The sequence below is a fragment of the Trachypithecus francoisi genome, unplaced genomic scaffold (assembly GCF_009764315.1).
Source record: "Trachypithecus francoisi isolate TF-2019V2 unplaced genomic scaffold, Tfra_2.0 Lachesis_group18, whole genome shotgun sequence".
NCBI classification, from domain to species: domain Eukaryota; kingdom Metazoa; phylum Chordata; class Mammalia; order Primates; family Cercopithecidae; genus Trachypithecus; species Trachypithecus francoisi.
Window position 1 is genome coordinate 35,346,348 of NW_022681463.1, and position 72,089 is coordinate 35,418,436.

At 41.1% G+C, this 72,089-nt stretch overlaps 1 protein-coding gene across 4 annotated transcripts; it reads left to right on the forward strand.

Annotated features, from left to right (window-relative positions):
- Positions 1–20,574: 20,574 nt before the first annotated feature.
- SPRY2 (sprouty RTK signaling antagonist 2) lies at positions 20,575–25,825 on the forward strand. 4 transcript variants are annotated; one of them, XM_033177449.1, is made up of 2 exons: positions 20,575–21,078; positions 24,045–25,825. In XM_033177449.1, the coding sequence occupies exon 2, from the start codon at positions 24,096–24,098 to the stop codon at positions 25,041–25,043; it is 948 nt and encodes a 315-aa protein (XP_033033340.1). In that variant the 5' UTR covers positions 20,575–21,078; positions 24,045–24,095; the 3' UTR covers positions 25,044–25,825. The 4 variants fall into 4 exon arrangements, with proteins under 4 accessions (XP_033033340.1, XP_033033343.1, XP_033033341.1 ...); XM_033177452.1 differs by lacking the exon at positions 20,575–21,078 and adding an exon at positions 21,588–21,840; XM_033177450.1 differs by lacking the exon at positions 20,575–21,078 and adding an exon at positions 22,044–23,007.
- The last annotated feature ends 46,264 nt before the right edge of the window (positions 25,826–72,089 follow it).

The window sequence follows — 72,089 nt, forward strand, 5'->3', positions numbered from 1 at the left end:
TAAATACACACACATGCACACATATGTGTACTCCTACATATATGTATATACATCTCCCCATGTAGGAGTAGCCTCTCTTTAGGTAACAAAATAGCATGAAATATCCTCAGACATACAGTGGAAAATTAGGAAATGTGAAGTAAACACAATGTCAGGCCATATAACAACCATGAGTGAACAGAGTGTCAAAACATATAGGCCTGAAATTATATCACTGCCTTCCAGATTAAAAATCTAAACACATATGAGTGAATGTGTGGACCCAGAGAAAAATAATAAGCAAACCAGAATACAAATATCCATCTTAAACTGTGATGAGGAAAACTAGGTGAATTAATTTCTGCTTTGCAATTTATGTTACCAATCTTTTCACAAAATAAAACAAAAAAATTAGCAACAAAACCACTTAGGAGCTTTAAATGAAATATATCAAAATGCATTCTTTAAAACTCACAATACTGGCCGGGCACAGTGGCTCACACCTGTAATCCCAGCTACTCGGGAGGCTGAGGCAGGAGAATCATTTGAACCCGGGAAGCAGAGGTTGCTGGCGAGCCGAGATCGTGCCATTGCACTCCAGCCTGGACAACAAGAGCGAAACTCTGTCTCAAACAAACAAACAAACAAAAAACCCTCACAATGTTTTACAAATTCTAACTGAAGTAGAGCAAATCCCTTTCCATTCCATTGATTCACATAATTGAACTAAATAAGCAAAAGAATATAACCACAGATATCAGTGGAAGAGACACTTCATCCCACTCCATAGACAGAATCCCGGAATTTCACTATAGGTTCTGACCCTGTCCAACATCATCTCTTTAAAAAGATCCTTCTAAATTAGTGAGCCCAGGACCCAGAGACCCATCTAGCCAGGTGGTAGCTGTTTTTGTGGATTTACATTTCTGAAGCCAATAAATTCGCCGAGGCTTCCGTGGCCTTTACTGTGTATCCCCATCCATTCCTGTCACTCAGCATGCTCTCCTTGTTTTCCTCCACGTCTCTGCAGATGCACTTTTAGAACACAGACTTTTAGAAGTATACTTCATCTTTACCAACTTCTACGCACCCTGATCCCATAGCATGGGGCTATCGTTTCCCACACAGAAAGGAAGGAAATATTGCAGAGGGAAGAGACAGGACACAAAAGGAAATAATGAGAAAAAACTTACAAGGGTAGAAGGGAAAGGCCCTACTTACGGGGTTCTAAAGAGAAGTATTTCTGGGAGTAGGGAGTAATTAATCAACTGCAGTATCCATCCCATCTCTCCAAAGCAGAAAAAGGTCATTTCATCTGCTTGTAAAAAAAAAAACTTTTACTAAGGGCTTTAAGCATTTAGAAACTCTTTCAGAAACCACATCTTTGTGATAAAATAAGAGAACACAGTATAGGGATCCTCATTTCATAGATGAGGAAAACTGAGGAATGGAGAGGTCAAAAGCTGGCTTAATGTCACAGGAAAGGCAGTTGCAGAGTTAGGATAAGACCCAGGGTTCTTGACTCCAGCCCTTTACTTTATCCACAAAGTCAACACAAGCAGTCTAGATTTGTTATCTCGCCCCCTTCTGTCTCAAAGGCTGAGTGACAAAGAGCCCTTAGTGTGATACTGAGTGTAAATGACAGCCCAGGAAGTCCATTCTCAGGGCAAGCTGTGAGACTGGCAGCTGAACAGGAGGCCAGAAAGCAAGTCTGTACAGAGCACTTTCAGTCTACACTCACTATCTCGTCCCTACTAACGCCCAGAGTCCACAGAAGCCAAGGGAGGGAGTAGGGGAGGCTGCGGGAGGGTCCACTTAGTTCATCAATTCCTGAGTATCCTTTAGCACCACAAAAGGCTGAGACTTAATGAGAAAGAAATGAATCATCTATAGAACTGAATATTTATTTTAAAGATGATATTTTCTGTGTGTAATTCACATATAAATTATGAATTTTATAATTGTGAACTGTCTGTATAACTACCGTGCAACTTTTCAAGGAACACTCTTTTCTGACATGGTACTAACCTGTTAATTCAACTCTTTGAAACATGTTAATACAGTTCTCAAGGAATTCCATCCAGTCACGTAACACATGTTTGAGGCTGAAAATACTGAAAGTGAAGAAAAATTGTATCAAAACAGGTTCAGTATGAATATCAACCATATATGGAAGAAATATTTATATGGAAGCCACACCCATATGGATTCACAGTTGTATCAGCCAAGATACTGTAAGTATACCAAGTGTGTTAGTCTAACCATATAGCATAAAGATAGATTTACTTGTGCTATTATGGCATGGTTGCTTACTGCAAATACAAAAGAAAATGAAGCCTACCACGACCTAATTCCATTGTAAATTGGATTTTATTATCTTCCTGTAAGCATATATTTCATTACAAATATTTTATTATGAAAGGATGATCAAAGGAGAAAAATAAATTAATCATACATGTACAACAGTATCTCAAAGTATAACTTGTAATTTTCCATTTACTGTTAAACTGACCAGTACTTCTTTTAATTCATTAAATAGTGATCAAACTATCCTGTGACAAGAGATGTTTTACATAACCTTATGCTTAATTTTAATATTACCAGGTCAATCATATTTAAATTGATTGAAATAGACACAGTGCATTAAAATCTGACACATTCATTCTTAATTTTAGATGTCCAAAAGTTGTGAAAAATTCATCTCTAAGATGCACACTTTGATTAAAAAAAATTCATTTAAAATAGTTTCTGTTCAAAACATTAGTCATCTATAAAAATAAAGATACAGGCCGGGCGTGGTGGCTCAAGCCTGTAATCCCAGCACTTTGGGAGGCCGAGACGGGCGGATCACGAGGTCAGGAGATCAAGACCATCCTGGCTAACACGGTGAAACCCCGTCTCTACTAAAACATACAAAAAAAATCTAGCCGGGCGAGGTGGCGGGCGCCTGTAGTCCCAACTACTCGGGAGGCTGAGGCAGGAGAATGCCGTGAATCTGGGAGGTGGAGCTTGCAGTGAGCTGAGATCCGGCCATTGCACTCCAGCCTGGGCGACAGAGCGAGACTCCATCTCAAAAAAAAATAATAAATAAATAAATAAATAAATAAAGATACATAGGGAATCATTAGCGAAGGAGATTATTTTATATTATTTATTTATGCCTGTATTTTAATTATTTGTAAAGTCAATGAGAAGATAGATTTTTCCAGAATCTAGAGTGCAACATATTTAAAGAGAGAAAGAGGCACACAAAGTAAGACACAAACAGAGATCCAAAGAGACAGAAAAATTGCAAAATGTTCTTACTTAAAACACCAGACTACTTCAGTTATAGCATATGCACTCCTAGGTCAGGGTTCCTAAATCAATAGACTGAAGAAAAACTGCCTTGTCGTCAGAACTCCAAAATATATGGGTCTCAGGAGAAACAAATACGTGGAGTTGTAGATCTAAATCCAAGCTCAACTCTGTGGAAGAAAACAAATTTTACCTGTAAAATAAGTTGAGCTACTTGACCAGTACATTAGAAATTACACAGCAAAATACTCTAAAGACAGGATCCTAAACTCATTTTCCTTTCAAAAGTAGGGGGTGAACAGATAAGGGACACTAATTGCAGCAAACAGAATGCAAAACTGAAAAGCTTAAATAAAACAGACTGATGAAAGCATAACATTAAAAAGAGAAGTGTTTAACTGTTAAATCATCCAAATTGCTTTGCCAAATTTTGACATGCTTGGTTTCCTGTAGTAAAATCTCCCTTTTTTTTTTTTTTTTTTGGCTTTTGAAAAAAAAAAAGTGAGGAAAAATAACCAGCTGTTCCTTGTATAGTTCAGGAAACAAGTTTGATTTATTACTTTAAGGTTATTTTTGAATGAGCTGCTTGTGGCAGCCAGAGTGCAGAAGTCACTGAGGCCTGTCCACTTGAAGGGCTCAAACTGTTTCCTGAACAGCTCTTCTTCACTCCTCACCTCCGACGGCTATTATTGACAACGTGTGACTGGGGCCTTCTAGGATTTTATAACAGCAGGGGTCCCAGCCAAACAATCGGGCTGTCAATTACCTTTTCCCCTGTTGTGAAAGAGGGGCCCAAGACAATGCAACTTCTCAGCAGGGAGTTGTGCAGCTCCAAGAATGTAACCCACTCTTGCATCGTTCAGCATTCAAAACCAAGTAAATGGTTGGTGCCTTCACTTTTGTCTGTGTGTGTCGGTGCAAACCAGAATTACTGCAAGGTGTAGATGTCTCCATGGCTGGAATTTTAAGTTCTTGCTAGGGCAAAACTGACTCTGTACATTGTTATCTCTGAGCTTCATGGAAGTTTTTTCTAAGTTCCAAACAGACACAGAAAGTCTCCCTCCCCCCACCTCCCAGCCTCCTTCTGCAGGCTTGTCCTCCGGGAACACCCAAGCCTCTCTACCTATATTGTGGCTTAAAAAACTTCCTGTGGGCATTGATGACTTGCTGTGAGCACTGTCCATCATCCTGGCCCTTTGTCTGGTAGTCACTTCCATTCGAATTTGACTGACTGAGGCAGCCTGAGTTATTTGTAAAGAACAACAAGGCTTTTCATTCATAATTTTAGTAGGGGGACAGAGTGCTAATGACTGAGCTTGAAGAACTAGGGAATGTGGTATTCAAGGCAGGAAGAAGCCCAACTGGCTGCCAGATGAGGGAAGGAAAGGATGTAGGTGAAAAGTGCCCGCATAAAAAGCCAATGACATGAAGATCACATGTATACAAATAGAAACTGAGTTTTTAAAAGGTGAGATAATCTGAAGGATGGAAGCAGGAAGGAGGGCAGGGAAAGTCTAACAGGATTTCATTAACTTTGAGGTCGAGTTACGTGCCAGAGTTTACTGAATCCGAAACCCTATAAAGTGTCTAGAAAGGAAGTGATCTTTTCTTCCACTGCTGGTTCTCCTACAAAAACAAAATAAATAAAATAAAAAAACAAAAAAAGAGGAAAACTGGTTTTCACTCTTTTTTGGTACCTTTCACCTGTTCAGACAAAGAGAGTTTTCCCTCTTTGGAACCAAATTTCCAAAGAATTTACTTTTGGGGTCTCTAGTCCATTTTATGTACATACAGCATGAACATAATGTGTAATGATTTTACATATCTGCTGCTTCCAAAGAAGAAAATTTGCAAAAAGGTAAATTTATGGTTGAATTATTTGTATAGGTAAGTCTTATGTAATTTATCTTTCTTGCAAAAATAGTAAAATTGTGTTTTTTTTAAATTAAGCAATTAAAAGTCACATTGAAGTTTTCATGTATGATTTTGTTCAGAGATTCATAGAAAAAAATTGAAATAACAATGTTGTATATTTGCAATCTATTGTGAATTAGCAGAATGATACAAGGTGCTTTAAAAAACATTAATTCTGGCCAGGTGTGGTGGCTCACACCTATAATCCCAGCACTTTGGGAGGCAGAGGCGGGTGGATCATCTGAGGTTGGGAGTTCAGGACCAGCCTGATCAACATGGAGAAACCCCATTTCTACTAAAAATACAAAATTAGCCAGGCACGGTGGCACATACCTGTAATCCCAGCTACTTGGGAGGCTGAGGCAGGAGAATCGCTTGAACCCGGGAGGCAGAGGTTGCAGTGAGTCAAGATCGCACCACTGCACTCTAGCCTGGGCAACAAGAGCAAAACTCCATCTCAAAAATAAATAAATAAATAAATGTAATTCCATAGTGAAGAATGTTTCAATCATTTGTAGAAAATCTTTACTATGTTTATTTCATTAAAGCAAGTCAAATAAAGGCAACAATTGAACAATAACAAATGCTGATTTTTGTAGAGATTGGCAAAGATAATTTTTCAGGCAATGAGACTCTGGCTCTTTCCATGTTTAGTCTATTAGGATTTGTGTTCTCAGGGAGCACTTAGGGCTACTGAGGCCTTGGTCAAAGTTCAGACCCTGGGTTGGGTGCTTACTGATCGCTAAATTCCTAAGCCATGAGCAGACCCAACAAACCTTCCTAAAAACAGAGGAGCTACTGCCACTACTCCATGGCCCACATCCATGATTTCCTTTCATTCTGACAACCATCCTGTTCTGTTCAGTGGGGAAGCAGAGGCATGTACTTTCCATTCATTTCCATCTAAGTATGCAACAAAAGCAAAGGCCAGTGAACAGGTAGCTGGGGAGTTCTAACACTAACCTAAAGTAGGCCTTTAGTGGGCTTGTATTATTATCATTTATTAATTTAATTTCGTCTGTATTTTAAGTATATATATATATATATATAATGTTAGATAGACCATGTCATCTTGTGGCTTGCTGTGCCACCTGAGCATATCCTCACAAAAACCCTTAGGTTTTTGAGAAAAGGATTAAATAACTTACCCCAAGTCTTAGGATAAAGATAGATTGAAAGCTCAATCACACCCTGGTTATTCTATATTCAAAGCCAAGTGAAGCCTCACCATGCTCTTCTGTCCACTATCTCTTGGAACCTGGAACCTGAAGCTCAGGCAATTGTTCCATGAATGACAGATATCACAACTGGCTGAGTCCAAGCCCAGGTCAAAACATGAAGTAAGTGAAGGTAATAACCTTTAGTATCTTCTTAGACTTCCCCATCAGCTACCTCTATCCTCTTCTTTGGTGGTGCATGTTAATAACTGGCTTCCTGGGGTTAAAAAAACCAATTTCAACATCTGGGGATGTCTGTGTTTTAAACACATTGACCACGGCTAATTCTCTTTTCTTTTCCTTTTTTTTTTTTTTTTTTTTTAGATGGAGTCTCGCTCTGTCACCCAGGCTGGAGTGCAATGGCACGATCTCAGCTCACTGCAACCTCTGCCTCCCAGGTTCAAGCAATTCTCCTGTCTCAGCCTCCCAAGTAGATGGGATTACAGGCACCCGCCACCATGCCTGGCTAATTTTTGTATTTTTAGTAGAGATAAGGTTTCACCACATTGGTAAGGCTGGTCTCAAACTTCTGACCGCAGATGATCCACCAGCTTCAGCCTCTCAAAGTCTGGGGATTCCAGGCATCAGCCACTGTGCCTGGCCACCATGGCTAATTTTCGAACCTGACATTACTAAAAACATGGGAAGAGATGCACATATTCAGCTCTTGCAAGCAGGTATAAGCCTATTCTAGCACCCACCATCATCTATCCATACTTTGTTTCATGTCTTGTGTACATTCTATTCTTGTTTTCGGTGAGCTATGAGTCCCTATTATGAATTCCAAGTATAATAATATAATGACTTTCATTTATTGAAGGGTTATTAGAAGTCAGACATCTTCTAAACCCCACACGCATTAAGCATTTAATCCTCACAGTGATGCTCTGACATAGGAAATTCTTTTATCCCCCACTTTACTAGTAAAGAAACTGATGCACTGGGAGATTGAATAATGTATAAAAGGCCCCCTTCTAGATCAACATAAATCATACTCTATGTGAAGGTTCTTGTCATCTTATTTTTTTTAATCTCTCCATGTAATTCTAATATATGGCCAGGGTTGAGAACCATTAACATAGTTAACAAAACAAGAATCCTTGCTATTTGAAAAAAATACAATATCATCCCTATTGCATGTAATTAAGTATATGTTAGGTCTTGGATAAACTTTAATTGAAAGTTCTATTTGGTTGTATAGAAACATATCATACATTGAAAAACAATAGCTCTGTAGAGATAATGAAGTGAGAATGTGGGTTATCTTTAGGATATAATATAGCTTTCCAAAAAACAAAAAAAATCTGAATAACCTAAGTATCTCAATTCATAAGGTATCAGTAAATTTTATAATGACTTTCTGGCTGTCATTTCAAATATCACTTATTTTTATTTACTTCTTCCACTTCATTTTGTGTTACCAGATAAACTACAGTATGAGACATACTAAGAAACTGTTGTTTATCTGTAATAAAAATGTAACTGATTGTTCTACATTTTTGTTAGCTCTGGCAACTATAGATTAATTTGGGGTGAGAACTGTCATGCTTTGAATCAAAATGCCACATAAAATCATGTTCCTTTATTATCTTTCATCAACCAAACTTGTCTATCCACCACGCTTGGCCTTGAGAGTATGCCAATAAGCAACTTGGCTTTATCATTCATACCAAACGGATTCTGGATGATTCACAGAAAAAAAATGCAAATGTCCAATGAATATAAGAAAATATGCTAAACTTCTGAAGTAAACAAAGAAAAACATGAAACAATGAGCTATTCTACCAGATAAGCACTTATTTATTTATTTATTTTTGAGACAGAGTCTCTCTTTCACCCAGGCTGGGGTGCAGTGGTGTGATCTCGGCTCACTGCCACCTCTGCCTCCCGGGTTCCAGAGATTCTCCCGCCTCAGCCTCCCAAGTAGCTGGAATTACAGGCACCTGCCATCATGCCCAGCTATTTTTTTTTTTTTTCTTTTGGAGAGACGGGACTTCACCATGTTGTCCAGGATGGTCTTGGACTCCTGACCTCAGGTGATCCGCCCACCTCGGCCTCCCAAAGTTCTGTGATTACAGGCGTGAGCCACCGCGCCCGACCTAAGCACTAATTTAAAATCATGGGGAATCCAGTTGGTATGAATGATAATGTTAAATTATAAATGTACTAGAAGGGCCAATATTTTTATAATTTGGCTGCAAGAAGCTATTTTAAGCAACTGAACACAGCCAGAAACCACAAATGAAAAAATTGATAGGCATGAGTTTTCATACAAGTTGAAAATGTCTTGTATGGCAAAACACAAAATAAAAGGAAAAATACTGAAAGTAGGTTTGAAAGATAAATAGAAAATGGGAGAATATTTGTATTTTTAAATAGGATACATGAGAAGATAAATAAATGAAGGACAAGCCTCTCAATTAGAACACGGAAAAAGGATATGAACATGAATTCACAAAAAGAAAAAAAAAAAAGCAAATGTCCAATGACTATAAGAAAATATGCTCAACTTCTGAAGTAAACAAAGAAAAAATGGAACAATTAGATATTCTGCGTCACATACCAGGTAAGCAATGATTTAAAATTTTGACAAAGCTTGCTATTGGTCAGGGTTTGGGGAAATAGTCACCCTCATAGACGGGTTAGAAAGGTAAACTGGAATAACGTTTTGGGGAGCATATTAGCAGTATTATTAGAAATTTTAAATATGCACACATTTGATTCAAATTCTATTTTCATGGATGTATCCTAAGAAAACACAAATGTGCAAATATAAAGAAGCATGCTTATTACAACACTATTTATTCTAGCAAAACAACCTGTCCCCAAACCTCCAGATGTCTGGAATCTAATGACTAGCAATATGGAATTTTAAAGTAAATATTCACCAAATATTAACCAGAAATGCCACTATGATGTCTCAAATATACTTACAGAATTCCTTCTGGGATTTTTGCTTTTATAAGTTTAGGAATTGTTTGAGTTTCTTTTTTTTTTTTTTCATACAGTGAGTATATAATTCAGAAGATAAATAAATAAATCCATTTGCTATTTGGAGAGCAATTATAGGAAAAAAAGAACATGTGCATTTTTTTCTGGATAATTCTGGAACATACTCAGTATAAATTGATGAAAAATGGGTATTAAAATATACTAGAGATTTTTGTTAAAATTCTCTACTACTGAAAGCATACTAAATCCCTCCTGATCTCAGCTGATTCTTTCTTTAACACCTGCTGAGCCATGATGCTAGTGACTACATGGAAGAGGTACTTACCCTTCAGGTACTGCAGGCTGACAGAGGGTATTTGATATTATCTTAGATTTAAAAAGTATCACGATTTGTAATAACTTGAAATGTAGTTATGAAGGTGGAGGAAAAAACAACTTATTTTATCAATTGTATGAAGTTCTTGGGAAATGAATGCCAAACACATGAAAAGAGTTGTTTGTCTAACCTGACAAAAACAAGCAATGGGGAAAGGATTCCCTATTTAATAAATGGTGTTGGGAAAACTGGCTAGCCATGTGAAATACCTATGCCATTACATAATTTATTCTAGGTGAATGTATCTGTTCCTCCTAACGGGGGATGGAGCTTCTAAACCATTTCAGACACAGGTCTTCATTCCAAAAATATATACTTCAATCCAGTATTGGATAAGAACCTAAATGTTGGATAATATCTTAAATGTTCCCTCAAGTGAGAGGGAATTTACATTCTCAAGCTTCCAGATTTCCTGAACAAATAATTCAATGAGTAAGTATTCTAGTTAGAAACAACCATACAAGCTAAACAGCTCCCTTCTTCCCTAAAGTGTTTTATATACTTTGAAGAAGCCATACATGAAAGCCCAGTCAATGTACGGTTACGATTTAACGTAAGAAACACTGTCTATCACTAGGTAAATATAGCTAAATCCAGTTAAAACTTATTCTAAATCTCTAAATTATTATTCCTGTGTTTATGCAAACATAAAATAAATCAAATTCTACTAAGTTTAAAGCTTTTTGAAAGTATGGCAGCAAAACAGCGAATTTTACTAAATAAACTATCAAGTACCATTTAACTGAAGTTATTGCAGATACTTATTGAGAACTTCCCATATGCTAGACTGGGTAGATATTTTATGTCATCCAATCTTCCAAGTGACCCCATGCCTCTCTTTTACAGGTAGGGACTAAGGACTAAGGTTAATTATTTCATTCATGTATTCATTCATCCAATCTTTTTTTTTTTTTTTTTTTGAGACGGAGTCTAGCTCTGTTCCCAGGCTGGAGTGCAGTGGCGTGATCTCGGCTCACTGCAAGCTCCGCCTCCCGGGTTCACGCCATTGTCCTGCCTCAGCCTCCCCAGTAGCTAGGACTACAGGCACCCGCCACCACGCCCGGCTAATTTTTAGTATTTTTAGTAGAGATGGGGTTTCACCCTGTTAGCCAGCATGGTCTCCATCTCCTGATCTCGTGATCCGCCCCCCTCGGCCTCCCAAAGTGCTGGGATTACAGGCGTGAGCCATGACGCCCAGTTCATTAATTCTATTGAAAAGTAATGTTTGAGCTCCCTGTATGTATTAGGCCCTTCGGTGCTGGACACACAATGGTGGGCAAAACCAGACTTGGATTCCAGCCTTCATGGGCCTTAAAATACAGTGAAAGAGACATTAATGAAACAATCACAATTACATGTATAGTTGCACTGGAGAAGGTCATGAGAAAAAAAGGTGGGATGTCACCTAGTCAGAGAAGTCAGAAAAAGCTTACCTGAGAATATGACAACAGGGATTTGAAAGATAAGTAGGCCATCCTGGGCTACATTGTGAGATCTTGTCTCTACAAAAAAAAAAAAAAAATTAGCCAGGCATGGTGGTAGTGCATGCCTGTGGTCTCAGCTACTCAGGGGTCTGAATTAGGAGGATTGCTTGAGCCCAGGAGTTCAAGGCTGCAGTGAGCCAGAATAGGACTACTGCATCCAGCCTGAGTCACATAGCAAGACCCTGTCCAAAAAAAAAGAAAGAAAGAAAATGAAAAAAGAAAGATAAATAAGAGTTAATAAAGCAAATCAGGTTAATAAGAAAAGTGCATCAGGGAATAGCATGTAATAAGGCCCTGTTGCAGGAGAGAGGTGCTTCCGAGCCCCTAAAAAGTAGCCTTCATAACTGCAGAGTAGAAAGCAAGAGAGTCTGTAAAAACAGGAAGAGAAGAGAAGAGAAGAGAAGAGGACTAGACGAGGCTGGTGTAACAGGAGTTTGGTGCGGGAAAACAGCCAGATCAGAGTAGGACCTTGAAGTTGTTTGAAAGACTTGGATCTTTACCCAGGAAGTAACGTGAAGCCAGGGGAGAATTTAAGCAACAGGCAATCGTGATCAGATTCGCCCAAAGTGGTCTAGATTGCATCCAAATCCAGATATCTTGAACTACCAAAGTCACTGGAACGTATTATGATATCAAAAGTTTAATCTTGAGCATGTTTTTTTTTATTAGCAATTACAGTTTAAAAAAAGAAAATAATAAAGATTTTGAAAATCTAATTTCTGGTTTTTTTTTTTTTTTTTTTTTGAGGCGGAGTCTCGCTCTGTCGCCTGGACTGGAGTGCAGTGGCCGGATCTCAGCTCACTGCAAGCTCCATCTCCCAGGTTTACGCCATTCTCCTGCCTCAGCCTCCCAAGTAGCTGGGACTACAGGCGCCGCCACCTCGCCCGGCTAGTTTTTGTATTTTTAGTAGAGGCGGGGTTTCACCGTGTTAGCCAGGATGGTCTCGATCTCCTGACCTCGTGATCCGCCCGTCTCGGCCTCCCAAAGTGCTGGGATTACAGGCTTGAGCCACCGCGCCCGGCCTTTTTTTTTTTTTTTTTGAGGCGGAGTCTCGCTCTGTCGCCCAGGCTGGAGTGCAGTGGCCGGATCTCAGCTCACTGCAAGCTCCGCCTCCCGGGTTTACGCCATTCTCCTGCCTCAGCCTCCCGAGTAGCTGGGACTACAGGCGCCCGCCACGTCGCCCGGCTAGTTGTTTTTTTTTTTTTTTTTTGTATTTTTTTTTAGTAGAGACGGGGTTTCACCGTGTTCGCCAGGATGGTCTCGATCTCCTGACCTCGTGATCCGCCCGTCTCGGCCTCCCAAAGTGCTGGGATTACAGGCTTGATGGTTTTTTTTTTTTTTGAGACAGAGTGTCTCTCTCTCGCCCAGGCTAGAGTACAGTGGCACAATCTTGGCTCAATGCAACCTCCGCCTCCTGGGTTCACGCAATTCTGCCTCAGCCTCCCAAGTACCTGGGATTGCAGATGTGTACCACCACGCCTGGCTAATTTTTGCATTTTTAGTAGAGATGGGGTATCACCATGTTGGCCAGGCTGGTCTCGAACTCCTGACCTCAGGTGATCCATCCTCCTCAGCCTCCCAAAGTACTGGGATTACAGGCGTGAAGCACCGTGCCCAGACTGAAGATCTAATTTTTAATTTTCCTCATATATTTATATATATGATATATATCATATATAATTTTTAATTTTGCTCATATATTTATTATGTTCAGGATATAATGCAAGAAGGTCTCTGTCATGTAAAATGAGGGTAAGAAGAATATTTCTCAAAAGTGTAAGGGGATTTCTCACATAGAACACTAACGGCAAACATTTTTCGCTAATTGACGGCTTCCTTGAGCTATTTTTAAAATGTGTTCTTGAAAGTTAACAGAGTGCTAACTTCTTATTTGAAATTAGTTTAACACTTAATTTTAATTATTAATATAGTCATATTTTTCAAAGTAAAAAGTTTACTTTTACCTATATTCTTTACCCACCCATCACCATCCTGTTTGCTAATTTCTTTGCTATATAGTTTAAAACTAGATGTTCCCTACAGCTTTCTTTCCAGTTACCTAACATTTCCATAAAGATGTATTTATAATTTAATATTCCACCTATTAAAAATCATAGCCCTGGTTGGGGGCGGTGGCTCATGCCTATAATCCCAGCACTTTGGGAGGCCGAGCTGGGTGGATCACTTGAGGTCAAGAGTTCAAGACAAGCCTGGCCAACATAGTGAAACCCACCTCTAGAAAAAGTACAAAAGTTAGTCGGACATGGTGACAGGCTAATAGGTAGCCTGTAGTCCCGGCTACTCAGGAGGCTGAGGCAGGAGAATCACTTGAACCCAGGAAGCAGAGGTGGCAATGAGCTATGATCGCACCACTGTAATATAACCTGGGCTTTAACAAAGCAAGACTCTGTCTCAAAAAACAGAACAAAACAAAACAATCATAGCCTTAACAGAATTGTTTCAGTCACTTCCTAATAATTATGTAAAACACAACGGTAATTTCTAGAATAGCAGAATGACTTCTGCCGTTAAAGAATTCAAAAACTGTGAATTTCCTTTTACAAAATTAAGACTTTAAAATATTATCTTATTTTAATCATACTTCTTAATTTCATTCATTCATTGAAAAGCATTTATTGAGTGTCTAGTGTCTACAGAGATCAGAGTGAGTGCTTTCTTTTTTTAAGAACGAAATGCTGGGCTGGGCACAGTGGCTCACTCCTGTAAGCTATTTTGGGAAGCTGACACAGAGTGATTATTTAGCCTAGGAATTCAGGACCAGCCTGGGCAACATAGCAAGACCTCATTTCTACTAACAATTTTAAAAAATTAGCCTGGCATGGTGGCATGTGATTGTAGTCCCAGCTACTTGTGAGGCTGCAGTGGGAGGATCCCTTGAGCCAGGGAGGTCAAGGTTGCAGCGAGCCATGACCACATCACTGCACTTCGGCCTAAGCAACAGAGTGACATCTGTCAAAAACAAACAAACAAACAAACAAACAAAAAAAAACAAAGAGAGAGAGAAAAGAAAAGAAAAGGAATGAGAGGGTGAAAAATCTTCCTGTTTCAATTCCAGGTTCCAAAGAAGTCCAAGTCAGCCTTGATATATAGTCCCCAGATCCTTGGAGCAGTCTATCCTGTAAAGTTCCATCCAACACAGTATGCACAAACAAAGCGGTTTCTACCTACCCCACAATATTCTCCAATGATTCTCTGTAACTTCAAAACACTTCCTGTCCAAAGGAACAAACAAACTAAGTCTGCATGCAATCATAGTCCGTTTACCAAATAGAACAATTTTGGACTTGATCTGTTAGCGGAGGTTAATTCCGAGCTGGCCGGCAGCCCTGATACTGTGTGGCATCTGCACAATAAGAATGGCTTAAGTGGAATCTGTTTAACTACATCTTTCTTAGAGAACAGGTTGAACTTCCTATGCCCTTTTGACCAAGTGTCCACATAATAGGAAGTATAAAACCAAAACTCTCCAACTATTCAGAGGCTAAAATCTTCCAATTGCTACTAATCTTGGCCAGTAATATCCAAATACTAATTTCAATTCATGATTTTCACTTATATGATACTTTAGCATCTGGGTTAAAAAGATTGCAGAGCATAGAGGATCAAATGTTAAAAACAAACAAAAACAAATAAACCTAGGGCTATTCAGGGAAATGCAGTGAATGAATGCAACGTCCTCACTGATCAGATTTTCTCTGCACACATCAGTCCTACAAAGAAGTTTAACCTTCAAACCAAAGGACAAATAAATTGAAAAAATAATGAGAAAAATCGTGTTGGCCAGGAGAGAAATTCTGTTTCTGCCTTGTTATAGAACTTCAGTTCGCATCAGACCTTGCATAAACTATAGTCATAATGTGCATACATTTCACAGTATTCATTAATTAACCAGTAAAAATCACCAGGTGGATCCCAGTTGAATACAAGGCCTCCGGCAAAAACCAGACCCACAGGAGCCTGGAGCTCAAGGTCGACTCAGCAACACCACTCCTCTTACCCTGAGATAACCCCAGAGCTTTCCCCCAGTTTAGTTAGGGATAAAGAATATATCTCCAAAGAAGGTTAGATCCAGAGATAACTGTTTCCAGTCCTTCAAGCAATCTAGATAGGAACTCAAGTGGTCTATTTTGAATTCCTTTGCATCTTTTGTTACAGCCCGCTCCCCCTCAATTCCCTCCGAGAGGCATTATCAACAGAATTTGGGAAATTCAAAAGTGAAATGACTAGAGCCACGGTTGTCAAAACAAAAGGTCCATCATTACAAAACCTTTTGTCTTAGGAAGGTCCCTGAAGAGGCCATGCATAGACTAATTTTACTATTTCAACTGGGCTATTAGGAGAAATAATGGTTGAAAGCCCCAAACTGTTAGTCCTGGAAGCAGCATGCACTGTTATGTTCTGTGCCATCTTCAAATAGACTGCCTTGCTAATAGAACTAACAAACTAACCAAATAGCTATTCATTCTTCTTTTTCTCATGAATGTGTGACATCATTTCAAGATACAGTACTAGGACTAAACCTATTAAGGCCAAGTGACTTGCTCAATCCCAGAAAGAAACGAGCTACAGTTGCTAAAAGCTGCACTCTCCCATTACTACAACATAAATTCAAAGCTTACACCAGCCAGTAAGTGCAATCTTACAACTATCTCACTTCAATTCACGCAACACATCTACTAGGAAAGAAACATGTCCCTGTAATCCCAGCACTTTGGGAGGCCGAGACGGGCGGATCACGAGGTCAGGAGATCGAGACCATCCTGGCGAACACTGTGAAACCCCGTCTCTACTAAAAAATACAAAAAAAAAAACTAGCCGGGCGAGGTGGCGGGCGTCTGTAGTCCCAGCTACTCGGGAGGCTGAGGCAGGAGAATGGCGTGAACCCGGGAGGCGGAGCTTGCAGTGAGCTGAGATCCGGCCACTGCACTCCAGCCCCGGCGACAGAGCAAGACTCCGTCTCAAAAAAAAAAAAAAAAAAAAAAGAAACATGTCTATTGCTGTCTTCAACCAAAGATTGGGAAAAACAAAATTCACATATTTTATGTACTGTCTCATTGAAAAAAGTTGAGATTATAGTTATAAGATGAATTATAAATAAATGAATATAGAATATAAAATGAAGCCAGAGATGACAGATCCCAGTGTGTGACCAGAATCCTATTTAACAAGTACTGGGAAGGTATGTTACTTGGTGAGTATTAGAAACTTGGGGCCAAGCACGGTGGCTCATGTCTGTAATCCCAACACTTTGGAAGGCTGAGGTGGGTGGGTCACCTGAGGTCAGGAATTCGAGACCAGCCTAGCCAACATGGTGAAACCCCATCTCTACTAAAAAAATTACAAAAAATCATCCGAGCATGGTGGTGGATACCTGTAATCCCCGCTACTCAGGAGACTGAGGTAGGAGAATCACTTGAAACCGGGAGGTGGAGGCTGCAGTGAGCCAAGATATCACCATTGCAGTCCACCCTGGGTAATAAGAGGGAAACTGCATCTCAAAAAAGACAGAAAGAAACTTAGAAGTGAATTATTGGTGCTTGGATTTCCATGGATTCTGTATTTTCCAGCATTAGGCAAATGGCAACACCTGTTCATGTGTCAGGATTGTCTCTCTAGAACTTTCCACAACACATTTGAAAATAAGCTCTGTGTGTGTGTGTGTGTGTGTGTGTGTGTGTGTGTGAAGTTTTGCCTTACATTCTATCATACTTCTTCTTCTCTTTTTTTTTTTTTTTTAGCTGGGCGTGGTGGTGGGCGCCTGTAGTCCCAGCTACTCAGGAAGCTGAGGCAGGAGAATGGCGTGAACCCAGGAGGCGCAGCTTGCAGCGAGGCACGCCACTGCACTCCAGCCTGGGCAACAGAGCGAGACTCGTCTCAATAAAAAAAAAAAAAAAGAGAGAGAGAGAGAAATAAAGTGTTTGAGATATAGCTAAAGTGCCTATCTACCTCCTACCTCATCCCTGTCTCCTCCTTCCCACCTCAGAGGCAACCACTGTTCTAAACCTGAGTGTATCACTCCCACGTGCATGTTTATACACAAATAATATACAGTAGGATTTGATGTATTTAACCTTTACATACATAGTAATTAGCTATACATTGATTCTACTTTTTTTTTTACTCAATCTACTTTTTGAGACTTATGTTGACAGATGCAATTTTAGTTCATTCCTTTTAACAGATAAAAACTGTATTATTAATCTCCTATTGATGGACTGTTAGGTTATTCTCTAACTTTTGTTCTAACAAACAATGTTACAATGAATTTTTCTTTTCTTTTTCTTTTTCTTTTTTTTTTTTTTTGAGACAAGGTCTCACTCTGTTGCCCAGGCTGGAGTGCAGTGGTGCAACCATAGCTCGCTGTAGCCCCAAACTCCCAGGCTCAAGTGATCCTCCTACCTTAGCGTCCTGAAAGCTGGAACCACAGGCATGTGCCATACCACACTCGGCTAATTTTTTACTTTTTTATAGAGACGGGATCTCCCTATGTTGCCCAGGCTGGTCTCTCACTCTTGGGTTCAAGTGATCCTCTCACCTCAGCTTTCCAAAGTGCTGGGTTTATCATACTTCTTAAAGTATCTTCCAAAATTAGTTGCAGTTATAATTTTGGAATGTAACATGAGAATCAGTTTGGGGACACATTACAGTAGCTGCAGTAGGCATTTCATTGTGCATGCATCACACATACACAAAAACATAGTTCCTCTTTTGGATTATAATTCACTAAGTAAACTTTGGAGGCACAACATGGTAGCTTTACACACTTCATTCTCTGAGAAAGAGTAACAATTGCAGTAATTAATACAAAGACTAAGGAGTATTAGAAAGAATCAAACGGATTCTTGTGTTTATCTTGAACTTAAGTTACAGGTTAAATGTTTTCCCAGCCAGCAAACTGGAGATTGTGAGGAAAGGGGGTGGGGGGGAACAGCTAGATGACCTGAGATTCTTTATAGCTCATGGAAGATAACATAAATTCCTAGATTTTCCCAAAAATATAAGGTTCTCTAAACAGCTGGAAATTCCCGATCTAAATTCCATCGCATGCTTTGACCCCTAACGATGTGTCTTCGCAAAGTTCCTGCAGCGCTGGGAGACGAGCAAGGCACAAGTGTCTCCTAGAAAGCCGCCATCGAGTGCAGGAGTTTGAAGAGGCGAAGAGATGGCGTTGCTTTCACCTGCTCTGCTCGAGACTTGCTGGCCGCACACCGGCAGCACGTTCCCGCCTAGCCTTGCACAACCAGGCTTTGACCCTCTCGAGCAGACAGGAGGGAAAGCTATCTTCTGTGTCGTTTATATTAATAGCTTTGTATTCATTTTAAACCAACCTGCCTAATGCACACACGTTTTGGAAGGTAATCCAGCCGGTCCGCGTCGAGTCCCGGAGAAGAAAGCCGCCTCAGGCCCGTGCCGGGCGGGCGACCCCTGGTGGCCAGATGGGCTGCGAGCACCGCGGCGCCTGCGTTCACTGGCTGCTCAAGGGATTCGGGCGTCCGGCGTGCTACTGTGGCCGGAGAGGCCCAGCTGTCTTGCGCCCACAGCCCCGGGACGCTCGGCAGCAGGCCCTTGTAGCCTCGTCCACCCTCATCTTAGGGGTCGGGGAACGTAGGCCAGCGCCCGGAAATAACGCATGCCACGTCCCTTGCCATCTCTGGTTCCAAATCCCTAGAGAAAGAGGAGAGCCCTAGAGAAACATGGGGAAGTCAGGGTGAGAGCGCAGCGAGGCAGTAGCGCGCTGGGGACATTCTAGAGCGAGAGCTCAGAAAGAGGCAGCTAGTTCCAGGGTAGCTGCGAATGGATTGGGTTAAAGCTGGACGAATGAAGCACCATGTTTTCCTAACACTGCTTTCAAGAACACACCGCATGGGGCAAGATCACAGGTGCTCTTCGGGAGTTTTGACCGTACAAGCAGGTAATTCCCTGTAAAATAAAAGCATTCTGTAAGTTGCTCGACAGAATGCAGTATTAGGCGTGTGTATGCGCGAGTTTTAATTTTCCACTGGTGCTCCCACGTGAAGGCACATTTCTTAGTAAAGGAACGGCAGCTAGGACAGTGCATACGTATGCATTTTCTATGTTTATTTATTTATTTTTTAATGGGAAAGAATAGTACACCTTCAACATGGACAACAGGATCTTAAGAAATGTTCTAGGTGTCAAGAAAAGTGGGAAATGAAGGATGACTTTTAGTTAAGGGAAGAAGGAAATCTGCAGGGAAACAGTGAGCCAACCCTTCCCCCCCACCCCAATTTCGGAAGCCCATGCTGTCGCCCTGAGTAATCATATTCCTGTCTATTAATGAATTAAGTTAAAGGGCTTAGACTGTAGACTTTAGCTATTGCATGAAGCAAAACAGTAAGGAAGCTCTTCAAAAAGCCTCCATTCATAGATAACCCCCCTTAAAAATGAAATTCTAATAAACGGAAAAACTACAACTCGACACAATCAAAAGCCAATCCCAGCAAGAGCAGAAGGTACTTGAAACTCGAATCTGCATTCCGTTCCTCCCGTACAAGGCTCGGAGGTGGGGGAGGCGGTTTGTGCTAGTGCCTGGTGTATAATCGGGTTAATCCAGTAGACAAAGAATAAACCAATAGCCCTCCCACCTCACTTCCCGCTCCCCTTCCCCTCCCCCTTCTTCTCCCCCCCCCCAGCCCCCGTCACCCCCTCCGCAAAGGGGAACAGAAAAGGGGAGAGGTAGACTTGAAATGGATTCCGGATAAAGTCTTAAAACCTGCAACTTGTTTTTCATGCTAACACTGCGTGGCCCGGATTAGTCTTAAATGTTCATTCCCCTTTCCTGGTGGCAAGGAGAAAGTTCCCTAAATCAGCTCGAGCCTCTGGCTCGTCCTCATTGCCTCTGGGGAAACCTTAAGGTCAGTGTTTCCTTGAAACTACATAAACCGACCCTGCCGTGCCCAGCCCGGCCCCGCGGGCGCCCCGCGTGACGGCGCCCGGGCTGCAGGACCGTCCTGGGGACGCGCGGGGCGGCGCGGTTGCCCTTTTGAATGCCTCCTGCGGCTCAGAGCGCTGGCGGGCGCTGGAGTGTGAGTGAATGTAGCCCCGCGGAGCCAATGAGCTGGGACCGGATGCGATATATCCTCTGGGACAACAACTGCTCTGTTCCGCCTCGGATCCACATGACGCCATTTACTGCTGCCGCGGCCGCCGCAGAGCTCCCTGCCTCCTCCGGAAAGGCGAGGGCGCAGGCCAACGGCGAGCCCCCCCCGGGCGGGCCCCAGACCCTCCTCCTCCTCCTCCTCCTCTTCCTCCTCCTCCTCCTCCGCACCCACCCTCCCCGCCTCGGCCTCGCTGCCTCGCCTCCACAACGCCCAGTCTGCACCGCTGAGAGCTGCGCGCCGCAGCGCTAGCGGAGGAGAGGGGCCGGCGGAGCGCGCAGTGCCCAGGCCCCCGCGCCCGCCCGGCCCGGCCCGCGCCCCCGCGCAGCCTCCGCTACGACGAGGCTGCGGCCGCACCACTTGGCGATCTGGCTTTAGGTTCTTCGTAAGGCCGTTTTCTTTTCCCATTCGCTCATCTGCCAGGAAAAGGGACTTGCCGTTGGCGCTTCGGCCTCTTGTTCATTGAGAAAAAAGAGGAAATACTCCGCGTGTGCTTCTAGAAGGGGGGTCGTCTCCAGCCCCGAACCCCAGAGTGTTCATCAGCGGGGAATTTGGCTCCGAATTCTCCTCTTTTTTTCTCCCGCCGATTGCTCGGAAGTTGGACTGAAGCAGAGGCTGGAAAGAAAGGGAAAAAAGTTTGCATCGAGACTGGATTTATTTGCACATCGCAGAAAGAAGAGAATCCAAGGGAGAGGGGTTGGTGCAAAGCCGCGATCACGGTGAGGCACGTTTGGCTCTTCCCCTCCTGACGCCGTGGCCGGCGCGTTGTGGGCAACATGGAGTAGGTGCAGCCGGACCAGGAGTTGGGTCCGTCTCTCCCCGAGCCTCCCTTTCTCAAATCCCTCAGGGTCTTCGTGCGGATCCGGGGCGCTCCCCGCGAACCTGCCTTGCCCGGGGCTCGGGCTCGGCCTGCCTCTGAGGAGACTTCTGTATGCACCCCGTGCAGTGTCCCAGGCAGGCGACCCCGCGCGCCCGCGCTCTAGGGGGTTGGGACGGAGGACAGCTCGCAGCCTGCTCCCAGCCGTGCACTGGCCGCGAATTCGGCGCTGAGAGCGAGAGAGGGAGAGAAAGACACTTTGTGTTTTCCAGGTCGCCTTTGCAGGCGCCCGCATTTCTAACCTGTTCCTCCTCTTGGTGGAAGGCAAAGTCCGGAGAGAGGCTGTCCCTAGGCGGGGCGCTGGTGGGGCTGGGGGACACGGGTTGCTCGCCTCGGGGGCAGGAGACCCCCAGGGTGAGAAAAAGGCAGGGTGCCGGGTGGAGGGAGTCCCCGCCTCTGCTCCGTGTGGACGGTCTAGCCCGGAGCGGGTGGGAGCGTCGCCCTGCCTGGCGCCGGGTCTCTGCGGTTCGGAAGTGCAGCTCTCTGTCTTTTCCGTTCTTCGTGGTCAGCCTAGGTCACACTTATTTTATTTTTGGAAGCTCAGGCTGACCCAGCGCAGGAAGAAAGTCATCAAGCGGTCGCGATCATTTTCCATTACCTGAAAGTAGGTGGCAAAAGAGGCAGTTTTTTATTTCCTTTTGTTGTTGTTGTTGCTGTGTTTTAATTTGGATTCTTGTGTGTTTTTTACAAAGCAGTTTCTGTGTCCGTTTGCCCCACCCTAGAGCTGAAGTTCTTTTCCCCTAATCCTCAGTCTGATCACACACTGTTCTTAATGGGGGTTTCAAAGCACTTTCAAAGGGGAGGGGGGACTGGGAAAGAGAAGAGGGGCGGAGGTGGGGAGTCCAGCTTCGAAGAAGGAGGCCAGGGATCAGATCGGCAGAAATCACTTAAAATAATAAAATTAAAAAGCCCCCTTTTCTTTCAAAGATGCTACTTTGACTGCAAGCAAATCTGCACCAAAAGTTTACAGCTCCGGGAGCTGGGTTCTGCGCGCCCGGAGTGAGCAGTGGGCCAAATGCCCTCTTTTTTAAAAAAAAAAAAAAAAAAAGCAATTTTTCTTTCACTTTAAGAAATATGATATCTTTTTTTTTTTTTTTTTTTTTTGTCTCTCTTGACCCAAAAGGAGATAGGCGTGTGCAGATTACAGGCAATGCCCCCTTCGGTCAGTGCAGCGTGGAGTCGGTGTGTGTGCGTGGGTTGGACTTGTGCGTCCTGGCTGCGTGTCTCAGGCAGGGCTTTCGTGCTCGCCGTGTCGGGGTGGCAAACCTGTGCCGGATGTCCGAGGGGCTTTGCAGAAAGCCTAGCAGTGGTCAGCGTGACCTGTGCCTCGGGGCGGAGTGGCTCCTTGGGGCTGCAAGGCAGTTCCCTTGAGTTGGGGGAGATCTTAACTGGGGAGAGGGAGGCGGGGGAAGTGTGCTCCTGCATTTCGTGACACGTCCCCTTCGGAGGCGCCCGCGGCCCCTGCCTGTCTGTGAGTCTTGTCTGTGAGTCTTGGGATCGTAAGCAGGGGAGCAGCCTGGCCGATGGACAGCGTCAGTCCGCCTGGAGAAACGTACCCTGGGGATCGGCTGTGTCCCACCTGCTGGGGACGGTGTTGGGGCACAGAGAGGCAATAAACTTAAGTGAAAGCAAAGGGCAGCGTTGTCTTCTGCCATTCTTTTGGAGGTGAGGAGATCCGGTTTCCAGCGCTGCCTTGCTCCGAATTGGGAGACGTTTGTCACCTGCCTTGTTCGCTGTGGCCTCTATTCTAAAGAGCGGAGATTGGATAAAGGTCCGCTTTTGCCTGTTTTATGCTTTTTATTGCCATATGGGCTTGGGAAATTGGGTGATCGTTTTGAAATTGAAGAAGGACTGTAGTGTAAGGAATTCCTTGACAGAATGCTAGATACGAAGTGTGACATTTGAGTTTTTAAAACACTTTTCTGGTTATCATTTCGTTTGTGTTCTCAATTAATTTTTTGAAAACAGAAAATTAGTCGAGCTTTTGACATGCTTCATTTCTAAAACAGGGAGAACAACCTTTTAGCAGCAGAATCTAAGGTGGTGTTCTAGGCTATCAGACTGTAAAATACTTAATTCTTAAGTTGTTGAGAAGTTGAAAATAAATTCTTGTCTTCTTGTTGTTGTGTAAGTTTGCTTTAATGTGTTTCTGGCACCTAATAGGATTTGATTTGCTTTTAGTTCTATAACTTTGTGCTACTATACAATTAATTAAAAATGGCATGATTGTTGTAAAATTTTTAACTGTTTTGGGTATTTACTTTTTGCATGCCATATTAATTCTACCGGCTTTGAGAAAGTTACAGAATACCGGATACGTCACAGTTAAAGTGTTTGATGTAAAAGTAAAAACTAAGAACCAGAAAGAATCTTCTAGGCTGCATTATTAACCCTTAAGGCAAAAATGGCCATGACAAATGGAAACCTATTTCAACTTTTGAAAAGATTTTCAACTTTTGAAAACGTTGGTAGCAGTGTTATATTCCAGCGATACTTTCTTGCGGTTTTTACATTGAACCCGAGCCTTAAAAATTGTAGTTTCTTTGAATGAGGAGTTCTTACTTAAGTGACTCAAAGATCAGCTTTGTGTTGTTGTACATCACGGGATTACAGAATTGTCAGTAGCCAGTCGTAATTTTTACTTTTGGGTACAGGCGTTGTTGATCATATGGCTAATACCTCCCTACTGCCATTCCATTTCAAATCCTATTTCTCTAGGGAAAGTGGGAAGTGAGGAGTCAATTCAGGTGGGTGGAGAGTGGGAAGTATCTTAGAGTATCAACCATTCTTTCCTCTTGGCTTCCTCAGGAGTTCAGATGTGTTCTAAGCCTGCTGGAGTGACCACACTTCCAAGACCTGATGGAGGCCAGAGCTCAGAGTGGCAACGGGTCGCAGCCCTTGCTGCAGACGCCCCGTGACGGTGGCAGACAGCGTGGGGAGCCCGACCCCAGAGACGCCCTCACCCAGCAGGTACATGTCTTGTCTCTGGATCAGATCAGAGCCATCCGAAACACCAATGAGTACACAGAGGGGCCTACTGTCGTCCCAAGACCTGGGCTCAAGCCTGCTCCTCGCCCCTCCACTCAGCACAAACACGAGAGACTCCACGGGCTGCCCGAGCACCGCCAGCCTCCAAGGCTCCAGCACTCGCAGGTCCATTCTTCTGCACGAGCCCCTCTGTCCAGATCCATAAGCACGGTCAGCTCAGGGTCGCGGAGCAGTACGAGGACAAGTACCAGCAGCAGCTCCTCTGAACAGAGACTGCTAGGATCATCCTTTTCCTCCGGGCCTGTTGCTGATGGGATAATCCGGGTGCAACCCAAATCTGAGCTCAAGCCAGGTGAGCTTAAGCCACTGAGCAAGGAAGATTTGGGCCTGCATGCCTACAGGTGTGAGGACTGTGGCAAGTGCAAATGTAAGGAGTGCACCTACCCAAGGCCTCTGCCATCAGACTGGATCTGCGACAAGCAGTGCCTTTGCTCGGCCCAGAACGTGATTGACTATGGGACTTGTGTATGCTGTGTGAAAGGTCTCTTCTATCACTGTTCTAATGATGATGAGGACAACTGTGCTGACAACCCATGTTCTTGCAGCCAGTCTCACTGTTGTACACGATGGTCGGCCATGGGTGTCATGTCCCTCTTTTTGCCTTGTTTATGGTGTTACCTTCCAGCCAAGGGTTGCCTTAAATTGTGCCAGGGGTGTTATGACCGGGTTAACAGGCCTGGATGCCGTTGTAAAAACTCAAACACAGTTTGCTGCAAAGTTCCCACTGTCCCCCCCAGGAACTTTGAAAAACCAACATAGCATCATTAATCAGGAATATTACAGTAATGAGGATTTTTTCTTTCTTTTTTTAACACACATATGCAACCAACTAAACAGTTATAATCTTGGCACTGTTAATAGAGAGTTGGGATAGTCTTTGCTGTTTGCAGTGAAATGCTTTTTGTCCATGTGCCATTTTAACTGATATGCTTGTCAGAACTCAGCTAATGGAGCTCAAAGTATGAGATACAGAACTTGGTGACCCATGTATTGCATAAGCTAAAGCAACACAGACACTCCTAGGCAAAGTTTTTGTTTGTGAATAGTACTTGCAAAACTTGTAAATTAGCAGATGACTTTTTTCCATTGTTTTCTCCAGAGAGAATGTGCTATATTTTTGTATATACAATAATATTTGCAACTGTGAAAAACAAGTTGTGCCATACTACATGGCACAGTCACAAAATATTATACTAATATGTTGTACATTCGGAAGAATGTGAATCAATCAGTATGTTTTTAGATTGTATTTTGCCTTACAGAAAGCCTTTATTGTAAGACTCTGATTTCCCTTTGGACTTCATGTATATTGTACAGTTACAGTAAAATTCAACCTTTATTTTCTAATTTTTTCAACATATTGTTTAGTGTAAAGAATATTTATTTGAAGTTTTATTATTTTATAAAAAAGAATATTTATTTTAAGAGGCATCTTACAAATTTTGCCCCTTTTATGAGGATGTGATAGTTGCTGCAAATGAGGGGTTACAGATGCATATGTCCAATATAAAATAGAAAATATATTAACGTTTGAAATTAAACTGAGCTGTTTTGTCTTCTTTTATCTTTTGTTTCTTTCAAGTGTAAGAAACTGCATTTTCTGTTAAGGGTAACATTTTAATGAAATAGTTAACCACTTTTCTGTAGAATTATTTTATGATTGCTGCTTTAAAGTAAGCTGGATTTGATGACTTTCAGAGACAATTCTAGCAATCAACAGAACTAACAACATTTGACTTAATATCTGTACTTATAAGAGAGCTTATTTTAGCTATGTAATTGTTCTTGTTCTTCTCCCCCTGCCCTTTTTTTATTTTTATATTTGCAGATTATCTGACTTGTGTTTGTTTTGCAGAGGTTTTTTTTTTTTTTTTTTTTAAATCTTTGAACTGGTTTATTCAGGAGACTTTCCTTAAAAATTAACAGTTAGGCGTTTTCTTTATATACAGTATCAAGGATTAATTCCATGAGGATAATTCAAGACTAGTGAAATGAGTTTAGCTCAACAAACATTTATTGAATGTCACCTGTGTCTCAGACATGCAATATCCACAGATCAGTTCTTACAATTAAGGCCAAAAAAATTTTCTTGACTTAGCTGATCGTGGCAGTGTTTTTTCCAGTCTATTTAATTTTTGACTCTGAAACATCACCATTTTACCAAATTCCTTATGTTAGAAAAGACATGAAAAAAAGAACTTGCTTTGATTCTGGTATTTGGTATCATAAAATTTGATCTGATACTGGTCTTGCTCAAGCCAAGGAAGGCCAATTTAGGGCCCTGACTTTATTCAATCAGATTATTCAGAAAATTGTTAAATTTTGCTCTGGGAAAAAGATGCAGCGTGAGAGTCAGTGTGCTTGGAGTTGTCTTTTAGAAGCAAAGGTACAGCAAGCTGCTGCAAGCCCATCTTGACAAATACTAGGTTTTAAGTCACTTGATTAGTCACTTTGTGGCTGATGATTTTTTTTTCCCCCCAAAGTGCAAACTTTTGCTGCCAAGAGTCACCGGAAGTCTAGAAAATAATTTACTTGTCATTATTGTTTAATCTCTTGTTTCCTGTTCTGAGGCTCCTTCTTATTAGGTTAAGTCTTAGTACAGGTTGTCTTCTGTTTTGTTTTTTAAAATTGGCTCTCAAGGAACTATATAGCCTCCTACACTAAGACATTGCTCTAAGGACCTTCAGTTTCCTCTGACTTCTCTAAGAAACATAGGATTAAGTTAATTTAGAAATGATTTAAGCTTCAACTTTGAGTTACTGAATGTTTCGATTCTAACACTCTTAAAACTTCACCCTGGTGATCTAAGGAAGAATCTGGTTGCTAGAAAATAGGGTAGGGTTTCTTATTCATTATATAGTTTTCAAGATTTGTAAAGCACAAAAAGTTTGACTGATTAGCTTTGTTCATCAAAAACTGCCATGTGCATTGACAAAGCTCTTTTTGGTATAAAAATTGAGGGGTAAATATATCTTTTTTTTTTCACCGCATAAGTGGCTTTGAAAGTATTCTTACACAAATTGCATCAGATGCTATTGAGTGTTTATTGAAAAAGTAAGAACCTCTTCCCATAGTTACTGAGTCAGAATCTGATGGTGTGGCCTAGGAGTTAACATTTTTAATCATTCTACAAATGATTATGTGCAGTATGGCAACTACTGACCTAGGAATTGCTTTCTAATTCAGTTTTTTAATGGACTCTGATCTTAAGTATAACTCATTGGTTCAAATATAGAGCATAAAGTGATAGTCAACAAATTGGAAGAGGATTTGAATTAAGTATATTAAGTCCTATGAAAATAATTTGTTTAAAGATATATAAGAAAATGGGAGGCCAGGCATGGTGGCTCACACCTGTAATCCCAACACTTTGGGAGACTGAGGCAAGTGGATCACTTGAGGTCAGGTGTTGTGGGAAGTCAGGGACCCCGAACGGATATCGGTGGGACCCGCCCCCGATAGGAGTTTGAGACCAGTCTGGCCAACATGGTGAAACCCCGTCTCTAAAAATACAAAAATTAGTGGGCGTGGTGGCAGGCACCTATAATCCTAGCTACTTGAGAGACTGAGGCAGGAGAATTGCTTGAACCTGGGAGGTGGAAGTTGAAGTGAGCCAAAATCGTGTCACTGCACTCCAGCCTGGAGGACAGAATAAGACTGTCTCCAAAAAAAAAAAAGAAGAAAAGAAAATTGGATTTCTCAAGAAGCTTCCAACTAACCTGTTAAATGTTGGCTTTATCTATATACCAGCATAGAATTAATTTTCAAAATATGGAAGATTAAATACTTATATCTAAATAGATTAAAAACAACTGGCACTCATTCACTGCATTAAAAATAATGAATCTATTTTTTTTATTTTCATTTTTTGAGACAAAGTCTTGCTCTGTCATCCAGGCTGGAGTGCAGTGGTGCGATCTCAACTCACTGCAACCTCTGCATCCTAGATTCGAGAGAGTCCTCTGCTTCATTTCAGCTTCCTGAGTAGCTGGGATTCAGGCATGCACCACCAGGCCTGGCTAATTTTTGTATTTTCTGTAGAGACAGGGTTTCACTATGTTGGTCAGGCTGATCTCGAACACCCGACCTCAGGTGATCTGCCCACCTCAGCCTCCCAAAGTGCTGGGATTACAGGTGTGAGCCACTGCACCTGGCAATTTTATTTTTTATGTTATTATTTTTTGAGGTGGAGTTTCGCTGTGTCACCCAGACTGGAGTGCAGTGGTGGAATCTTGGCTCACTGCAACCTCTGCCTCCCAGGTTCAAGCCATTCTGCCTCAGCTTCCCAAGTAACTGGGACTACAGGGGCGTGCCACCACGCCTAGCTAATTTTTGTATGTTTATTAGAGGTTGGGTTTCGCCATGTTGACCGAGCTGGTCTCGAACTCCTGACCTCAGGTGGTCCACATTAGGGCAAAAATAATTTTTTTAATGTTGCAAATTATCTCACTTGGGAAAAAATATGGAGGAATAACCTCAATTTCTTAATCTCTATTTTAAGTTCATGAAAAATTATAACATGATAAATTTGTAATCCAATGGCCATTATTTTGATGTGATAGAGTAGAAGTATGATGATAATGCAAACATAACTGCTAAGCATTTAGGAGAATTTTAATACATTTTTGTGGTTTCTTGCTTTTTAATTTTTTTTTAAACCTGTGGATGCTCTATATTTGAGATTCATTTAAGAATGACAACTTGATTGTTGTTACTTAAAACATTCATTTATGTGTTTTGAGGAGGAGATTTTAAGGCCCTGCCAAATTTCTGCCATGTTGTAGCTTGCTCTGGGGATTGTCTATGAGAGAAGAAAGCCAAAACCCAGGCAAGTAATCCCAACCAAACTTTTTGCATAACTTCTTTCTTCAGTATACTTCTGTCTCAAGGACTACTTGACTCCAGGATATTTAAGTTAAGGTACTGATGATGTCAGATAAATGAATTTGCTCTTGCACAGTGCTGTAAGGTATTTGATACGCAGTTGATGGGTTTGATGTAATTTATTAACTTTTAAGCATTTAGGTCAAAATTTTCAAAGGTTTAATGGTTTTAGAGTTTTACTTGAAGTCATACCCACAATTAGCCATTTGTCTTCCTCTCCTAAATGTGCACAAGGACCAGGGGAAAAACACAGAAGTTTCAACTTTGAAAATGGGCTAAATTGTACAGATCAAAAACAGGTCTGTCAACTTATGGAGAACATTTTACATTATTTTCACAAAGAAAACATAATAGTAGGTTATTAACTAGTCACATCATTATTGTTATTGTGTCAGTATCCAGTTTCTGGTTTGCAATATCAGTTAAGACAAAAGTCATGTTAATTTCTATTTTAATTTGGTCTAATGCTTCACTTCTTTATGACATACTAAGGGTGGGTCTCCATTGAGTGAAGTCCAGATTAGAATTTTAACAAGGCCTATCTGATTTCACCTAAAACTGATCATCAGAGTCAAGCTATACATCTGGAGTATTTCATCATGGGTTTGGCCATTCACAAGAGGATAAGAGTCAGATTGTATATGTCTTGTACTGTAGATTTTATTTGTATGCCACACTGCTATTCCCCTTTCACTACAAGAAACAACTGTGTGAATAATGAGAGGCAAAATGTGAATATCGCTGATGATACTGCATCTCTGGTCAAAATTTAACTTAACACTTTCATTTAATTTACAATCAAAGAAAAAAGGGAGATAGAAATATAGCAAAAGAGGAACAAATTAACATTTAAACTTTTTTCCATGCCTAGCAAATGTTTTACATTTTTATTAGTGCATTTTGAGTGACTTAAATAATTTTTAAAAGTCAATTTTATTTGGCAACTCATACTTTTTTTTTTTTTAAATAAACTATTAGAGGAGATTAGAAAGAAGCCTTGGCCTCTGGCTTGGCTAGATGAGGAACGTAAGGCTTCAGCATCACTTATGAATTTATTTCTCAAAACAGTTGCTAATACACAGAGAAGAATAAATAATTTGACTTACTAAGTCAAATTAAGTCTTGGAAGAAAATCTGGGTACCGAAATATAAATTTGGCATTTCAACTTAGTTTTTGGATGCCTACTGCTTATGAATTACAGGGCTAGTTGATCTAATGCAAAAGGAAAGTGGCAGCAACTCTAATGCAAGACAGGACTTATAACAGAAGCACAAGCAAAATGCTATGAGTACAGAAATTGAGGGAAACATTGATACATTCTCGTTAGTTCATCTGATCACCATGTCTTTGCAATGGTTTCAGATACTTAAATATCCCAAGAGTTTTTGCTGAGACAGTTACATTAGCATCACTCATTAAATAAAACTATGCTCACCATCCTCAAAGCAACTTACTAAAATGAATTGCAGAGGTGTTTAATGAATATGTCAACAACTGTATGCTGCTATGTTCATTCTTTTTTTTTTTTTTTTGAGATGGAGTTTCGCTCTTGTTGGCTAGGCTGGAGTGTAGGGGCATGATCTCAGCTTACCGCAACCTCCACCTCCTGGGTTCAAGTGATTCTCCTGCCTTAGCCTCTTGAGTAGCTGGGATCACAGGCATGCACCACCGTGCCCGGCTAATTTTATATTTTTAGTAGAGACGGGGTTTCTCCATGTTGGTCAGGCTGGTCTGGAACTCCTGACCTCAGGTGATCTGCCCGCCTCGACTTCCCAAAGTGTTGGGATTACAGGGGTGAGCCACCGCACCCAGTCACTATATTTATTCTTAATTTTGAGATTCATGACTCACTAAAACCTTCCCTTAAAAAAATACAAATAAAAAAAGACTTTTTCAAGAGGTAGAACTAAGAAATAAGTTGAAAAGATCTGTCTATTCTTGTTCTTCCAGTTCTTGTTGGAATTTACCTTTTGTCATTAACCATAATTTTAGCTTGCTTCTGTACCTAGAGAAGGATGAATTGGAAATAAGTTAGGGAGGGAAAACAAAAAAAGAAAAAAAGAAAAGTGTAAATGATGTTGTGAAAAGAAGTGATTGAGCTTTGGAGCAATTCTGCCCTTGCCAAAAAACACCCGAGACCTGGCTGCTCAGGTTCACATGGCTCTCAAAACTTATGTGACCCTCTCCAGTTCCTAGGCCAATGCAACTTTCATTTTTGGAATGGGCTTTGCTCCAAATAACATCTAGTTTATTGACTTGCATCAATAGTGTTTACAGTCAAGCAGGGTTCCAATAAATATCATGCTTGTATCATCTCTCATTTCTCCAGATTCTTAATAGGCATAGTGCACCCATTCTGGCCTCAAACACAGATTTCCTCCTCCAAAGTAGCCATAAAATAGCCAACATATATCTGTAGCTACTCACACTAGAAGGCTGCTCCGGAGATTCCTATTAGAAAGTCATCTTTGGCCGGGCGCGGTGGCTCAAGCCTGTAATCCCAGCACTTTGGGAGGCCGAGACGGGCGGATCACGAGGTCAGGAGATCGAGACCATCCTGGCTAACACGGTGAAACCCCGTCTCCACTAAAAAAATACAAAAAACTAGCCGGGCGAGGAGGCGGGCGCCTGTAGTCCCAGCTACACGGGAGGCTGAGGCAGGAGAATGGCGTAAACCTGGGAGGCAGAGCTTGCAGTGAGCCGAGATCCGGCCACTGCACTCCAGCCCAGGCGACAGAGCAAGACTCCGTCTCAAAAAAAAAAAAAAAAAAAGAAAGAAAGTCATCTTTATAAGTTCAGAACAGCATTTAAGTTTGCATATCTAGGCTGGGTGCGGTGGCTAACGCCTGTAATCCCAGCACTTTGGGAGGCCAAGGCCGGCGGATCACAGGTCAGGAGGTTGAGACCAGTCTGGCCAACATAGTGAAACCCTGTCTCTACTAAAAATAGAAATAATTAGCCGGGTGTAGTGGGGTGCGCCTGTAATCCCAACTATTCGGGAGGCTGAGGCAGGAAAATAGTGTTCACCTGGGAGGCGGAGGTTGCAATGAGCCAAGATCGTGCCATTGCACTCCAGCCCGGGTGACAGTGCAAGACTCTGTCACAAACACACACACACACACAAAGTTTGCATATCTAATGGCCACTGTGAACATTATAAAATGTAGTGACCAAGCAGCCTAGCATGTATCAAGCAATAGCACATACAAAGCCTTTGGATAAATTTCGTACCTGCTCTGTTGGCAAAGCTAATGGCTAGGATGCCCCAAGAGATGTTTGTTTCTGACCCATGACTCTGGTAGTGAGTAACTGACTCCAGGAACATGAGCAACCACACAATCAACATTTGCATTTAGGTCTGGATGTCACCTGGACTCTGACCTACACCATTAAGATAGAGCCTAATGGATTTAGTTTTGTTTGAACTGGAAGTGTAAGTTTACACGTGAAAAATTTTTCTATCAGAAGAATGATCAATATCTGTAAAATATCTATATATGTCCAAACACCTACTTTCCTCTAATGCTTTACGTTCATTAGCCTTGGAAACAAGCCCCTGTGCAAATGCCCTTCTCTGTTACTTGTTAGCTAATACTTAAGAGGCTGAAGTGGGAGGATCACCTGAGCCCAGGAATTTGAGGTTATGGTGAGTATAAGACAGAAAAGACCCCCTGTTTGAAAAAGAAAAAGAAAAAGAAACCTGCCACAGAGAAAGCTGAGAGAGTAGTGAGGAGAATGTAATATATTCATATATCCTTCCAATACACGGCAAGAAAGGCTGTCAACTGTGGGAGAGAGAAAGAGGTCAAAGGACAGGTGGAGATTACTGTGACCATAACTTCGGAATTTCCATTCTAAGTCCTAAGCCTCTAAAATTCTATGAGAAAAAGGGGCCAGGCATGGTGGTTCACGCCTGAAATCCCAGGCTGAGGTGGGCGAATCACGAGGTCAGGAGTTCAAGACCAGCCTGGTCAACATGATGAAACCCCATGCCTAGTGTGGTGGCACATGCCTATAATCCCAGCTACTTGGGAGGCTGAGGCAGGAGAATCGTTTGAACCTGGGAGGTGGAAGTTGCAGTGAGCCAAGATCGTGCCATTGCACTCCAGCCTGGGCAACAAGAGCAAAACTCCGTCTCAAAAAAAGAAAGAAAAGAAAAATGACCTGTGTCTGTAAAATATCAATATATGTCCAATACACCTACTTTCCTATAGTGCTTTAAGTTCGTTAGCCTTGGTGACAAGCCCCTGTACAAACGTCCTTCTCTGTTACTTATTAGCTGTGCGGCCAAAGGCAAGTTACTCAACTTTCCCAAGCCTAATGTCTTCATCTGAGAGAGAATAGTTCCTGCTCGAAAGCTTACTGTGAAGGGTGAAGAGATGTGCATGAAATATTAGCCTTTGTGATTGGTACAAAGTAAGTACTAAAGAAATAGTAATTCTAATTTCTTATTTCAGTTGAATTCCACCCCCTAGCAGTTCCCCTTGTCAGGCACAGTTTTAAATACTGAAGGTGTAAGACATCATCTGCCTTCCTGGAAGTTGTAAGACATCATCTGCCTTCCTGGAAGTTGTCTGTAGGATAACTACATACGTATTTACTATAGAGTATAAGAAATGTGATAAAAGACTTAAAATACATATGAAGGGGAAGTGACTATCTTGGGTGTGGTAAGTGGGATCAGGGGTTTCTTAGGGTAATGTCACAAAGGGACTTGGATGATTTTCCAAAAATGAAGTGGTAGGTAGGAGTCCACAGACATCCAAGCGTGGATGAGAAAGGAATTTGGTCTTGTAAAAAAGAAAAAAAGTGATATGAAGCTAAAAGAATTAATAAATTTCAGATCAATGTTTATTTATAAGAGATTTAAGTTTTGAAAGAATGGCTTCTAGTAATTGCACACACACGCAAATATATATAAAGAGATGTGCATTTTTAGAGTTTGTTGATGTTATAAATGTTATTTATTGATGTTTCTTTTTGTTGTTGTTGTTGTTGAGATGGAGTCTCACTCTGTCGCCCAGGTTGGAGTGCAGTGGCGCGATCTCTGGCTCACTGCAAACTGTGCTTCCTGGGTTCATGCCATTCTCCTGCCTCAGCCTCCCGGGTAACTGGGACTACAGGCGCCCACGACCACGCCCGGCTAATTTTTTTGTATGTTTAGTAGAGACAGAGTCTCACCATGTTAGCCAGGATGGTCTCAATCTCCTGACCTCATGATCCACCCGCCTCAGCCCAAAGTGCTGGGATTACAGCCATGAGCCACCGTGCCCAGTCTTTTCCTTTTTTTGGGGGGGGTTTTTTGAGACAGGGTTTCACTTTGTCACCAGGCTGGAGTTCACTGGTGCGATCTTGGCTCACTGCAACCTCTGCCTCCTGCGTTCAAGCTATTCTCCTGCCTCAGCCTCCCGAGTAGCTGGGACTACAAGCATGTGCCACCTCACCCAGCTAAGTTTTGTATTTTTAGAGACAGGGTTTCACCATGCTGGCCAGGATGGTTTCGATCCCTTGACCTTGTGATCCATCCGCCTCAGCCTCCCAAAGTGCTAGGAAGTGCTAGGATTACAGGCGTGAGCCACAGCGCCTGGCCTGATGTTTCTTACTGGAAGTAAATTTGTTTTGAATAGCAGAACTTAGTCAACTGTCCCATAAAATTCACAAAACCCCTTTGTTCCCTAAAAAACACACAAAATGGGTTGGGCGTAACGGCTCATGCTTGTAATTCTGACACTTTGGGAAGCCAAGGCAGGAAGATCACTTGAGCCCAGGAGTTCAAAACCAGCCTGGGCAACATAGTGAGACTTACTCAGTCTCTATAAAAATAAATAAATAAATAAATAAATAAACACCAAATGAAAACCCTACTTTTAGAATAGTCCACTAAGTAAAATTATTAGTCTACCCTACTTTTAATTAATCTGTGGGGTGTGTGTGTGTGTATGTATATATGTACATATATATATATATACACACACACGCCACTGCACTCCAGTGGCGTGATCTTGGCTCATTGCAACGTCTGCCTCTTAGGTTCAAGTGATTCTACTGTCTCTGCCTCCCGAGTAGCTGGGACTACAGGTGTGCGCCACCAGGCCCAGGTAATTTTTGTATTTCTAGTAGAGATGGGGTTTCACCATGTTGACCAGGATGATCTCAAACTCCTGACCTCGTAATCCACCCACCTCGGCCTCCCAAAGTTATGCCTGGGATTACAGGCATAAGCTACCACGCCTGGCCAATTTCCAATTTGTGATGTATATATTCTCATTTAAGTTATTTGAAAACTTTCAGAGCAAACATGAGTATAAACCTTTTTTTTTCTTTTTTTGAAATGGAGTCTTGCCCTGTCACCCAGGCTGCAGTGCAATGGCACAATCTCAACTCACTGCAACTTCCACCTCCTGGGTTCAAGCAATTCTCCTGCCTCAGCCTCCCAAGTAGCTGGGATTACAGGTGTGCACCACTATGCCTGGCTAATTTTTTGTATCTTTAGTAGAGATGGAGTTTCACCATGTTGGCCAGGCTGGTCTTGAACTCCTGACCTCTTGATCTGCCCACCTCAGCCTCTCAAAGTTCTGAGATTACAAGTGTGAGCCACTGCACTCAGATGAGTATAAACCATTATAAGTAACAATCAATTTTTAAAAGTTATATTATTGATTAAAGTTATATTCAGAAGCCCTTTGTTTCCTTTCCTCACTCATCTTTGATTGTTAATAGGTGCTAACATGTTATTTTCTGCCCACTCACCTAAGTAATTGACTTTAAAATACACTTCTATTGAAAAAAGACATAGGTAATTCCTTTGGCAATGCAATGAAATTTTTTATATGACAAGTAACTCTAAATTGGATTATCCATTAATAAGATAGAAGTCTAAAAAGAAATGTGTGTGGACCTATTACTGTTGAATATTACAATCATCTCAGTCCATTTTCTGTTACTCTAACAGAATACCTAAGACTGGGCAATTCAGCCGGGTGCAGTGGCTCACACCTCTAATCCCAGCACTTTGGGAGGCCGAGGTGGGTGGATCAACCGAGGTTGGGAGTTCGAGACCAGCCTGGCCAACATGGCGAAACCAATCTCTACTAAAAATACAAAAGTTAGCTGGGCATGGTCTGTAATTGCAGCTACTTAGGAGGCTGAGGCAGGAGAAGCACTTGAACCCGGGAGGTGGAGGTTGCAGGGAGCCGAGATCATGCCACTGCACCCCAGCCTGGACGACAGAGCAAGACTCAGTCTCAAAAAAAAAAAAAAAAAAAGACTGGACAATTCATAGCCAATTCATAAAGCAAAGAGGTTTATTTGGCTTGCTGTCCCTGGAAGTTCAAAATTGGGTGGCCATACCTGACAAGGACTTCATGCTGCATCACAACATGGCAGATGGCATCACACGGTGAGAGCACAGGAGAGAGCAGTGAGTGAATGTGTGCAAAAGAGACAATACGAGGGGCAACCTTGCACTTATTTATTTATTTATGAGATTGAGTCTTGCTGTGTCGCCCAGGCTGGAGCGCAGTGACGTGATCTCGGCTCTCTGCAACCTCTGCCTCCCAGATTCAAGCAATTCTCCTGCTTCAGCCTCCCAATTAGGTGGGATTACAAGTCCTCATCCCCACGTGCAGCTAATTTTTGTGTTTTTAGTAAAGACGGGGTTTTACTATGTTGACCAGGCTTGTCTCCAACTCCTCACCTCAAGTGATCTGCCCACCTTGGCCTCCCAAAGTTCTAAGATTACAGGAGTGAGCCACTGCGCCTGCCCACAAACTTGCTTTTTAACAACCTATTCTCTCTCTCAGTGACTGATCTCAGTAACTGAACTCCTTCCCTCAAGATGGCATTAATCCCTTCATGAGGGTGGATCCTTCATGACCCCAAAGCCTCTTAAAGGTTTCACTATCGCTCAACACTGTTATTTTGGAAACCAAACCTCAACATGAATTTTGCTGGGGACAAAACCATATTCAAAGCATAGCAACTATCTACAAAATATTAAACGTGTAAAATTTATAACATGACTTAATAGGGAGAACACTAGCTATAGAATAGTAGGCCAAGCGTCTTCATGAGCAAATCACTTAACTTCTCTGTGGTTCAGTTTCTTCCCTGCAAATGGTAGTTGTAATATATACTTCATGAGTGATCTGATAATTAAAAGAGGTATTCCTCTTTAAATAAAGTACCTTATTAAAGTGAACTGTTAAATGGATATATTGATAATATAGTTATGTTCTTTAATGGATTATGATTTTTCCACAGAGAATGTATGCATGGGTGTATATACATGTATGTCTATATATATATAGATTTTTGCAACGTTCCTACTAAAACAAATAGCCATGTTAATTAACTTATGGACTAGTTTTATCCAATGTTAATCTACTTTGAATGAACTAACAGAAGAACTTTAAGAATTCATTCATAGTCGCAAGTACTACATCTTTCCATTAATAACTTCCCAGATGGAAAACAATTCAATAGATAATAAAGGTATTGGCTGGGCGTGGTGGCTCATGCCTGTAATCCCAGCACTTTGGGAGGCCGAGGTGGGAGGATCACGAGGTCAAGAGATCAAGACCATCCTGGCCAACATGGTGAAACCCTGTCCCTACTAAAAATACAAAAGTTAGCTGGGCCTGGTGGCACACACGGGAGGCTGAGGCAGGAGAATCGCTTGAATCCGGGAAGAGGAGGTTTCTGTGAGCTGAGATGGTGCCACTGCTCTCCAGCCTGGGTGACAGAGCGAGACTCCATCTCAAAAAATAATAAATAAATAAATAAATAAATAAATAAATAAATGTATATGGAAGGTGTTTAAGGAAGAAGGAGCATAAATAATAACACATCAAAATGTTATTATCAATTGAGTGCTAGAGATATAACAAAGTTATTCAATTCTAGGTTGAACATTTGTATTTTCATTTGTGCATCTCTGGAATTAGAATGCATCATGCAATCAATGGTGTTTTATAATTGCCATTGGCTAGGCAACCGGTAGTCATAACATAACTTTTGACTATTTGTTGTGCTTGAAGCTGACCACAGGTATTCATATTGTCCCACTTCGAGTGAGTTAATATGCATTACCACATTTAAGTTTACTTACACATTTTTTTTTTTTTTTGAGATGGAGTCTTGCTCTCGTCGCCCAGGTTGGAGGGCAATGGCACGATCTCAGCTCACTGCAAGCTCCTTCTCCCCAGTTCAAGCGATACTCCTGCCTCAGCCCCCCGAGCAGCTAGGATTACAGGCACCTGCCACCACGCCTGGCTAATTTTTGTATTTTTAGTGGAGAGTTTCACCATGTTGGCCAGGCTGGTCTTGAACTCCTGACCTTGTGATCAGCCTCCCTGGCCTCCCAAAGTACCAGGATTACAGGCATGAGCCACTGTGCCCGACCTACTTGCACATTTTAATTTTAATTGTTTAAAATACCTTCAAGGCTGGGCGTGGTGGCTGAAGCCTGTAATACCAGCACTTTGGGAGGCAGAGGCGGGCAGATCTCCTGAGGTTAGGAATCCGGGACCACCCTGGCCAACATGGTGAAACACTGTCTCTACTAAAAATACAAAATAAATTAGCCAGGCATGGTGGTACGCCCCTGTAATTCCAGCTACTCTGGAGGCTGAGGCAGGAGAATCTCCACCAAGAGGTGGAGGTTGCAGGGAGCTGATATCGCATCATTGCACTCCAGCCTGGGCAACAAGAGTGAGACTCTGTCTCAAAAAAATTAATTAATTAATTAAATACATAAATACATAAAATAAAATACTTTCAAATGAAAACTTATACGCCCAAAGTCAAGAATATTTAATATTATGTTATTTGGCTTAAATTTAATAGTAAGAAAACAAATATCTGTTATTGGAGAAAGGATTGCAATCCAATTTTTCTTGCAAAAAACCAACTAAACTCTTTGTCGGACCTAAGAAAGGGAGAGGCCCCACAGTAGATGAATAGATGAGAGAAATTTCAAGTCAATGATAAGCTGGCATGACCAATTTATGTATCTCAAATGGCTAACATTGAGATTTTGTCATGAATTTATCAGCAGTACTTTTATTTTCTTCGTAGTTCAAAAATAATGTAGTTTCTTATAATCTGTTGCATCTCAAATGTGTAGAAATACATAGTCACTTTGGATATTCAGAGAAAGGGATGATGGTCAACCTGGATACTGAGGACAGACAAAATTTTGTCTGGGTCTTAAAAAATAGGTAGTGAGGAGGTGTTCTGGAAAGCCAAAAGTCAGGATCGAGCAAAATCCTGTTCAGGAGACAGTGAATGGACCAGGCTGGCAGAAGTGCACATTCATGTAAAAGTGAAATGATAAAGAAGATTGGGGTGGACAGTGGCTCACGCCTCTAATCCCAGTACTTTGGGAGGCCAAGGCAGACTGACTGCTCGAGCTCAGGAGTTCGAAACCCCGTCTCTACAGGGGAAAAAAAAAAAAAAAATTTAGCTGGGCCTGATGGCACATGCCTGTAATCCCAGCTACTCTGGAGGCTGATGGTGGGAGAATTCCTTGAGCCCAGGAGGCAGAGGTTGCAGTGAGCCATGATCACGCCACAAAAAAAAAAAAAAAGAAAGAAAAAGTTTTAAGATTGTAAAGATAGGCCGCATGCGGTGGCTCAAGCCTGTAATCTCAGCAGCAGTTTGGGAGGCTGAGGCAGGTGGATCACCCGAGGTCAGGAGTTTGAGACCAGCCTGGCCAACATGGTGAAACCTCGTCTCTACTAAAAATACAAAAATTAGCTGGATGTGGTAGTGAGCGCCTGTAATAGCAGCTACTCAGGAGGCTGAGGCAGGAGAATTGCTTGAACCTGGGAGGCAGAGGTTGCAGTGAGCTGAAATCATGCCATTGCACTCCAGCCTGTGTAACAAGAGCGAAACTCCATCTCAAAAAAAAAACTATGAAGATAGGTTTGGTCTCAATTCTTTACTATTATTTATTTATTTATTTATTTATTTTTTAAATTTTTTTAGACGAAGTCTTGGTCTGTTGCCCAGGCTGGACCGGAGTGCAGTAGCACGATCTCGGCTCACTACAACTTCTGCCTTCTGGGTCCAAGCAATTCTCATGGTTTGGCCTCAATTCTAAGGAGCCTGAAAGTCAAACTAAAGAACCTGGACTTCATCCTAATGCATCTCCCCAAATCTATTTTTGGCCCTTCCATAACATTTTTCAATCAATTTGTAAGAGGGATGTTTTAAGAGTATATTCTAAGAATTTAGACCTTTGAAAAGAATGTATTTGATGACTTCCTTTTGCTCTTTGAACAAAGTTCCAGTTCTTTCAAGATCTATAAAGATCCGGTTCTTCCCTATGCCAATAACTATCCTCCTACCAGCCTTACATGCTCACCACAGCTGCTCTGCCTTCTGTCTCATTTCTTAGTTTCAGTCTCATCCCTTTCCTCCACGTGTCCTTCAGAATACTGTTGTCTTTACCTGGAAACTCCCCTTCCTTAATCCTCATCCCACGTCCATTCACCTGATAAACTTTTAGTCTTCCTTTAAAACTCAGTAACGGCTGGGCGTGGTGGCTCACTCCGATCATCCCAGCACTTTGGGAGGCCGAGGTGGGCGGATCACCTGAGGTCAGGAATTTGAGACCAGCCTGGCCAACATGATGAAACCCCCTTCTCTACTGAAAATACAAAAATTAGCTGGGCGTGGTGGCAGGTGCCTGTAATCCCAGTTACTCAGGAGGCTGAGGCAGAAAAATTGCTTGAACCTGGGAGGCGGAGGCTGCAGTGAGCCAAGATCGGCCACTGCACTCCAGTCTGGGCAACAGAGAGAGACTCCATCTCAAAACAAACAAACAAACAAACAATAACTCAGTAAAAATATCACTTCCCCGGGAAAACTGCTTCCAACCCCTAGTCCAGATTAGATAAAATCCTTTGTGGTTTGCTCTCATCTTCTTCAGTCTTTTTCTTTCATGACATATATTAGCAATGAAGTTTAATTATCGGTGTGATTATTTGTTTAATGTCTTTGTCTCCATTAGACCTTTATTATTTGATTTACATCTGGATTCCCAGGATCACGCCCATCACCTGGAACATAGGGAGCGCTCAATAAGTATTTGATGAATAAATGAATGAATTCAAAACAGAAAGTAAAGATATACTGATGGCATCTGAGAAAGGAAGGATATGAGGAAGTAGCTATTTTGAAAAACTCAGATGATTGTTTTGGTGGAATGAATTAGAAATGCAAGAACTAGTTAAAGAAAAACTTACCTCTCCCTTCTTTCTTCTCCTCTAAAGTCCTGGATTCATTGTCATTTGGGTGGGGCACCTGTATCATATTACTGCTCTTACTTACACATCTATGCTTCCACTGAACTGATGGTAAGGTTTTAAAAGACAGGGATGGGCCAAGCACGGTGACTCACGCCTATAATCCTAGCACTTTGGGAGACTGAGGCAGGTGGATCACTTGAGGCCAGGAGTTTGAGACCAGCCTGGCCAACATGGCGAGATGCTGTTTCTACCAAAAATACAAAAATTAGCCAGGTGTGGTGGCATGTTCCTGTAATCCCAGCTACTCGGGAGGCTGAGATACGAGAACTGTTGAACCTGGGAGGCAAAGGTTGCAATGAGCTGATATCGTGCCACTGCACTCCAGCCTGGGCAACAGAGTGAGACTCCATGTAAAAAATAAATAAAATAAACCAGACCAAAAATGTCTCCTCTCAGCATTCCTCCTTGCTCAGGGGAGTTTAGTCTTTGTTCTAGTAACACCATCAACTGCTGGAATGAGGATACTCTACATTATGGAGGGCAGTCTGCTTTGCTTAAAGTTCACCAATTTAAATCATCCACAGACACGCTCTCAAAGAAACACCCCAAATGTTCAATGTTCGACCAAATATCTGGGTACCGTGGCCCAACTAAGTTGCCGCATAAAATTAATCATCATAGGAAGCAAGGATTTAGGGAAAGACTTGGTTCTTAATTAAAATAGTTAGGTCTCCATCGTGGCCAACATGGTGAAACCCCATCTCTACTAAATATACCAAAAAAAAAAAAAAATTAGCCAGGTGTGATGGTGGGCGCCTGTAATTCCAGCTACTGGAAGGCTGAGGCAGGAGAGTCGTTTGACCCTGAGAGGCAGAGGTTACAGTGAGCCGAGATAGCGCCACTGCACTCCAGTCTGGGTGACAGATAGAGACTTTTTGTATCTCTTTAGATTTACCAAGACATTACAAATTAGCTGCCTGCTGATGATAAGTGGTTGAGACTTTAACAAGTGGGACACTAAACCTCTTCTATTAAACAGAAAACCATATTCAAGCATATTGAATATACTTTTTTCGGAAAACTTATAAACTGTCTATTAGAGCTTTAGAGGGATTTCTTAAAAAGCACCAACAATTTTTGATTTGATACAATACAAATATAATAGCCCAAGTCAACTGACTTTGGAACTTTATAGATGGCACCTGCATTTATTGAATAGCCTTGGGGTTGTTTCTTAACTTTCGCAAGCATCAATTTACTCACATATAAAAGAGGGATTAAAAATACTTTCTTATAGGACATCTCATAATTAAAACTATGGTATATTACTACTGTCTTCTTTAAGTTGGTTTGTATATTCCTCTGCAGGACAAGGGATATTTTATCCCCAGCATCTAGCACTGCTTTGAATTGCAACATTTGTGGCATGAGTACATGCCAATGAACAAAGCACTACATAAATGGCAGCTTTGGTTGACAGCCACTTTACTTTCATTGTAGGGTGAAGCAGGATATAATAAAACCATCTAAGATTAACCTTCATTGGATATTAATGTATCCTTGATCTATCTTATTCCTGAGCTCTAGTCTCAGATCTTAACATGAAAACTGAGGCTATATTTGTATGAATCATAGTAATTATTTACATTTTATGGCACAGTACCATATTATTGACTTGTAGCTTTATGTTTTACTTTTTTTTTTTGAAACAGGGTCTCACTCTGTTTCCCAGGCTGGAGTGCAGTGGTGTGATCTTACCTCACTTCAGCCTCAAACTCCTGGGCTCAAGTGATCCTCTTGCCTCAGCCTCCAAAGTAGCTGGAACTACAGGCCATGTGCCACCATGCCCAACTAATTTTTGTACTTTTTGTAAAGACAGGGTTTTGCCATGTTGCCTAGGCTGGACTTCATCTCCTAAGATCAAATGACCTGCCCACCTCGGCCTCCCAAAGTGCTGGGATTACATGCATGAGCCACTATGTCCACCCCATTGTCTCATTTTGACTTTTGATCCTCACAGTTGGCCCTGAGATTCATGTAAGACAGATACTAATATGCCGATTTTACATAAGAGGAAATTGGAATTTCTGTAGGTGACAGAATTGCTCCAAATCACATAGCATGCAAATAAAAATATTTTGACTGAGGCCCAGACTTTTGATTCCAAGACCAATGTTATGATTGTTTATAGTTGTTTCCTTCTATCTCTGCTTACAGAGAAATATTTCTTAAATGCATTCTTGGTTACCTGATGATATTTCTGTTCTGTCATTTTTATACCTGGGCAACCATGTACTTTTTTTTTTTTTTGAGACGGAGTCTCGCTCTGTCGCCCAGGCTAGAGTGCAGTGGCTGGATCTCGGCTCACTGCAAGCTCCACCTCCCGGGTTTACGCCATTCTCCTGCCTCAGCCTCCCAAGTAGCTGGGACTACAGGCGCCCGCCACCTCGCCCGGCTAGTTTTTTTTTTTGTATTTTTTAAAAGAGACGGGGTTTCACGGTGTTAGCCAGGATGGTCTCGATCTCCTGACCTTGTGATCCGCCCGTCTCGGCCTCCCTAAGTGCTGGGATTACAGGCTTGAGCCACCGCGCCCGGCCCCATGTACTATTTAAAATTGGGTTATTCTAGGTTAGGCACGGAGGATCCCAGCACTTTGGGAGGTCAAGGTGGACAGATCACCTGAGGTCAGGAGTTAGAGACCATCCTGGCCCACATGGTGAAACCCCATCTCTATTAATAATACAAAAAGTTGCCAGGCATGGTGGTGTGCACCACCATGTAATCCCAGCTTCTCAGGAGGCTTAGGAACAAGAATCACTTGAATCCAGGAGGCAGAGGTTGCAGTGAGCCAAGGTAATGCCACTGCAACTCCAGTCTGGGTGACAGAGTGAAATTGTAAAAAAATAAAAAATAAAAAATAATAATAAAAGTTAGGCTATTCTAAGCTAAGCTGTCTTCTTGTATGAGTTCTACTATAATTTTGGTTGTTGGAATTGTTATTAGCATTGTTACTATTCTTTCAAGTCAATGATTAGTAGCAGATCATATCCAATTACTTTTCAGCAATTCTAATCCTATAAAATAATGAAAGAATACATAAACCTTTTTATTTTTGATACATAAATTGCTTGATTTGGAAACATATCTAAAGGGAGATCCATGAAAATATATTTCCTATCCCTTCTATGTGTTGCATTTTAATGAATCACAAGTGAGAAAGTAGTTGAACAATCTGTGGGAGTTTTCTCGTGTTCCTTAAATTTAAGAATAATTTATTTAATGTTTTACACATAGTTTGCCATTTAATTTCCTGGTCAACTATCATTTAGGAATGTATAATTTTATCTTCATTGATATGCCTATTCCTAATAACTATGGAATGTAATTATTTTATGGCTATTCTAATTAGATTAATCTAAAAATAGAAAAAGAGCTGGGAATTTAAAAACAAAACTATTAATACTAAATTTCACATTCTATTTGACTTCCATAGAACTGGCTAATGTAAGGTTTCCCCAGGAATGTACTGGAGTTATCATTATGAACCTCCCAAATTCTAGGTTGGTTACTCCTGTAACTTTCTTTTCTCTCATTTAGGAAAGTAAAATATGCTAACCTGGTAAGTGTGGTAGATTTGTTTTAATTGTTTTCATATGTTGGCTGTCTCGCATAGTGTGAAACTCTAAGATTCACATCTGTAAATGCACGTACCAAAAAAAAGAAAACAAATACATAAACATCTCCAATTTCAACAGATTTGCAGGTGCATTCAGATATATATAATTACTATCTGCTTGCACCCTCACTCCTCATCTCCTCTGCCCCCACCCCCAAAATAAACAAGTCTCCTTTACTAGGGCTATGATTTTATTGATTTATTTTTACAGGGATTTTCTTATGCATAATTTGAAGGAAGAAATGAGGCAAGGATTTGACTTAAAAAGCCAAACCTTCTCTTAGTTACCTGCTTAAATCCTTGGAAGCAAGCCTAAACTTTAAGTAGCAATTTAAACAGTAAATAAATTCTGCTAATGGCTATTAGATTGCTAGCTAGGGAGATTAGTATAGGGAGCAATTCTAATTAAATAGGGAACACTGAAGAGAGCTGAAACGTTTCAAGAATAGATTGTGTCTCCCATGCCTCATTAGGAATATAAAATCAGCTTCTATTGTGAGAAGGACAATCTTTCAAAAGACTGCTCTTTTGCCATAAAGAGGTTACATAACCACCATTTTCAAATTTTGCCTTTCTTTTTTAGTAGCAAAGGGTATTTTTATTGCCCAAATCCAATTAAAATCATGCTAAATCACCATGTTGCATTTTAAGTTAACAATGATTTATCTCCCATTTAGACACATTGAAAGACTGATCTCAGCCACTGTAGCAGAATTCAAGAACTCAGATTCTTCCTGCCCAGTGGTTCTTAGACAGGGCTGAGAGGAATTGATGTCAGGCTGATCCTGCCTTGTCATTACCTTGCCTTCTTTTGCCAGAGTTCTCACATCTTGAGCATGCTGGTATTACTTTAAACCAAAGTAGAGAAGAAAATGGGAGTAGAGTAACTAAGTAATGGACTGGTTTGCCTAAAGGTCCATCTTATCAATTTTGAGTTTAATTGCATCATTCATTAAATAGGGTAACTGAGTTTTGCGATTTTTTTTTTTTGTCCCTTTCTCTACAAATGTGAATTACCACTAGTTCCACAGTCATTGCCTGGAATCTTTGACCCTAGTTTATTTCGCAGATATTAAAAACATGGAGCATTTTTATAGAGGAGAAAATTTTACTTATTTCTTCCTCTTTTGTTGTCTCTGTTTTAGCAACAGGGTCTCACTCTGTCGCCTAGGCTGGAGTGCACTGGTACAAAGAAGACTCACTGCAGACCCAACCTCCCTGGCTGAAGCAACCCTCTTAGCCTCCCAAGTAGCTGGGACTACAGGTGCACACCACCACGACTGGCGAAGTTTTCTTTTCTTTTCTTTTCTTTTCTTTTTGTAGAGACAGGATTTCATTTTGTTTCCCAGGATGGTCTTGAACTCCTGGACTCAAATGATTCTCCCTAAGCCTCCTAAAGTTCTGGGATTACAGGTGTGAGCCACCCTGCCTGGCATATTTATTCATTTTTAAATGTAGCATGATCACAATTGCTGAAAGAAAAAGCTTTGTCACAGAAAAAAATCACTTCTAAATTTGTAAAACAAATTTCTAGGCGATCTCTTTCAGAGTGGGATCCCCTGGAAATGCCCAAGTGGCAGCCTCTGCCCTAAGCATGCTCTGACGTGACCCTGCCAGGTGTCTTAGCCCACGCCTAAGAAGGCATCTAGGAAGGAAAGGCCAGATGCCTAGTTCTCTCCCCTTCTCTTCTTCACTGAGTGATTCCTCACTTTCACTTTTCCACATGGAACAAGAACAAATTTTATTTAGGTTTTGTCATAGATTATGTCAACGTCATCAATGTAGGTTGATCCTTTGCTGCGAATATACATGCAGGTAGGGAGCTCACCTATAACTAAGACTCCTCTGACTCATTTTATTTATTGGTTTATTTGTTTATTTTACTAAGGGAGTTACATCCTATAAAAACAAATAGTCACATTTATTTATTTATTCTACTTATTCACTGGTGCAGCGTCCCAGAAAGAACATGAACTTTGGAGTCAGAGATAACCTAATTTGAGCCCTGCTCTACCATATGAAAACCATGTGGCCGGGCGCGGTGGCTCAAGCCTGTAATCCCAGCACTTTGGGAGGCCGAGACGGGCGGATCACGAGGTCAGGAGATCGAGACCATCCTGGCTAACACAGTGAAACCCCGTCTCTACTGAAAAATACAAAAAACTAGCCGGGCGAGGTGGCAGGCGCCTGTAGTCCCAGCTACTCGGGAGGCTGAGGCAGGAGAATGGCGTAAACCCGGGAGGCGGAGCTTGCAGTGAGCTGAGATCCGGCCACTGCACTCCAGCCTGGGCGACAGAGCCAGACTCTGTCTCAAAAAAAAAAAAAAAAAAAAGAAAACCATGTGACGTTGGGTGAGTGTCTTAACCTCTCTTTCTTCACCCTTATAGTAGGGGAAAGTAATACTTATCTCTCAAGTTTTGTAAGAATTTGTGATAAGGTACATGCATTTCCAAGGATGGCACCTAGCTCATGGTGGCTGGCTGATAAATGTTACTTCCTTTATATCTCCCACTTTTCTCCCAGTCATACTCACCTTTGAAATGACAGCTTGTGCTTCTCATGATACCCGTGGTTTTGGTGTGTCAGCTTTTGATTTGTGGTTAAGCAAGGCACTGGCTGAATAGTGTCTTTTAATTCTCTTCCCACTAGAGTGCCCCTTTCAACCTTCTCAGAAGGAAGGACCATAATGAAACGTGTTATCTCTTTTTAGCACTCGTTGTTTCTCCCTCTCCCAGAGTGACCAGCATTTTCCTGAGTGGCTCAGCTACCAAGAAGGCAACTGTGACCAAACTCTGGGTGGACCTCGGAAAGCAGCTTTTGAGATGCTGAGGACATCAGCATTAATTTAGGTCTGATCACTGGGATAAAAGATCTCCAAGCTCTAATAACCCTAATATTCTGCATAGTCTCTGCAAAATCCAGTTGATGAGAGCCTTTCCCTTTCTGTGATGTAATCATCATGGTATGGCCTAAAAAGACAAATGAAGCATTTCTAATAGAACGTTCCCCTACACTTGGGGCCAGGACCTTGACATGCTCCATCAAGATGACTGACCAGGCTCTAGTACAATTAGACCTGCCATACATGCAAAGCAATTCTGAATATAAATTGTTCATTGAAAGACAATAGTAAGGATGTGTGTATCAAGGAATCTTGCAGGTTTGTTTTTGTTTTGTTTTGTTTTGTGTTTTTTTCGAGACGGAGTCTTGCTCTGTCACCCAGGCTGGAGTGCAGTGGCACGATCTTGACTCACTGCAACCTCTGACACCAGGGTTCAAGTGATTCTCCTGCCTCAACCTCCCGAGTAGCTGGGATTACAGGCGCCTGCCATCATGCCTGGCTAATTTTTGTATTTTTAATAGAGACAGGGTTTCACCATGTCGGCCAGGCTGGTCTCGAACTCCTGACCTCAGGCAATCCACCCTCCTCAGCCTCCCAAAGTGCTGAGATTACAGGCATGAGCCACCATGGCCGGCTGGAAACTTGGAGTTTTGTGAAGCAGTTCGGCAGAGACATATTTTACAGATAAAATACAGGTGGGCATTCATTCCTGCAACATTTAGCCTAAAATGAAGCTTCTATAACTGTATTGGCTTTTCCTGTTTTCTTATACACTACCATATGCTAGCTTCTGTTGCCATTACTTGTGTCTACTGCAATAACATGAGGAAGCTAAATCATAACACTTCTTCCTACAGCACATCCTATCCTAAGTCAGTATATTGCTTATATTACCTTTTATTACACTGCTTTACTTCCTTTTTGCTACTGTTTTCATTTTTACCACCTGTAGGAGTTTGAAGCTTCTGAGTATAAAGGGCTCATTGAAAGGCATAATAAGAATGTGTGTCAGGGAAACGAGGAGTTTTGTGAAGCAGTTCAGCAGAGACATTGCTTACAGATAAAATTTCTGGACAACAAATGTCACCTCAAGGAAGGGTGCCTTATACCACAGAGGTGGCACAAGTACTTTGTTTGCACCTTGGTTGCAGGACTATTACTCTGTAAAAAGAGCACTTGTGGGGCAGTCTTCCTCAGTGAGAGAATGTGGATTACAGGGACTGACAGTGAGGAAAACTGGATTCTCATCCTGATTCTGCCACTCTGTGTAACAGCAGGCAAGCCGTTTAATTCATTTTTGCCTCTTGTGAAGTAGGATAATTGGATTAGCCCTACATGGTCACTAAAGTCTTTTTTTTTTTTTTTTAAGACGGAGTCTCGCTCTGTCACCCAGGCTGGAGTGCAGTGGCCGGATCTCAGCTCACTGCAAGCTCCGCCTCCCGGGTTTATGCCATTCTCCTGCCTCAGCCTCCCGAGTAGCTGGGACTACAGGCTTTTCCAACAATAATGGATTCTGATTTTAGTAAAGGAAAAAAAAAGTAGAACTTGGCAATAGCTAAACTCTTGTATCGTTTTTCTATCTAGTCACCAAGAAGCAATTCTTCTATTTTTTCAACCACTGACATCATTCCAAAAGTACTCTCAACCCTCTGTGCTCTCTGCGAACACAGGAAACTCAATTTTCAACACAGAGTGAAGAAATATCCTGTGGAGTTCATTACACCAGATTTATATGTACGATTAAAAGAAGGGTAAAGACAGGCTGACTGTAAATTTAAATAACATTTGCTCAAGTGAATAATTCTTACTTAGAAAATAAACTTATATTGCATAAAAAAACTTTTTTTTTTTGAGACAGAGTCTCGCCTTGTCACCCAGGATGGAGTGCAGTGGAGTGATCTTGGTTCACGGCAACCTCTACCTCCCAGGTTCAAACAATTCTCTTGCCTCAGCCTCCCAACTAGCTGGGTCTACAGGCCCGAGCCACCACGCCCAGCTAATGTTTGTATTTTTAGTAGCAATGGGGCTTTGAACAGGCTGGTCTTGAAGTTGTGGCCTCAAGTGATCCACACCTTTTATGATTCAAAAGTGCTGTTAATTTTCAAGAGGTAATTAAATTGTTTTCCTCATCAGTCAAAAATTATGTTTATGCCAGGCGTGGTGGCTCACACCTGTAATCCCAGCACTTTGGGAGGCCAAGGTGGGTGGATCACAAGGTCAAGAGATCGAGATCAGCCTGACCAATATGGTGAAACCCTGGATCTACTAAAAATACAAAAATTAGCTGGGCGTGGTGTCACGTGCCTGTAATCACGTGGTGGCACGTGCCTGCCTCAGGAGGCTGAGGCTTGCTCTGAGGCAACAGAGCAAGACTCCTTCTCAAAAAAAAAAAAAAAAAATTATGTTAATTTTGTTTGTTTTTATTGAAGCTTATATTTCTGACCAGGTTTTCTCTTTTAGACTGAATGGTGTAGAGAAATTATCTATAAAATGAGGTGTGCCTCTGAAAGATATGTACAGTGAACCTTAGGCATATAGAAAGAACATATCTATTTTTTTATCTTAAAAATAATAACAAATAGGCCGGGTGCGGTGGCTCACGCCTGTAATCCCAGCACTTTGGGAGGCCGAGGCAGGTGGATCACCTGAGGTCGGGAGTTCAAGACCAGCCTGACCAACATGGAGAAACCCCATCTCTACTAAAAAGACTAAATTAGCCAGGCGTGGTGGTGCATGCCTGCAATCCCAGCTACTGGGGAGGCTGAGGCAGGAGAATTGCTTGAACCCGGCAGGCAGAGGTTGTGGTGAGCCAAGATCGTGCCATTGCACTCCAGCCTGGGCAACAAGAGCTAAATTCCGTCTCAAATAATAATAATAATAATAATAATAAATAATTGGGTTTTTGTTTTGTTTTATTTTGTTTTGAAACAGAGTCAAACACTTTTTCACCCAGGCTGGAGTGCAGGGGTGCAATCACAGCTCACTGCAACTCTGCCTCAGCCTCCTGCCTCAGCCTCCCAAGTAGATGGGCTACAGGTACGTGCCACCACGCCCAGCTAATGTGGGTATGTGTGTGTGTTTTGTAGAGACAAGGTTTCGCTATGTTTCCCAGGTTGGTCTTAGACTCCTGGATTCAAGTGATCCACCTGCCTTGGCCTCTCAAAGTGTCATTCATTATATTTATTATAGGGATACCTACTAGTGATGACAAGGTCTGGTCCTTGTGCCACGCATTCATGTGTGGTGAGCTGCACCTCACGGAGAGGAAAGGGGCTGGTCATGGCTCTTTCACTCAAGCTTTGCTTCCTTCCCTCCCTCCTTTCCTCTCTTCCTTCCTTCCTCTCTCTCTCTCTTTCTTTCTTTTTTAAAAAAATGAAGTTTTGGTCTTGTTGCCCAGGCTGGAGTGCAATGGCGCAATCTCAGCTCACCACAACCTCTTCCTGCTGGGTTCAAGTGATTTTCCTGCCTCAGCCTCCTGAGTAGCTGGAATTACAGGTATGTGCCACCAAGCCTGGCTAATTTAGTATTTTTAGTAGACATGGGGTTTCTCCATGTTGATCAGGCTGGTCTCGAACTCCCGACCTCAGGTGATTTGCCCGCCTCAGTCTACCAAAGTGCTGGGATTACAGGCGTGAGCCACCGCGCCTGACCACTTTGCTTTCAGTATGTACCAACATTTGACAGTTATGTGTCCTGGGTTAGGCGTGTTTGTCCATTCTATCAACTAGTTTAAACCGACCTTAGCCTCACACTCACAGTCTAAATAAAGACCAAAAGTTGTAATTCTAATAATGTAAGCACAGGTGAGAAGTAAGAAAATGACAGTTGATATTCCTATTCCAAGCCTAAGTTCATTATCAGTCATGATACAAGGGAAAAAGATCAGTCTGAGAGGAAATGGGAGTGAAGGGAGATATGTTAAATATTTACTATTGTTACCAATGAAACACACCTAAAGCATTATTTTATGTAATTGTGATGTGTCTTTTTTCCAACATTTAGAGCTGCCAAACCAATTATCAATATTAAGTAAATCTAGAATCAAAATTTTAAATCACTGTATCATAAAACATTAAATTCATTTAAAAATCAGGTATATTCAGTAATGGTGGTTTTACTATTTGCGATAAGAACAAATTTGTTGGCCAGGCGCGGTGACTCAAGCTTCTAATCCCAGCACTTTGGGGGGCCAAGACAGGTAGATCACGAGGTCAGGAGATCGAGACCATCCTGGCTAACACGGTGAAACTCCGTCTCTACTAAAACAATACAAAAAACTAGCCAGGCGAGGTGGTGAGTGACTGTAGTCCCAGCTACTTGGGAGGCTGAGGCAGAAGAATGGTGTAAACCCGGGAGGCGGAGCTTGCAGTGAGCTGAGATTGGGCCACTGCACTCCACCCTGGGTGACAGACTGAGACTCCTCCATCTCAAAAAAAAAAAAAAGAACCAATTTGTTCTTGTATTGTTAATACAATTGAGACTTATTCTTATTTGAAGACATTCAATATTCTATCTTCATTTCTCAAGTGCATTTGACCCTAAAAGCCATTTTTAAAATTTATAAACTATTAATTAATTAATTAATTTAAAATAGCTACAGCCAGACACGATGGCTGACACCTGTAATCTCAGCACTTCAGGAGACTGAGGCTGGCAGATCACTTTAGCCAAGAAGTTTGAGACCAGCCTGGGCAATGTGGTGAAACCCCGAATCCAGTAAAAATATAAAAACGAGCTGGGCGGGGTGGTGTGCACATGTACTCCCGGCTACTTGGGAGGCTGAGGTGGCAGGATTGTTGGAACCTGGGAAGTGAAGGCTATAGTGAACTGTGATCACACCACTGCACTCCAGCCTGGATGACAGAACAAGATCCTGCTTAAAAAAATAAATAAAATAAAAATAGATAAATAAAATAGCTACAATAAATATACCCTAACATGTTAATATACATAACATATTTTTATGAAAACTGTTTTAAAAAGCAAAAATCAATGAAAACAGTAGCATTGTTTTACATTTGTGCAAATCACTTTAATGTCTGGCTTGAAAGTAGACAGTTGAATACTCCTATCTGCTATTGCAGTCTTGTGAAATGTTGTTTTGGATGAAGTAGTTGAAGAAAATCTGGTATTACATGTAGTTTAAAAAGCAGGAGTTTCTAAATAACATTTTCAGAAAATTGTGGTTATTCTGTAGTACTATACCAAAATTTAGCATCTGGTAGTTTCCTAAGGGTTAGTTGAAATATAGAATCCAAAATCATATCAATGAACTTTTCATACTTAATTACAAGAAAATCTATTAATCCATCTCGTACTTTGAATGGATATTTTATCTGTTTATTTTCAAGGAACATATATGAACATATCTCAAAACACAGTTTAGGAAAACTGCCTTTCCGATTATGTATATTTTGTCTTAATATTGTTCTGCTACCTGTATGTCATGAATATTAATGTTCAAGTTGGCTGATAGAAGCCTCCAGTGTCTAGGTCTATGCCCAGAGTAAATGTGTGCTTAATAAGTGAGTTCTGATTCTCATCATGGCATCTCTCCTTACTGTAGTGCCTCACAGAAATAAAAAAGATACCCAGACAACTTATTCAAATAATAGCACAGTGGCTTCATAAAGGAAGTGAGAGGGGCTTTTAATCCCACTGGACTCAAATTCTCAGGTTGTTGAAATCAACAAACTCTAACATCCCTTGACCTCTCTTTTATGGAGCATGAATAAAGTATGAACATTGCTGGGCACAAATTTAGCAACAGACTCTGGAGAGAGTTTACAAAACATTGAACACCACTACTAACTCTCTCAAAAGAGTAAGTTTCATTTCTGTCTCTGGTACTTGAGGTTAAAGTCAACCCGGCGAAATACCTGCTCTCTTCTCCTCATGGGAAAGTCACGTGTCCTTCCAATTCTTGTAAAAAGTTTTCTAAACAATTGTCAACATTAGCTAGCAAAACTTCTCACCCTTCCTGCAAATAGCAAATGACATGAAGAAGCTTTCGACATCCTTATTTGAAACGTCATTTGCATCTCTCCTGGTTCTTTTTAATCTTCTTTATGCTTTTCAATAATACCATTTCTATATTCCCCTGGAAATTTACAAGCGAAAGCATTTCAATGTTAGTGTTTCAGGAAAAAATATGTAAAATATGAAATGAAAAGTAAAGTATGATGGAAGACCCTCTTTAAATTGATTTTTAAAAACTTAAAAGCCATGCATAAACAGAACTATTTCCAGGAATAACAATTCTTAACCATTTTTTCTTCTTCTTCTTCTTTTTTAGTAAAAAAGCATAAATATGTGTTTCATAAATCACTGAGATATGTAAATAAAGGAAGCTACAGAATTTCATAGATAAAAATATCATTTTTATCTACTTGTAAGAACAAATATATCATATCTGAAATATAAATAATTATAAAGTCACAAATAATTTATTCATCAGTGACAAACTTCTGAACAATTTCCAAGTTTTCAATGTTATAAATAATACACAATTTAAGACTCTGTTCTTTAAGTTACAGGGATGATGAAAGATATTTTTCTTCTGAAAGCTTGTCATAACTAGTTTATAAATTTGCTCAAGTTAAAAGCCAGATTTTTCATAATTAGATGATTAATGAGTCTATTTCTCTAGTTCATGGGTCATATAGGGGTCTGAGTTAAAGATTACCTAGGATCTTGGAGAAAGAAAAAATATCCTTCCATCTCCTTTTTCTGTCTAGGAAAGACAGAGATTTCTCCCTGGTTCCCTAACACAAGGGCCATTTGGAGATCTGACCTGCAAAAGGATAGAGGGTCTTACTTTTCCACAGAGAGCTTTTCAAAAGCTTTCTTTCTGAAACTCACAACTGATTCTGAAACTCTCCTGCTCAAAATTATTCCATAGCCAAACATATCCCCCACTAGTTGACGCCTTGAAATAACCAGCTGTAACAATCATTGTACAATTTCTCTCCAACTTTCCTCAGCTTTACTCTTCTTATGTATAAACTACATTTCTGAAGCAGCATTCATCAACTATTATTCAAATAGTTCTCTAGATCTAGAATTTCCATCTTCTATAATATTATACTGCTCTCCTCATCTGCACTTTTAAATTCCATTGTGAATCTCACTTCCTCCAAAATACCTTCCCTGATGATCTCAGCCAGAATGAAACTTTCCCTTCCTTAGACTCTCACAGCACCCATTTTGAACTTCAGCACATCTTGAATTTTTCCCATGATTCTAGCCTAATTTTTTTTTTTTTTTAAATCTTATCTTACTACAGATTCTTTCCCCAGGCAAGGGCATTTGTCCCCAGTGTTTTAGTTATTATTAAAGTGAAGCTGATTTCAAAATTTAATCTTCAGCTCCAACTGCTAAAATGAGCATCCCACTAAAATGAGCTATTTTGCCTGCATTTCCTGTGTTAGTTAAATTTATCATCATCTTCTCAGCCACTCATTTCCTTACCAAGACACAACTTTCTTTTGGACTCTCACGTGGCATTTTATTCATCACAGAGATGAATAAATTACATCAGAGTGTGGCTAATTTTATATATCTGAGATTCTCTGCTAAATCATTAGCTTCTTGAGGACCACTAGTCTTTGTACAAATAATGTCCAGTATAGCACTGGGTATGTGAAAACTGACTGGATCGACATTGAATAGAATAATACCATAGTGATGTTTCATAATTTTTTTCTTTTTGGACGGAGTCTCGCTCTCTTACCCAGGCTGGAGTGCGGTGGCACGATCTTGGCTCACTGCAACCTCCACGTCCAGGGTTCAAGCGATTCTCCTGCCTCAGACTCCCAAGGAGCTGGGATTGCAGGCACGTGCCACTAAATTTTTGTATTTTTAGTAGAGACGGGGTTCCACCATGTTAGCCAGGATGATCTCCATCTCCTGAACTCATGATCCACCCACCTCGGCCTCCCAAAGTACTGGGATTACAGGCGTGAGCCACCGTGCCCAGCCAGTAATTATTTTATAAACTGACTTTTACTGGAGCTTCTTCAACACAAGTTTTCCCAATTGGATTGTCAGTTCTTGAATGGCAAAGACCATGTCTCATTTTTCTTTATATTTCTCAGTATAGTATTTTGTCCATATTAAGGTCTCAATTTAATTGGTTTAATGTCTTAATATAATAGCAAGGCTAAGTACTCCTGTTTTAATACTTTCAGGATATAGGATTGTCCAAGATTTGAACAGATATATAGGTATACTCAACATAGGTAGTACAGGAAAAATAAAGGAGATAAGTGAGTTACCTAGTTTGACACCCAACTAACCTATGCAGGAAACGAAGAAATTCTGACTCCATCTGGCACAGTCAATATAGTCCCCTTTTGAGTGTTCAATGCCTCTAACACACGTGGTAAGACAAGTCAAAGAAATAGGTCACAATCCCCTCCCTCGATAAACGTGCCTTCAAAGACCTCAGTGCTTCTATTTCTTCATCAGGTATATAAAGCAAAAAATTCAATTTTATGATACACAGGGGATTTCAAGGTGGTTTCCCTCAATTTGATATCGGCTTAAAGAGAAACCAATGGACTGAGCACAGTGGCTCAGGCCTATAATCCCAGCACTTTGGAGGCCAAGGCACGAGGATCACCTGAGGTTGGAAGTTCCAGACCAGCCTGACCAGCATGGAGAAACTGCTTCTCTACTAAAAATACAAAATTAGGCAGGCGTGATGGCACATGCCTATAATCCCAGCTACTCAGGAGGCTGAGGCTGGAGAATCATTTGAACCCAGGAGACGGAGGTTGCGGTGAGCTGAGATCAGGCCATTGCACTCCAGCCTGGGCAACAAGAGCGAAACTCCATCTCAGAAAAAAAAAAAGGAAAAGGAAAAGGGAAACTAATGATGCTGCACTCAAAGAACATGATATATATAATTATATATATATATATATATATATTTTTTTTTTTTTGAGACAGGGTCTGGCTCTGTAACTCAGACCTAGATGGAGTCCAGTGGCACAATCTTGGCTCACTGCAACTTCCGCCTCCCCAATTCAGGGTATTCTCATGCCTCAGTCTCCACGTAGCTGGGATTACAGGCATGCACCACCACACCCCGCCTATTTTCATACCTTTTTAGTAGAGACGGGGTTTCACTGTATTGGCCAGGCTGGTCTCAAACTCCCGGTCTCAAGTTGTCCCCTTGCCTCAGCCTCCCAAAGTAGTGGAACTACAGGCATGAGCCACCACACCTGGCCTAAAGAACGTAACTTTTAATGAGTTGGGGTTGTTTATTAAACAATCTGAAAATCTGGATCAAATTGAAACTTTCCTAAAAATATATTAATTCACAAGATTTATTCAAGGAGACTGAAATATGAATAGATGGGCAACACAGAAACACTGAAAAGGTTGTTAAAGATTTACAACTAGAAACATGTCAAGTACTGAGATTTATAGGCTATTCTATATATAAAACAATTTTAAGAAATTATAATTCCTATGTTATTCAAACTATTCCAGAACACAGGATACCTAATCTGCCACCAGGCCTAGTGATAGTAGGGCTATAAGAGAGAAAACAGATGTCTCTTGCAAGGACCTTAGGAAAATGACGGCTTCAGGACAAGGTTAGGTTCCAGAGTGAGAAGGCAAAAATTTCACAGAAGATGATGTGGAGTTCCAGACGGCATGGTGAAAGGGTGAAAGGAGATGAGGAACAGTAAGATATGAAGTCAGAAAAAGTGTTTTACCAAACTCTTTGCGGATTAGAGTCTGGGGAATAAAGAATGAGCTGGAGGTCTTAAATGTCTCATGACTGGGACAAAAACGGTGGTTAAGAACATGATGGGATTTTTCTAGATGGTTCTTAGAAAAGTTGCTATATCTGAAACTGTGAATGTCAGCAAAGCCAAGGAACAGGAGGTCTTCCATGGAGCACACGGTGCCCTAGAGCAACGTCCTTTGAAACCTGTTTCCTTTTATATCCGTCCACAGAGGCCTTGAGGCCAGTTCTGCAGCATCTTACTCAGGGCATACGTGCAGCCTCCTGAATATTGCCAATGCGCTTCTTATTCCAGATTGTTCTAGAGATCCTATCCAGTGTACTCAGCTGGAAAAAATGGATAGGAAGTGTGGGGCAATATCATTTATTTGCAGGTGACATGACTGTTTATTAAGAAAATCAGGGTATCAGGCCAGGCACGGTGGCTCACACCTTAATCCCAGCACTTTGGGAGGCCGAGGTGGGCGGATGGCAAGGTCAGGAGTTCAAGACCAGCCTGACCAACATGGTGAACTCCCATCTCTACTGAAAATACAAAAATTAGCTGGGCGTGGTGGCATATGCCTGTAATCCCAGCTACTCAGAAAGCTGAGACAGGAGAATTGCTTGAATCCGGCGGGTGGAGGTTGCAGTGAGCCAAGATTGTGCCACTGCACTCCAGTCTGGGTGACAGAGCAAGATTCTGTCTCAAAAAAAGAGAAAAAAGAAAAGAAAAGAAAATCAATGTATCTTTTTTTTTTTTTTTTTTAACAGTCTGGCGCTGTCACCCAGGCTGGAGTGCAGTGGCGCGATCTCAGCTCACTACAAGTGCAAGCTCCTTCTGCCGGGTTCACGCCATTCTCCTGCCTCAGCCTCACGAGTAGTTGGGACTATAGGCGCCCGTCACCATGCCCGGCTAATTTTTTGAGTTTTTTTTTTTTTTTTTAGTAGAGATGGGGTTTCACCATGATCTCGATCTCCTGACCTCGTGATCCGCTTGCCTCGGCCTTCCAAAGTGTCGGGATTACAGGCGTGAGCCACCGCGCCCTGCCTGAAAATCAGTGTATCTTATAAATAACTTTCAAACTTAGTAACAGTTCAATTAAGGTATGTTGATATAAGAAATATAAACAAAAAGCAGTAGCTCTCCTTATAAAAGCAGAAAGCAGAACAAAACAAGGGAAGAAATATTCTATTCACAATATCAATAAATTGAGCACTGACAATAAAAATATATAAACCCTGTATTAAGAAGACTTCAAAGTGTCTAAAAATATAAGTAGGTTTTTAGCAAGTGAAAAATTACACCATATTTATGAATGAGAAGCCTACACTTTTTAAAGATACGTGTTCTTTATGAATTATTTATTAGTTTGTTTCCATCCCAATAAAAATACAATTTTGTTGAGCTTTATTCACTAACTCTAATAAGTAAGAACATAAAATTAGCAAAAAAGTTTTAGACGTTACATAATTGCTCTACCAGATATAAATGTATTCCATATGAGTAAGTTAAAACATTCAAGTATTAATTAATATTATGCAATATATAAAAATATAAAACCGGAGAATAGAATCATCTGTATTTCAAGTCTCATTCTTACAAATATGTGTGTATTTGTACTCATGTACATCTGTGAATGTGTATGTGTATGTTTTTCTTTATTTAGGGTGGAAGGATACATACCAAATTGGTAAGTGTGGTGATTTTGGCTGGGCACAGTGGCTCACTCCTATAATCCCAACACTTTGGGAGGCTGCCGCGGGCAGATTGCTTGAGCCCAGGAATAGGAGACTGGCCTGGGCAACATGGCAAAACCCTGTCTCTACAAAAAATACAAAAATTAGCCAGATGTGGTGGCGTGCACCTGTAGTCCCAGCTACTAGGGAGACTGAGGTGGGAGGAGGAATTTAGCTTAGGAGGTCAGGCTACATGAACCATGATAGTGCCACTGCACTCCAGCCTGGGCAACAGAGTGAGACTCTGTTTCAAAGAAGAAGGTGTGGTAATTTTTTCTGGGAATGAATATGCAAGACTTTTATTTTTTACTTTATACATTGCTAAATCATTTATTATGAATACTTTCTTGTTTTTTTCTATTAAGATTAGTTTTATAACTTAAAAATGGAGACACTTATGAAAAATTAATAATAAACAATAGGATGGAGTATATTCTAAATTTCCTCTCTTTAGATGGATGCTACTGAATCACAGAGTGGGAGCAAGCTGCCACTGAACAGGTTGAGAAAAGCTTAACAGAGGGGACAGTGGAGTTGCTTTTTGAAATAGGACTAGTTATTCCTGAGGTAGAGAAGGGAAGTGAATAGCATTTGAGGTGAAGAGAATTGTATGTATCTAAGCTAGGGAGTGCATCAAAGAATGAGTTTAAAATATGAGTGATGTTAAAGGTTCAGAACAAATGACTTTAAGAAGAAGAGTGTACATGAGCCAATGACCGATTGAATGTACTCGACAAAGATCAAGTTAATGATGCAATTCAGTTTTCCAGGTTACATATCAACACCAATCACAAAGTTAGGGAATGCAAGATGTAGAGTGGATTTGGATGGAGAAATTCAAACATTCAGTTGTTTATTTTTAATTGACACATAATAATTGTATATATTCATGGAGTACAGTGTGATATTTCAGTACATATATACAATGTGTAATGTTCAACTCAGGGTAATGTAATTAGCATATCCATTACCCAAAACATTGATCACTTCTTCATTCAAAATCTTCTCTTCTGGCTATCTGAAAATAAACAATTAATTGTTAACTACTGTCACCCTCCAATTCCATAGAACACTAGAACTTATTTCTCCTTTCTAGATGTAATTTTGTATTATATATTCAGTTTGGGGCATGTTTGGTTTGAGATGTATGTAGAACATCCAAACAGAGTCCAGAAACTCTTGAATATAGAAGTTCAGTATCCAAGAATGAGATAGAGTCAAGAGTTTATAGTCTACTGAAAGGTAGAACTAGGGGTTTGAGAGAGAAAATGGGTTAAATAGCAGAGAGCCTCTTATTCAAACCAGTCTACCTTGATCTTTTCTGAATTTCAGTCTTCAGTGTGCATCCTTCAACAGCTTCCTCCTCAAAACCCAGTTTAGTCTCACATTGATAGTAGGTTGAGCTCCTGAATTTATCCATCCTAAAGTCATCCTCCCTATGAATAACCCAGCTACAATAAGCAAATTCTGCTCATTCTCTGTAAGAACATGGTTTAACGTGGATTGAACAGCTACACTAAGCAGTTACTAGGCTAGGCTACCTACAAACAGGATTCCATTTAATCCTCACAGCCTATTGTGAAGTAGATATTATTATTCTTCATCTGTAGATAATATACCAAAGCTCAAAGTTGTCAGGGAATGCTGAAGATAACACAACTAGTAATAAACGGCAGAACCTCCTTCTATTCAAACTTTATCTAATTCCACAATTTAAGTCTTTATTGGCTAACTTCCATCCTATTATCCCTGTATTCATCATGATTTTACAAGGCTACTTTAAAAATGTCAAAAATAATCAAGAAACAAAACAAGAAGGATGGTGAGAGGCTTCTACTCTACAATCCCAATGTCAACCTAAAGAGAAGGAGACTGCAAAGGCGCCTTGTAGGGAAATCCCTCAACAAAAATCATGACAATTTTCATAGAGTGTCTTTCTTAGAACTGTATCTGATATAAATAATCATTTCCTAGATTTTATATGTGGATTTTACTATTGATAGATTTCAGAGCAGAAATCAAAGATGGTAGATAAATACCTCTGTGTTATCTATGATGGTACCCTTAAGCCACTAGAAGTATTTTTATTTTATTTGTTTGTTTGTTTTGTTATTTATTTATATATAAAGTAGAGACAGGGTCTCACTATGTTGACTAGGCTGGTCTAACTCCTGGTCTCAAGCTATTTTCCTGTCTCAGCTTCCCAAAGTGCTGAGAATACAGGTGTGAGCTACCACACCCTGTCCTAAAGATATTTTTAAGCACTAATATTATAAACAGGACTATTGAAGACACTGAGAAAGGAAAGGACATTTTGTCCTCAAAAAACTATGTATCACTGGAGAAATAGGAGAAAACAGTGTGCAAGGTAATGGATTGGCTTTTGTTAAAAGTGTCATTATAAAAGTAAAGCAAGGCCAGGCTCCGTGGCTCACGCCTGTAATCCCAGCACTTTGGGAGGCCAAGACAGGCGGATCATGAGATCAGGAGATGCAGATCATCCTGACTAACACAGTGAAACCCTGTCTCTACTAAAAATACAAAAACTTAGCCGGGCGTTGTGGTGTGCGCCTGTAGTCCCAGCTACTCGGGAGGCTGAGGCAGGAGAATGGCGTGAACCCGAGAGGCGGAGCTTGCAGTGAGCCGAGATCATGCCACTGCACTCCAGCCTGGGCAACAGAGCAAGACTCCATCTCACAAAAAAAAAAAAAAAAAAAAAGTAAAGCAAAAAACCATAACTTTCTAGGCTTTCCTCCTATACAGTAGAAATATTCTAAATATAATGCCATACTAGATGTAAAATCTCATTATATGCATGGCTGCCCACATCCTCTAATACTTATATATCTCCCAGTTACCCTCCCCCAATACCATTGTATAAAAAACAATTTTGAGGCTGGGCGCCGTGGCTCACATCTATAATCCCAGCACTTTGGGAGGCTGAGGTGGGTGGATCACCTGAGTCCAGGAGTTCGAGACCAACCTAGCCAACATGGTAAAACCCCATCTCCACTAAAAACACAAAAATTAGCCAGGCACTGTGGCATGCGCCTGCAATTCCAGCTACTCAGGAGGCTGAGGCCAGAGAATAGCGTGAACCCAAGTGGCAGAGGTTGCAATGAGCCAAAATAGCACCACTGGATTGCAGCCTGGGCAACAAGAGTGAAACTCTTTCCTCACCGCCCCCGTACACTCCCCCCACCACCAAAAAAAAACCAATTTTGGATATCTTAGGATTTATATCTTACATACTTTCTCTGTGCTTCAGTGACATTATATCTTCTTCAGCAATTATAACTTGTTGGTCCAAATTGTCCTACCAAAGATGAGCACAGTCTGGTCGAAGGGTACACAGAAGGGATTTCATAAATATAGTACATCATTTATGATCTCTATCAGAGCAAAGGTTGGTATCTCCAAAAGAAGAAATCCTTTTTTTTTTTTTTTTTTTTTGAGAGAGAGAGTCTTGCTCTGTCACCCAGGCTGGAGTGCAGAGGTACAGTCATGGTTTACTTGACCTCCTGCACTCACGTGATCCTCCTGCCTCAGCCTCCCAAGTACCTGCGGCTACAGGTGTGTGCCACTATGCCTAGCTAGGAAATACTCTCTTAATAAAAGCAAACCAAACGAAAATTTTACCTCAAGGTCAAAACACGCTGTTGTTGTAGAAACCCTGAGTTTTATTAGTTAACTTTATACGTTCGTGTTCCTCCATTGTCTTATAATAAGACACTAATGCATCTTCCTGCCCTTAAGTTAGGTTTTTAGCCACTGATGCAGCGTCATGCTGAACTAGTCAGATTTTAGCTTGAGAATGTGCGTGCACAGTGCTGATTACTCTCCCCACAATGTTACTTTATGGATATCCAGGATACATACCCAAAGCTTCAGCAATCTAGAAAATGACTTGTTTGAGCATTCATCTTATAATTATTATAGAAAAACTGTGGCAAGACTATGCCATTGACTACTAAATAAGATAGATCTAATTAGAAAATAAAATTCAAGCTTCCAGCCAAACACACCTCTCAAGTTAAAACTCGGCCAAATGTAAATGTAGTAAAACATGATTTGCATTTAGCTAAAAGTGGCAGCTAAAAGAAAAAAAAGAAAATGCACTAATCAGTTAATATAGACTCTCTTTTTTAAAAAAATTAAAAGATTTGCTAATAAGTTATTCAATGCCGTAAGGCTCTCCACTGTATTTTTTTGTCAGACTTATGCTCTAGTGAAACCAATATCTAATTTTTAAAAGGAAGCTCAATACCTCTTTTTTTTTTTTTTTTTTTTTAACCCAGGAACTCTTGATTGTAAAGCTCTATTATTTGGCAAAGGGTAGTCTCTAGAAGGCAAAGAGTTAAATACATCACTTTAAATGACAAAAGCTGAACACTTTACCCCACTTTCAGTCTCACATCTATTCATCCTTTCATAGTGAACAATTTCAGCTTTCTAAGCTCTTCAACTACCTGCCCCTAATTTGTATTCCTAGGAAGAATCCTGGCTGGTTATTTTGCATTTGTGTGCTAATATTGTTGAGCTTCCATCTCTGGGGGAAGTGAGAGGAGGAAACTCCTCCGTCGCTGGGATGGGGGTGGGTATGAAGGTACAAGGTTCGCTGGGAGAGTCATGCTGACTTTTAACCTTGAATGCCTCTTGCAGAGCATCCAAAGAAGCGTTGCTGATTTTGAGAATAGGGGACCCTGTGAAAACTCCTGTGTATATACACATTAGAACCAAATAGGTTAGTCAAAAGTAAAATTTGGATTTAGGAAAATTACTTAATTATTATAAGAATCACTAACGAACGGCCAGGCTCGGTGGCTCAAGCCTGGAATCCCAGCACTTTGGGAGGCCGAGACGGGCGGATCACGAGGTCAGGAGATCCAGACCATCCTGGCTAACATGGTGTGAAACCCCGTCTCTACTAAAAAATACAAAAAACTAGCCGGGCGAGGTGGCGGGCGCCTGTAATCCCAGCTACTCGGGAGGCTGAGGCAGGAGAATGGCGTAAACCCGGGAGGAGGAGCTTGCAGTGAGCTGAGATCAGGCCACTGCACTCCAGCCCGGGCGACAGAGGAAGACTCCGTCTCAAAAAAAAAAGAATCACTAACGAACAATAACACACAAGACCTTCAAAGTATGCGTATGAATGCCTCAGGAGAGCTCTTATAAATCATGAAAGGGATAGAATTACGACTTTTGGGGGCTGGGGAAAGGAAGAAGAAAAATGTTAAACATTTTACCAAAATAAAGGAAGCAGTTTTTTTCCCTCTCCTCCTCCTTCCCCTTCTCCTTCTCCTCCTCCCCTGCCCCCGCTCCTTGTTATTTTGAGTCTCACTTCTCGCCCAGGCTGGAGTGCACTGGCATGATCTCAGCTCATTGCAACCTCCGCCTCATGGATTCAAGTGATTCTCCTGCCTCAGCCTCCCAAGCAGCTGGGATTACAGGCATCCACTGCCAGGCCTGGCTAATTTTTGTATTTTTAGTAGAGACAGCGTTTCACCATGTTGGCCAGGCTGGTCTCAAACTCCTGACCTCAGGTGATCCACCTGCCTCCACCTCCCAAAATGCTGGGGTTACAGGCAAGAGCCACCGCACCCAGTCTTTTCCTTCACTATTAATAGTATGGGAAACAAAATGTTAACAGAAAATCATTTTAATTAGAAGATAGTAGACAAATATTAATACCCTGATTTAGTTCTACCCAATGTTTCTTTCTGTTTCATAGGGCACAAATCAATCAGACTAAATGAATGCAATACTTCTGATATTCCATTTGTAAAGCAAAACACCAGTGTACTCTCATGTTTACAATTAAGTAAACAGCAGTGCAAAGAAGATAGCCCAATTACAAATAGTTAGTATGTGTAGTCTAGCTTTTAATTAACTAAAAGCGGTGCCAAAATACTCACTGTGACTCCCTCCACCTGGAGGTGTATTTATTAGCCAGTGAGCTACAGGAAAATCTCATTTTTCTCGCAGCTTTCTCTCCAAATTCAGCCTTCTAATGAAAGTATAGAACATCCCTGACTTTATCTGATCAGCAATTGTTAGAAGTTGTGTCACTCTTTTTGAAAATGAGTAGGCCAGGCACGGCGGCTCACGTCTGTAATCCCAGCACTTTGGGAGGCTGAGGTGGGTGGATCACTTGAGGTCAGGAGTTCGAGACCAACCTGGCCAAAATGGTGAAACCTTGCCTCTACTAAAAAATACAAAAATTAGCCATGCGTGGTGGGCAGGGGCCTGTAATCCCAGCTACTCGGAAGCCTGAGACACAAGAATTGCTTGAACCCAGGAGGTAGAGGTTGCAGTGAGCTGAGATCGCACCACTGCACTCCAGCTTGGACAACAGAATGAGACTCCATCTCAAACAAACAAAAAAGAAAATTAGTAAATGCTGTCATTCAACATAAAAAAAATTAAAATGCAATCCTAATCACATTTTCTGAAGGAGAATAAAAATGAAACCTGGGGAAAAAAGACATTAATTCAGCATATAGAAAACTAGCAGACAGGGCCAGGCACAGTGGCTCACGCCTGTACTCCCAGGACTTTGGGAGGCCAAGGCGGGCAGATCACAAGATCAGGAGTTCAAGACTAGCCTGGCCAACATGGTAAAACCCTGTCTCTACTAAAAATACAAAAAAAAAAATTTAGCTAGGCGTGGTGGTGCACACCTGTGATCTTGGCTACTGAGGAGGCTGGGGCAGGAGAATTGCTCGAACTTGGGAGGCAGAGGTTGCAGTGAGCCGAGATTGCGCCACTGCACTCCAGCCTGGGCGACAGAGCAAGACTCCATCTCAAAAGAAACAATAAAATAAAATAAAATAATAATAATAAAAGAAAACTAGCAACTAGCAAACAGAGTTTGGAAGTAAAAGGTCAGAAATCAGAGATCATTGTTTGAACTTTGTATCCATCTATTTGGTACAAACTCCTCAAGGAAGCGTTGACTATGACTTGGCATCTCCTTGAAGTCTGTCTCAATTCTTTTATTTCTAAAATTAGGCTTAACTCTAACAGACAGAATAACAAAAATATAAAAAAAAAATTAAATAACTAAAAAAGTATCAAAAAGGGGAATATTGTCTTGCTACTAACAGTACAAAACACATATTATTTGATTTATTCCCAATTCTCTGCAGTTTCACTAACTTGACATAGTACTGTCTGTCCTCCCAAACTGTGCTTATTTTCATCCTGAGAACACACTTGATGGTCTCATTTTCCAATACAATGAACTGTACGTAACAAATACCGGGATTCACAATAGATGGAGACAAATAATGCTCAGGTCTGAAGTCTCCTGTTAACCTGATAAACATCATTTTCAAAAACAGCCAGAAAGTTGGTTGGGCACATTGGCTCACACCTGTAATCCCAGCGCTTTAGGGGGCCAAGGTCAGAGGATCACTTGAGGTCGGGAGTTCAAGACCAGCCGGAGCAATATAAAGAGACATCATCTCTACCAAAAAACTATAAAAAATTAGCCTGCTACTTGGGACGCTGAGGTGAGCAGATCCTTTGAACCCAGGAATTCAAGGCTACAGTGAGCTGTGATCACACCAGCTTGGGCAACAGAATGAAGCCCTGTCTAATAAAAAAGACTGTCTTAGAGACAGTTGTACATAATTTCAAGGGCCTTGTTAAAGTAAAAGTTATTCAATTATACTTATCAAAGCATAAATATTGGTAAGTATAAAGCAGACTCTATTCAGGATCAGTTAGAGAATCCTGCACATAGGGACCACAAGAGTGGGAGACAGAAATTGGGCTCAACTCCAAATACAGCATGTGCAAGTGGGAATTGATAGCCAAGGAACAGACTGAGGGTCAGTGAGTGGAAAATTACTAAGAGCTACTATTAAGAGTAAGGGGGATTTTGGCTGGGCACAGTGGCTGACACCTGTAATCCCAGCACTTTGGGAGGCTGATTGACAGTTTTGTTTTCTTTTAGCATGCTAAGTAGGTTTTCTCAGTGCCTTCTGACCTCCATGATTTCAAATGGGAAATCAGTGTGATTTTTATTGAGGGCCCCTTGTACATAATGAGTTTCTTCTCTCTTGCTACTTTTAGGATTCTTTCTCTTTGGCTTTTAACAAATTGATGTTTGATCACCCTAGCCTATCTTAAGCAAGAATTCTGTTAGGTGGGTTTAACCAAAATCCCCCTTACTTTTTTTTGTTTTGAGGTAGAGTCTCGCTCTGTCATCCAGGCTGGAGTGCAGTGGCGCGATCTCGGCTCACTGCAAGCTCCACTTCCTGGGTTCACGCCAAATTGACAATAATTGATGTCTTGATGTGGCCCTGTTCACATTTATCCTGTCCTGAGTTTGTTGAGTTTCTAGGAGGTAGACTTTCATGTCTTTCTCAAATTTAGGAAGTACTGGCCATTATTTCCTCAACATTTTTTCTGCCTCTTTCTCTCTTCTTCTTCTAGAACTTCTATGATGCATATGTTTGTATTTTTTTTTATTTTTTTTTGTTTTTTATTTTTTAGACTGAGTCTCACTCTGTCACCCAGGCTGGAGTGCAGTGACCTGATCTCGGCTCACTGCAAGCTCCGTCTCTTGGGTTCAAGCCATTCGCCTGCCTCAGCCTCCCAAGTAGCTGGGAATACAAGCACCCACCACCACGCCTGGCTATTTTTTTTGTATTTTTTAGTAGAGACAGGGTTTCACCGTGTTTGCCAGGATGGTCTCGATCTCCTGACCTCGTGATCTGCCCACCTTGGCCTCCCAAAGTGCTGGGATTACAGGCATGAGCCGCAGCGCCTGGCCATATGTTTGTATGTCTTATTGTGTCTTATAGGTTCTCAGATTCTGTCCATTTTAAAATTTTCTATCTGCTCCTCAATCTGGAAATTTTTTATTCAGTTATCTTCAAATTTGCTGCTTCTTTCTACCGTTTGCTCAAATCTGTTGTTAAAATCATCTAGTGGGCCGGGCGTGGTGGCTCACGCGTGTAATCCCAGCACTTTGGGAGGCTGAGGCGGGCAGATCATGAGGTCAGGAGATCGAGACCATCCTGGCAAACACGGTGAAACCCCGTCTCCACTAAAACTACAAAAAATTAGCCGGGCGTGGTGGCGGGAGCCTGTAGTCCCAGCTACTTCAGAGGCTGAGGCAGGAGAATAGCGTGAACCCGGGAGGCGGAGCTTGCAGTGAGCCGAGGTTGCGCCACCACACTCCAGCCTGGGCAACAGAGCGAGACTCCGTCTCAAAAAAAAAATCAACCATCTAGTGAATTTCTAATTCCAGTGATTGCATTTTTCAGTTTCAGAATTTCTATTTAATTCTTTTTTTGAAATTTCTATCTCCAAATTGGCATTTCTTGTTTGTTAATATAGTGTTCTCCTGATTTTTGTCCATAGTTTCTTTTATCTAAATTAAACATATTTAAGACAGCTGATTTAAAGTTTTTCACTAGTAATATCTTCGCTGATAGTTGTTGTTGTTGTTTTTTTTTTTAATGGAGTTTTGCTTTTGTTGCCCAGGCTGGAGTGCAATGGCATGATCTTGGCTCGCAACAATCTCTGCCACCTGGTTCAAGAAATTTTCCTGCCTCAGCCTCCTGAATAGCTGGGATTACAGGCATGCACCACCATGCCCAGCTACTTTTGTATTTTTAGTAAAGACGGGGTTTTACCATGTTGACCAGGCTGGTCTCAAACTTCTGAGCTCAGGCAATCCACCTGCCTTGACCTCCCAAAGTGCTGGGATTGCAGGTGTGAACCACAGCACCTGACCTAAAAGATTTATTGTTCAGCACTCACTGGCTATTCAAATTATATTGGATATTAGTAGTGAGTATTAGAATTATAAAATTCTGCATAGACAGGAACAGATTTATGTGATTTAGAACTATATATATACTGAATTCGGATCATAGGTGTTGACAGATTGGTGATCAGAATTAGCACATCCCTATTCACTACTGTTTGTGTGTGTCTGTTAAAGCAAAAACATAAATTCTTGCTTATCCACAACCTCATACCTTGAAGATGATCCTATATGCTCTAATGTATGATACGGAACAGGGGAAGACATGAAAAGAGACTTTTTGTCTTATAATCATAGATAGATGTTTCAAAGATTAAGAAGGAAGAGGCTTTGAAATTATAATGAGTCACATGTCACTCCGGTTCCTTCATAAGAAATATGAGAATGCTTGTCCTTTATAGCAACATGTATTGGTAAACAAAATAGGGTGTGTGTGTGTGTGTGTGTGTGTGTGTGTATTTACATGTGTGCTGATGGTCTGGTTATGAAGCCTTCACTGCTTTGCATTATGATGAGGGTTGAAAGAAGTTTCATTTTATAGCTCCTTCTGTTCAGTCATTTACTCAGTTATCCAATCATTCATTAAAAATTTATTAAGTGCTTATGTTGTTTCAGCACTACACATACAAAGATGAATACAATGTGATTCTTGAGCCTTTTAAATTAGTTGGGAGCACAAAGTGGCATAAATGAAATAATTAGCTATTATGATAATATTGGAGGCTGATTTAAAAGTGATGTCTTTTTATGTATAGAGCAGAGCTTACCACGAAAGGCATTCATCCTCTATGCTAGCAGAGACTAAGGCAGTTAAGAGCCTAAAAGGCTGAATGCTTCAGCATTTTCTGTCAGAATAAAATGGAATTTGTCCTGCTCATTAAGTCTGTATCTTCCTGATGCTTTACAGAAGCTACTCAAAGAGATAGATATCATGTCCCAGAAAAGATGGGCAAGATTGGAAAGATGGAATCACTGGGAAACGAATTCTGTAACCTGCTTTATTTTGATTAGGGTATCTCGGAAATCAGGGTGAAATGAATTACTTAATCTTCTCTCTTTTCCTGGGCAGGTAGATTTAATAACAGCTTTTATTTATCATGCGAGGTACAAATACTTATAAATGAAATTAGAATGTGGATTCAGTGTAACAGGCTCATTTTCCTCCTTGCTCATGTGAGTGGATAAGAACTAGGCTCTAGCGTGAAAAAGGTTTTCTGCAGCAAAAAGGTCTGATGTGATTGTCGGAGTCCATTTGTGTTGCTATCATAAAACACCTGAGATTAAATAATTTATAGAGAGCAGAAATTTATTTCCCAGTTCTGGAGAACAGGAAGTCAAAGATCAAGGCACCAGCAGATTCAGTGTCTGTTGAGGGCTACTCTCTCCTGCTAAAAAGGCATCTTGTTGCTGTGTCTCCACATGGCAGAAGAAGGAAGGGTAAACAACTAAGTTTCTTACCTTAATTGCATTCAAATTAGAGAAGAGCCTTCACTGTTTAATCACTTTCTCAAGGCTCCATCTCTTATTACTATTACATTCGAGACTAAGTTTCAACATGAATTTTGGAGGGACACAAACATTCACACCATAACACAGGGTGAAGAAGGCGTTCACACACTGGGTGTACTGGTGTTGGGTGTCAGTTTTAGGAAGGGGATTCATGTTAGGCTGGCTAGCTTGTTTAGTCCAAGTGTGGTGATGAGGGCATCTACATATGGTGGGGCAAGAGGAATATTCAGCTTGGTGTAAGGTGTAGAGTCCAAGCAAGGTGATAAAATTATCCATGTGGATAAAAGCCCTGGAGAAGTTTTGGAGCTGAGGTAGATGAAGAGATTTTTCACGTGGAGAAGTGTCCCAGGGCAAATGTTGGGTTCTGATAACACGGTGAAATCCTGTCTGTACTAAAAATACCAAAAAAAAAAAAAATTAGCCAGGCGTAGTGGCGGGCGCCTGTAGTCCCAGCTACTTGGGAGGCTGAGGCAGGAGAAAGGCGTGAACCTGGGAGGCAGAGCTTGCAGTGAGCCGAGATCACGCCACTGCACTCCAGCCTGGGTGACAGAGCGAGATGCCGTCTCAAACATAGATAAATAAATAAATAAATAAATAAAAAGAATGAAGAGAGGGATTGTGGTGGAGATGGGAGATTGCATACAGATTGATCAAATAGACAAAAGAATGGATAATCTGAGATAGGCTCTAACTTTCTGAGAAGGAAGTTACAAATAAGGAAAGGGAAAAAATTACAGTTAACTCTGGGTGTTGGATTCGAATTGGAGGTGTTGGTGTGAATTGATATATTTCAATGTAGAGAGATGAAAGTAAAAATGAAAATAGGTATTCGGGAAGTGTATATACAATATTCCTCATTTTGTGAAAAGATATAGGAACAAAACCTCAATAGTAATGAGCACACCTAGCACTTGAATCTGAGCTTCCAAATAGTCTTCTCCACTCAAAGGAACCAGAGAACCTAGAAGAAATGGCTGATTCAAAGCAACTGTACCAAACAGTAAAAAAGTGATCCAAAAAATGATGTTACCATGTCAAATGGACACAGAAGCCGGCATAAATGAGCTTTCACTGGCTAAAATAAACATAGAAGTAAATCATGACAGTAGTGGATTTTAAGTCTTAAAGTAGAAATCCATGAGATAATACTGATATAAATAATAAATGAATAAACTAAAAGTGTAACGAAGAAAGGATATTTCATATCTTCAAATAACCTCTCCTAAATTTTTTTTAATTAAAAAGGAACAAAAATAACTTCATAGCAGAGAAATCTGTAGACGCCGCCTTAATCAAGAGATTAACATGAACATAAATGTATGCCTCTGGATATGATGCAATGAGAACACAGCATCATCTCTGTGATTCACCTGTTA

Coding starts and splice junctions, on each gene's coding strand:
- SPRY2 (XM_033177449.1), top strand. CDS start 24,096: ATGGAGGCCAGAGCTCAGAGTGGCAACGGGTCGCAGCCCTTGCTGCAG.